This window comes from Emydura macquarii, unplaced genomic scaffold (assembly GCF_026122565.2).
Source record: "Emydura macquarii macquarii isolate MOO-44397 ecotype Brisbane River unplaced genomic scaffold, CSIRO-AGI_Emac_v2 contig_1300, whole genome shotgun sequence".
In the NCBI taxonomy this organism is placed as follows: Eukaryota; Metazoa; Chordata; order Testudines; family Chelidae; genus Emydura; species Emydura macquarii.
The window spans coordinates 2,349,316-2,421,404 of record NW_027131437.1 but is presented as its reverse complement, the minus strand read 5'-3'; the positions used below and the strand labels follow the sequence as shown (position 1 = coordinate 2,421,404).

Below are 72,089 nucleotides of genomic sequence, written 5' to 3'. Positions count from 1 at the left end.
ATCCAGGAAGCAAATTCTTGCAGCATGTTCACCTTACACAAGTGTGCATTAAAGATACTCATTCCAGCTAGTATGATTTTTACAAGTTACAAAACTCTTCATGCATCACTAAAAATTTAAGTTTAACCCACTAGTTTGTACCAGCTTTGTCATTAGCACTTCGCTATACTTTAGAATCATAGAATATTAGAGTTGGAAGGGACCTCAGGAGGTCATCTAGTCCAACCCCCTGCTCAAAGCAGGAATAGAATCATAGAAAGCAGGAATAGAATCATACTTTCCCACATCTTGTTTTGAATACAACATTCCAGGCATTGACACGTCATGAAAATACTTCCTAACCATAGTACTCAAGGCTCTTTGCTTTGACAAGTTTCCAATGCCAAAGCTGCCTTCAGCTTTGGACAGTGTTGTGAGATGCCTAACATGGGTGAACAGAATTATGGGACGCACATAATACATTCAGTTAACATAACTTCCCAGGACTTTATTTATATAATATATATTATATTAATAATGTGTGCATAATACCCAGTCATGTGGTTTATACTGCACCTAACATGTATGGGCTAACAGGCAATTTTAAAAACTTCTCACACATACATGATCTATTATCCGTCACTGAAAAAATGCAGCCAATCTCTTGGGTGTTACATAACAGCTGTTAAACATCCCTAATGCACAACAATTTAAGACAAGAAGTAAAAATGAACCTTATATCCAACTGAAATTATGGGGAGGAGGGGATAATTTAAGGAGGCAAAAACTAAATTTCCACAGGCCTTCAGTTTTAAACATGAACCAAAAATGGCACTTCCAGCAACACAGTCCCACTCCCAGTACAATTCTGAGGCACTGGGGTCAGCACCGGTTCCGGGGGCAGAGCATATCGTAATGTGTCATCAACACTGCTTCCTGCAGTACAGCCCCCTCTGGAGCCATGTTGGGGCACTGGTATCAAAGTGACTGAGCAGATGGTATATGCCCCCATGCCTTGGTTTTTCCTCTGAAGTCTAATCTATAACACAGGCTAAGAGAAGTATGAGACATGAAAAAGGCCTTATACATCATCTACTCCCAACATTTTCCCCTTCTGTGTATTATCCAAAGTTTGGCAGTCTACAATTAAGTAGCACATTTTGAAAGGGCCTCACTTTCATCTGCAGAAGTTCCTTGAGCATGCAAACAAATATGTTCACAAGTAAATTGTTTAAAAAAATCAGTTGTGCATACTGCAGTGCGCTACACGTATTTTCATGCCCTAAATGCTCAGGTACAGGCCTGGTGCCCTGACCCATCTCAGCGTGGGAGCCCCAGGTGGCCTGGCTGAAGGATAAAACCACTAAAACCAAATTGGGGAACTGGCTGCAGCTCCATTGGAAATAGGTGCCAGGTTCTTATAAGTATCATGGGGCCATTCACTTGTTCAGCCATTAGTTATTGGGCTTGATACAGGATACACTGGGTAAAAAGCTCTGACCTGTGCTATGTGGGAGATTGGACTAGATAATCACAATAGTTGCTTCTGGCCTGGGAATCCATGATTCTGTCCCAAATGGAGGTGCCAGATGACAATACAACTGAGCAACATTTGAGGATTATGAGTGAATTAGCACACATGAAAAGGTCAGGACAAGTCTTGGAAGATTGAGGTGGTTCCTAGGCCTTCTGTCCTGGGGTGAATTTCACCCAAAATGTGAAGAAGTTAGTTGGAGATGCTGGTCCCAACACAATAACCCCAAAAGCTGGACTAGTTCTGTGTGCTGGTGGTTGACAACAGGCTGAACTGACACAAAGTGTGCTCAAAGCATTTGTAACAACAAGGCTGCTGTACCTAACTCTTACAAGCAAGAAGAGGCAAAGCCACCAATGAATCCACCACAGAAAAAATCTGAATGAGATCCCTTCCTGTCCAGAAGCAAAGCAGTGACTCCAGGCTCTTAGGTCAGGAACACAGTGAATACACCAGAACTGGTGTCAACAAATACTGGATCCAATGGAAACCCTTTGAGGGGTGGAGGTTCTCTACCCTAATGAAGGGAGGCCCTGATTCATGTAACCTACCCAGCCAACACTGGAGAATTAACACAGAGAGCATCAGTACCAGGAAGGAGGTTGGTGTGCATACAGCACCTTGAATTTCCTGCCCAGTGTCCTTGGTCCATTTGTAAACGTGATTCATCCATGTCTTTGTCCCCAGTTGTTCAGAGGAGCAGGTCAGGACCGTCCCTGCACTGTTCATGTTGATGAAGACATAAACTAAGATACACCAAAGATCATTATTAGTCATCTCCACACAAAATGCAGATGCTGGGGCCAGAAAAGGGGGTGGAGACTGTAGGCTGCCTCAAACAAAGGTACTGACCCCAGTAGAGCATTGGATGGGGATGGAAGATGTCTTTCAGACACTTACCCATCTCATTTTCTTTCCCATAGATGAGCTGGTTCATGTTCTCTCTTTCTGGATGCCTTGATAATACCGGCTGAGCTTTAGCCCTTTGTAATGGAAGGATTTTTCGGGTTGGAATTGGAATATGGACAAACCCTACAGAGGCAGAAGGAGGGGGAAATCTCACTCATTTTGGCACCCCACAAAACAAGCCACCACAGACAATAACTAGACAGAAAGGATGTACTGTTGTTTCCCAGATACATACAGGTTCACTGCACCCACCACAGGCAGGTGAACACCAGCCAGTCTACACATGCACAGTATCACACTTTGGGGATCTTCTCTGGAAGCTTCCAGCCCATGACCAGCCTGCACTTTTTTGCTGAAAGTCTCTAGTTCCAAATTTCTACTCCGTAGTCCAGATAAGGTACTGAAACCCACAGAAAGAGGCCAGGGGATTCCCAGGTCTCCTCAGGAGAGCTTTGGGTTGATGTTTGTTAGAACCCTTTGATTGTTGGAGATTATATTTCTCAGCAATTATATGCTATCACTGACCAGCTGCGGAGATGCAACCAATGTAGCCCACAATAACCACAGAAATTAATGACCCAGCTGAGAGCTACCCTCATATTCCCATCACCATTACTGACCTGAGCTTTCACCAAATACAACCACAAAGATCAGAAGAAGGCAAATGATCTGGGGCTTTCTGCACTCCATGAGGAGGATCCATCTAGACTGTCTGTACAGCTAGGGCCCTTCTCTCCCTTGTGCCCCTCTCCCCCGGCCCCAGTTACTATAGTATAAGTAATTAGAGCTTTCTACAAGAATGCTCAGCTATGACCTCAGCACCTGAGAAATCTAAAGGTTACTTTCCACCCTTGGAGCTTCAAGTGCCTGAGCACTCCGCTGTGTGCTAAATAACAGGGTCTCAGCTATCTTTTCAACTTGATCATGGAATTGCTGAACGTCATTGTGGTTAGGGGGAGGACCAGTCCACATTATTAGACAAAGTGATGTCAGAGTCCCTGAGTCACTGTATCAATAGGAACCATTGGTGGAACAAACACTGGCAAATGGGCTGGAAGTGGTTCCTGTACAACCTGAGTACATAAGAACATAAAAATGGCCATATTGGGTCAGACCAATAGTGCGTCTAGCCCAGTATCTTGTCTTCTGACAGTGGTCAGTGCCAGGTGCCTCAGAGGGAAAGAACGGAACAGATGCAGAGGTGACGGAACAAGAATATGAACAGAGCTTTAACTGAAGAAATATGGCTCATTTATTTAGTCATAAGTATTAAATAAAGCGCATAAACTTAAATAATACAAACATGAAACCAGAGAAAGATACAAAGGCCTAATATTTTCCTATGCATGCAATCATTCCTCACAGTACACAATTCTACTATTGGTCTTTTTATGTTTACAGACAGATAGTCGCTTGTAAACTCTCAGTTATTCCAATGTTTACAGACAGGTGGTCGTTTGTAAATTCTCAGCTATCTTAAAGCAAGTGTACTTCCATACATTACCAAAAAGTGCTTCTATTCCTAAGCCCCTTGGACCGAGTCGACTCTAAGAAGTATTAGCCATCCCTTGGGTGCTGCTGGTTCATAGAAGGGCTCAGTCCAGCTACCGAGGATCCCGGCGGGCTGCAGTCCAAAGTGCAACTGATTTTGGGGGGTTTAAATAACCTCAAACTGATTAAGCTAACAATTTACTTGTTACTTGTTGCAGTTTAAAGTGACCAAGCTGACAAGTTTACTTGTCAGGTTGCCTCATCATGTGACATAGTTTAGTAACATTTTTGATCAGTTTGTTCTTGTACTTGTTCAGCTTGTCACCCCATGTGACACAATTTAGTAACAGTTCTGCATTTCCAGGTGTCACTCATCTGAGAGTGGTCAGCTTTGCCCTCTATCTGTGCTGTGCTAGCTTCTGAACAGCCCTTATTAGGTCCTTCTGGCTCGTTTCCCAAACTATTTACTTTATTATTCTATCTTAAAGCATAAATCCATTAACTATTCTTTTATATTCTACACCAATTAGGCGACTTACCAGCAGCATCCCTGGAGGTAGGCAGGAGTTCATAGGAGTGATGTTTGCAACACCACACTGCCAAAGCTAGTGTCAGCCTGAGCCTAATGTGTGATGGTGTAGTGGGATGTGAAGGTATGTAATGGCTCTACAGATGTCCTGTTTTGGGACATGTACCAGGAAGGCCACTGAAGATGCCTGGACCTTTGTAGAGTGGGTTCTCAGGGATGGTGGGGGGCGAGGCCCCAGCCTACTGGTAACAGGCTCAAATGCAGGCCATGATACACAACAAGATTTGCTGGGATGACACCAGTCTTCCTTTCATTTGGTTGGCAATCGCAATGAAGAGTTGTGTGGATCAATGAAAGGGCCTGGGCCTGTCATTGTAAAAAGCCAGGGCCCTCCTGACATCAAGAGAATGGAGATGTCTCTTCACACTGGAGTTTTGAGGTTTTGGACAGAAGATCAGTAGAAAGATGTCCTGCTTGACATGGAAGTGGAACACCATTTTAGGCAGGAATGTTAGGTGAGGTTGTCGCTGGACCTTGTAAAAAACCGTGTAATGAGGCGCTGATGTCAGGGCCTTAATTTCCAAATCCGCCTCGCAAATGTGATCACTACCAGCAACACTATCTTCCAAGACAGATGTGTAAGGGAACAGGAAACCAAGAGTTAGAATCATAGAGTTGGAAGGGACCTCAGGAGGTCATCTCAAAGCAGGACTAACCTCAGCTAAATAATCCCAGCAAGGGTTTTGTCAAGCCGCAGCTTAAAAGCCTCTCTAGATTCCACCACCTCTCTAGGTAACCCATTCCAGTGCTTCACTACCCTCCTAGTGAAAAACTTTTCCTAATGTCCAACCTAGATGTCCCCCACTGCAATTTGAGACCGTTTGAGACCGTTGCTCCTTGTTCTGTCATTTGCCACCACTGAGAACAGCCTAGCTCCATCCTTCCTGGAACCCCCCTTCAGATAGTTGAAGGCTGCTGTCAAATCCCCCCTCCCCACTCTTCTCTTCTGCAGACTAAATAAGCCCAGTTCCCTCAGCCTCTCTTCATAAGTCTTGTGCTCCAGCCCCCTAATCATTTTTATTGCCCTCCGCTGGACTTTCTCCAACTTGTCCACATCCTTTTTGTAATGGGGGGCCCAAAACTGGACACAATACTCCAAATGCGGCCTCACCAATGCCGAATAGAGGGGAACAATCACTTCCTGCGATCTGCTGGCAATGCTCCTACTAATGCAGCCCTATATGCTATTAGCCTTCTTGGCAACCAGGGCACACTGCTGACTCATATCCAGCTTCTTATCCACTGTAACCCCCAGGTCCTTTTCTGCAGAACTGCTGCCTAGCTCGTATGTCCCCAGTCTGTAGCTGTGCATGGGATTCTTCTGTCCAAAGTGCAGGACTCTGCACTTGTCCTGGTTGAACCTCATCAGATTTCTTTTGGCCCAATCCTCCAGTTTGTTTAGGTCCTTCTGTATCCTATCCCTACCTTCCAGGGTATCTACCACTCCCCCTAGTTCAAATGGTGTGTGACATACTGCAGCCCCATGTGCACCCTTATGGTGTGATTGTGTATCATTCATGTTCATCCTTATAGTGTGATTGTATATTGTTTAATGCAAAGTATGTCATGTAAGATTTTTTTTGGAATGCTCATGACATACTGAACATTATTGTTATTGTAATATGTTTGTTGCAGTGTCATATGTATGGTTATGAGGCTTCACTATGTAATAGTCCCAACTATGTGTCTCTTGGCCTGAGACAGATCTAGGCAGAACTCTACAGAACTGAAGGATGGTTCGCATCTCATTAGGACTTGTATAGCACAACCCAGCTCAGCATTCCAGGAATAAAGGGCTGGCTCAGATGTCAACAAACCAATCCACAAAGAATCACAGTGACTCAGGGCATGGAGGGAACCAGGCATGAACACTGTTTGTTGCCTGACCCTGAGACGGGGGAGGGGAGGAGGGTGAGGCCCCACAGTAAGGCAAAGGAACGTTGAAAAGGGAAGCCATGTTGCTGTTCTCTCTCTCTCTTCCACTTCCATTTACAAACACCACCAAGCAACTGAAATGCTGACCTAGGGGGGAGGCTGGCTGGGAGGGAGACCAGCCAGTCGCTGGTGAGAATCATCTAAGACTGTAAAGTTGCTGAAAGTGTTAAACTTAGTTTAGAATGCAACTTGCCTTTTATTTAATTTTGATCAAATCTGACCTGCTTTCCTCTGATTTATGATCACTTAAAATCTTTCTGTATTTACTAAATTTATTTGTCTGTTTTACCTAAAGCAGTGCATGTGGTTTAAGGCGTGGAGAGACTCCATTTGAAGTAACAAGGTGGGTGCATATCAATTTCTTTGATTGGTTTGTCAATTTGTGAGCTTGCAGTGTGCAGTAGGCAGCACTGACAATTGTGAGACAGCAGTTCCTAGGGTTGCATCTGGGACTGGGGGGCTGCCTGTGATCATACCATTGCATAATCCCAAGAGTGGGTGGCTAGAAGCACTCACTGACTGAGTTAGGAGCAGCTTGCTTGCTGTAGGCTGTGTGTGGGTTGACCAGGAGCGGGGGTTCACACAGCAGAGCAAGTGTAAGATGGGTTCCAAGAGTGAGGGATTGGGGTGACACAGCAATACACCAGTCCAGTTTGCAGAGGGGAATGTCACATGGTGGTCCTGTGAGCCTGGAGAGAACAAGGTTCAAAACCCACTGGGGAACTGGCTCTCGCAGTGATGGGAAGAACCTTTCCAGGCCTCTGAGGAATCTGGCTGTCATTCCGTGTGAAAAAACTGTTCTGCCCTGAATAGAAGAGTGATATTGTTGCTAGGTGCACTTTAGTGGATGAGAAAGCCAAGCCTTATTTCAGGTGGAACAAATAGCTCAAGATCACCTAGATAGGTGTCTTTGTTGGCGAGACACCTTGGGTGAGCTGCCCAGCAGGCAAAGCACTTCCACTTGGCCAGATAAGAAGCTCTGGTGGAAGGTTTTCTGCTTTTCTAACAGAATCTTCTGGACCTGAGCCAAGCAGGATTGTTCTTCTCTGCTTAGCTATGGAGCATCCACACCATCAGGTGCAAGAAGGCCAGGTACGGGCGGAGCAGACGACTTGGTCCTGAGAAATAAGGTCTGGCCGTGACAGGAGCGTCCAAGGGCGGGCTACTGATGGTGTGAGTAGCATCCTGAACCAATGCTGGAGACACCAGGATGACCCGTGCTCTGTCGCTCTTGATTTTTATGAGGACCTTGTGTATCAGAAGTACCGGAGGGAAGGCATACATAAGACTATCCACCCATGACAGGAGAAAGATATTGGTTAGTGAGCCATCGTCAAGCCCATGAAGGGAGCAGAACTGACTGCATTGCCTGTTCTCCTTGGTCTCGAAGAGCTCCACTTGGAGAGTGCCCCTCCTTTGGAAGATGAGATTGGTCACCTCTGGGTGAAGTGACCACTCGTGGAGAGAGCAAAAGGATCTGCTGAGGTGATCCACTAATGTGGATCTGAACAACCTGAACGACCTTGTTGGAGAGGTGAGGTAGGAATACCCCGCAGGCTAGTCAAACCACTCTGTGCTCCCTGATATTGGTGTGTAGCGCCAGTTCATCCCTGATCCAGTGGCCCTGGGTTCTGAATGCACCAAGGTGGGCTCCCCATCCTAGCTCCATGGCACCTGAGACCAATGAAAACATTGTCCGTGGGGCTGCAAAAGGCACTCCTGCCAGCACGTGATATGGTTTCATCCACCATGACAAAGAGGTAAGTATTCGTGGCGGGACAATGAGTATCATGGCTAGATGGTGTCTGGATGGGGAATATACCATCACCAGCCACATTTGCAAAGGCCTGAGGTGGATGGAGTCTGGCATACTGGACTTCATAAGTACAAGCTGATACATGGCCTAATAGGCTGAGGCATACCCTCATTGTGGGGAAAGGGAGGGCCGACAATCAGACTATGAGCTCCAACAGGCCAGGAACCTGGCCTTTGGCAAGGGTGCGCTGGCTCATGTAGAGGTTAGGACTGCCCCGATGAACTCCTTTGGACAGGTACAAGTGTTGATTTCTGCTCGTTTATTAACAGGCCCAGCGCTTGGCAGGTGGCCCAGACTATCTCGATACTGCATTGGACTTGCAACCTTGACCATCTCCGATGAGCCAGTCGGCCACATAAGGGAAGACCTGTAGACCTTGGTGTCTGAGGTGGGCCATCACTTAGTGAAAACGTGAGGCGCAGTAGACAGGATGAAGGGGAGCACAATGAACTGGTACTGTTGTGTGCCCACCATGAATCACAGGAATGTCCTGTGGCCCAGGAAGATGGAAATAGGCATATTTTAAGTCGAGGGTGGTGTACCAGTCACCTGAATCCAGAGAAGGGATGATAGGTAGATCGCCTTTGGCCACACCTTCAAAAAAGTTTGTTTGCCCCCTGGGGAGAAGAGGCGGAATGGCTCGAGCTTGACTGGGGGGGACAGTGGCCAATGAGTGCCCTGGTGACATTTATAGCCTCTATTCTTTCTCTTATAGGGGTCCCCCCTGACATTGCCCTCTGAACCGCTGCGGCTGATGAGCTCTGAGGTGCCTTCTGGCAGAAGACAGGGTATATAGTCACAGTGAGGCCCTCAAATCCTTCAGCCCATGCAGCCTGGAGTCTGTCTGATCAGCAAACAGGATTGTGCCGTCAAAGAGGAGGTCTTGAATAGATTGCTGGACTCCGCCGAGAGACCTGATGACTGGAGCCAGGACACGCTTCTCCTTGATACCGCTGAAGCCATAGATCTGGCTGTGGAATCAGCTGCATCTGATGCTGCTTGGAGAGAGGCCCTAGCTACTGTCCTCCCTTCCTCCAGGATTGCCTCAAACTCTTGTCTGGAGGCTTGCGGCAGGGAGTCAGAGAACTTTTCCAGCAACTGCCAGATGTTAAAGTGGTATCGCCCCAACAGCACTTGTTGATTGGATACCCTCAGCTGCAGGCTTGCCGTCAAATAAACTTTGCATCCAAATAAATCTAGCTTCTTGGCCTCTTTATTTTTTGGAATGGAATTCTTCTGGCCCTGCCTGTCACATTCATTGGCGGCCATGACCACCAAGGATCTCGAGGAGGGGTGGGTGCCTTGGCCAGCACGTAGTATTTCTTTTCTGCCCATTTAGATGTGGGGGGTAGGGACGCAGGGGTCTGCCATAGTGCATTGGCCAACTTTACTACCTCCTCGTGTGCTGGGAGAGTCACCCTGGATGGGGCTGCTGTTACCAGAATGCCAAAGAGTTCATCTCCTGGCTCCTTAAGCTCCTCCATCTTGAGGTCCAAGTTGGTTGCCACACACTTCAGCAGCTCTTGGTGGGCTCTGAAGCCATCTAACGGGGCAGCGGAGAAAGGTGTCTGGCTGGTGAATCTTGCCCACATGCTCAGGGTTTAGCTGATCACCATATCTGGGGTTGGGAAGGAATTTTCCCCCAGGGCAGATTGGCATAGGCCCTGTGGGGTTTTCACCTTCCGCTGCAGCATGGGGCATGGGTCACTTGCTGGTGAACTCTCTGTACTTTGAAGTCTTTAAATCATTATTTGAGGGCTTCAATAACTCAATCTTAGGTTAGGGTGGGTGAAGTTCTGTGGCCTGCATTGTGCAGGAGATCAGACTAGATGATAATGGTCCCTTCTTACCTTACGGTCACTGCTGGGCAGTCTGAAAGTGTCCCTTCTTGGTCGGACTCCACATCCAGGTTCGGTGCCATGCTCAGGCCTGTCGAGAATCGTGGTACCGAGGTTCCTGCGAGCAAGTGAACCTGTGGGACTGCTATTGGGACAGTCCTAAATTGCTGTAAATCACTGTGGTTGACATAAATCTGGTAAAGCTTGGTAAGGCTGAGTACTAAAGGATTCTGGGAGCAATCTATCTAGCACCTAGACAGATTGCATAGCAAATCACTAAGAATGCTTGCATTTGGCACTGACATGAGCCATGAATGTTTATCCAGGCCCTTTGTGTGTAGCTGTGCTGATATGACAGACCAATGGTCATGGTCAGCCAATGTCCAGTTTGCTTAGTGTGTACACGTGGAGGTGTGTAATGGTGAATCTGGAACTAACTGACCTGGGTCAACTGACCCTGTAGAACAGCATATCAGGTGCCCGGGTGAATGTTTGGCAATATGGACATGTCAGGCAATCCCTGTTATCCCTCCCAAAAGTAATTAGGATAAATAATCATGCCTGACCAACCTGATTGCTTTCTACGATGAGGTGACTGGCTCTGTGGATGTAGGGAAGGCGGTGGATGTGATATACCTTGACTTTAGCAAAGCTTTTGATACTGTCTCTCACAGTATTCTTATCAGCAAGTTAAAGAAGTATGGGTTGGATGAATGGACTATAAAATGGATAGAGAACTGGTTAGAGCATAGGGCGCAATGAGTAGTGATCAACGGCTCCATGTCTAGCTGGCAAACGGTCACAAGCAGAGTGCCCCAGGAGTCGGTCCTGGGGCTGGTTTTGTTCAACATCTTCATTAATGATCTGGAAGATGGGGTAGATTGCACCCTCAGCAAGTTTGCGGATGACACTAAGCTGGGGGGAGTGGTAGATACCCTGGAAGGTAGGGATAGGATACAGAAGGACCTAAACAAACTGGAGGATTGGGCCAAAATAAATCTAATGAGGTTCAACAAAGAAAAGTGCAGAGTCCTCCACTTAGGAAGAATCCCATGCACAGCTATAGACTGGGAACCGACGAGCTAGGCAGCAGTTCTGCAGAAAAGGACCTGGGGGTTACAGTGGATAAAAAGGTGGATATGAGTCAGCAGTGTGCCCTGGTTGTCAAGAAGGCTAATAGCATATTGGGCTGCATTAGGAGGAGCATTGCCAGCAGGTCATGGGAAATGATTATTCCCCTCTATTCGGCATTGGTAAGGCCGCATTTAGAGTATTGTGCCCAGTTTTGGGCCCCCCCCTACAAAAGGATGTGGAGAAGTTGGAGAGAGTCCAGCGGAGGGCAACAAAAATGACTAGGGGGCTGGAGCACAGGACTTATGAGGAGAGGCTGAGGAAACTGGGCTTGTTTAGTTTGCAAAAGAGAAGAATGAGGGGGGATTTGATAGCAGCCTTTAACTACCTGAAAGGGGGTTCCAGGGAGGATGGGGCTAGGCTGTTCTCGGTGGTGGCAGATGACAGAACAAGGAGCAACGGTCTCAAATTGCAGTGGGGTAGGTCTAGGTTGGACATTAGGAAAAAGTTTTTCCCTAGGAGGGTGGTGAAGCACTGGAATGGGTTACCTAGAGAGGTGGTGGAATCTCCATCTTTAGAGGTTTTTAAGCTGAGGCTTGACAAAGCCCTGGCTGGGATGATATAGCTGCGGTTAGTCCTGCTTTGAGTAGGGGGTTGGACTAGATGACCTCTGAGGTCCCTTCCAACTCTAATATTCTATGATTCTATAATCATGATATGCTAAATAAGTACTAGCAAAGCATATTTTGGGGACATGTGACTCCTTTGGGAAAAGGGTATAAGTACTGGGTAAATATCAACATGCCATATAGACATATATACCACAAGGGACCATTAAATAGATCAGGTACTCAAGAAGAAGAACCAGAAAGTCAGGGTAGTCAAGACCCTGCTACGAGGGACTCAGAAAATAGCCCAAGTACCTGAAGGAAAAAGGAGAAAGGAACAGTCTTCACCTAGACGTGGTAGCTATACCTGCTTTGTTTGCTAATCAGGATACTATGTGAGGGCCAGCATAGTTACTGGGGGTTTATGGTTGGGGAATTGAGGCTTATTAAGGAGAGGCATTGTATAGCCTTTTCTGTTTCTCTCTGATACCTGCTTTCCAATAAATAGCTTTGCATTGAAGAGATTGAATCCTAGTCTTCACTGATACGGTTATTGGGTGTCCAGCTGTGGGTATGTGATTCGATCCCAGCCCAACAATTGCAGTCTGGGGGAACCCTCACTGGTTCCAAAACTGCCATGGAATGGGCCTCTGCCCTTGAGGCCACACCCCCATCGGTGGCAACATAGGGAACTCAATGGTCTGGCTTGAAGACTGTCCTTTTGGAAGGGTCATGTCCTTGCTGTCCGAAATGGAGGAGGTGATCACGGGGGGCACCGATGCCAAATATCCCTCCGTGCTGCCTAGTGAATGCTGGAGTTCCAGTGCCGGGAGTCCCAAAACCAGGTTTTGTCCTTAGGTTTCTTATAAGGACTTGGTGAGCAGTGCCTGGACTCCAGGGAGCCGCGTTGGGAGTCCATGGAGCAGTGCCAAGGTCTCAGAGAATGCCAGATTTCTGGGGATCATCGGTCTGGAGATTGGTGCCTAACATCCAGAGACAGGATCCTGACCTTTCGCGGTGCAGTTCTGGGGCCCAGCGTCGTAGGTCTGGTGATCGCTGGCGTACTGGAGCGTGGTGTCTTGGTGATGGGGAACGCTGTGGCGGCCTCACCACAGGTTTTCCCCTCGACAAGCCCCCTAAGGGGGAAGCTGGCTTTTGGTGCAGAGGCCTCCCTTCCCTAGGTGTCGGCAGCACCGGGATTGCCAACAGGTCGTTCATCGCCTGGAATGCCTCAGGCATAGAGGGGACTGTCAGGTGCTGAGTGTTACCCGGGGTTCTGCCAACCCAAAGCTCGTGGTAACTTTACTTTGTGCGAGGTGGTGTCAGGAAATAAGCCAAATGGAGACACCGCCGTCGCTATCTGGACTGGTAGAAACAGTATAACTCAGAAGTGCTCTTACATCAAAGCTATACTTTTCTTAGGCTCAAGCACTTACACACGTCTACAACAGGTTAGGAAAATACCCCAACCCTCACTAATTACTGAAGTCAGAGGCAGCATCTGAGTGGAAACAGCAATGGCTTTCTGATTGGCTTGATCTTCCAGCTGTCATTGGAGGATCCCGAAGCTGTGTCCAAGAAGAGATTTCCCAGAGTCCAAGCCTCTTCCCCATTTATTGTTTACTAACAAGAATAACAGGTCAAGAAAAAGGATCTAAGGTCACCAGAGTACTTAATTAATTAGATGTGTTCCTACAAAATCTGCATATGCATATCTTGAGGCATCTCCCAGAGGGCATGCATAAATAAGCTTACTGGTCTTTTCTTAAAATACAGATCCCAGCACATCCAGCAGAGCATCAGGGAGGGGGTGCAGGGTCAGGCAAAGGTTGAGCATGAGGCTCCCCTCCCCTCCTGGCTTAGTCATGAGAAGGCTGCACAGGCTTGCAGAAAGACCTACCAAATTTGGCTGCTGTTAACAACAAATATGATAATCAATATTACACTATCAAGTGGTCCCTGGCCCTTTTACTGGTCTCGCAAAATCTCCCCGTACACTGAGGACCTTTGTCACTTCCTGGAGTTGGCGGTGGGTCTGGGATGAGGCTTGACACCTGTGTGGGTGGAGATACCCACAGGACCTGTGGAGATGCGTGGCCCGACACAGGTCTCACTGAAGCCCCTGCGCTCGTTTTAACTAACTTCAGCACAAGTGAGTGACCCTGTTTGGCACGGACCTTCTTTGGTCACTTCTTTGGCACCGGAGATATCAAGCTGTGCCGGGAAGATGATAGTGCCAGGAGGGTGCACTGCGCTGAAGCACTTGGCAGCAAGTCCGACTTCGGTTCCGATGCTGGTCTGAGCGCCGATTCCATCAGGATGATCTCTGATCATTTTTAGTCCAAGGATGGAAACTTTTACAGATCTTACACTTCTTCCACACATGAGCCTCTCCTAAACACTTCAAATACCTCTGGTACGGATCACTCAGTGGCAGCAGCTTCTTACAAGAAGCACAAGATTTAAAACCCAGGGACCGGAGTATGCCCCGACCCTGGGTCAAACACAACTAAAATTAACTCTAAGACTAACACTTAACAACGAAGACTAACTATATACACTTGATAACAAGAAAATCACTAGGTTGACGAAGAACTTGCAGGAACAAGGGGATGTTCCAGAACGGTCACAGGTGGTAAGAAGGAATAGAGGGCGTGGGAGAGAGAGAGAGGGGGACAGTGGTGCCCTATATATGGGTGCTAGAGCCGGCCTTATGAGTACCAGTAGGGGAAAAAATTCTGATACCAACACTTGTGGCACACACACACACCTAATTGGGAAAGGACATGCGCAAGCACCTTATTTTCTTGGAAGGAGAGACGGGAAGAATGGGAGATGAATCCTCTTGGCATGCCTTGGGTATAGCCTAAGGATAGTAAGGCCACGTCACCATGAAAGGTTAATGACAATAACCTCAGTATCAGAAGCAAGTGCCATGAGATCAGGCAGGATGTGTACCAGATGTCCCTCAGAGGTGGAACACAGAGGGTGCAAAGCTCTAATTACAAGAAGGAAGAGGTAGGTTCTGGTTACAGGAACCAAATATATCAAACCCAGCTGGGACACTATGAAATATGAGTGACCATTTATAATACCATGAATACCAATATGACCAAATTGCAATGAATCTCACAAGATATGCCATGTAAGGTGTCACTGTCAGAGTTATAATTTGCTAAATATGATAATCTGGTTTATATGTATATTGTCTTTGTATTGTAAATTATGAATGGGTGTGATATGTCTGTATCTAGAACTTGTGCTGTGTTGCTGCGTGACACCCCCAGGCAGATTAGTATCAGCAGTGTCCAGCCTGCTTAAGGTCCCATGAAGAGCAATCAGCTACACAATGGCCTGGCGAGAGAAGCCAGGGGCTACACCTCTGAGTCAGCAAAACATGTAGGAACATGCCTGTAACAGGAGTCTCTAAGAGCTTTTCCCTGCCCATGTGCTATGAGCTTGCGTTTGAAACACAGGATGTACAAACCACATTCCAGAGAACATAAAAGGCAGCTGCAACATCTCCATCTTGTCTTCATTCCTGCTTCTTACCTCTGGATCAACTTCTCTGCAGCTGAAGCTCTGAAACAAAGGACTGACAGGTCCTGGATGTACTCCAGAGGAACTGTACAAGCCAACATACTCCCCAATACTGCTTAGAATCTAATATATATGGACTTTGAAGTCATATGTATGTATCTGATTGCTTTGATTATTTAACCCCTCTCTTCTTGTCTCTTTTCTTTTATAATAAACCTTTAGTTTTAGATACTATAGGATTGTCTGGCAGCGTGATAAGATCCAAACGAATATCGATCTGGTAATGTGGCTGACACTTTTGGTAGCAGAATAACAGTTTGTGAAGGGAATAGAGTTTTAAATAACTTATCTCTTTACTGGCCTTAGTTGCTGATTGGGAGCCAGAGACTGAAATGCAATACAGGGGGCTGTGTAACTTCTTGTTTTACCTTTTTGATAACCAGTGTGGGGAATCAGAAGCACAGTTTGTGACTGGTTGGTGAATCTAACTTCAGTGTTAGGCACCAGTTTTGGGAGAATCTGCACTTTCTGCAGTCTGCCCTGATGTCGGCATTTTGAAGTGGGCTCCCCTACGCACATACGGGTCACACCAGCTCTTCTGCAGGTTATTCAGACGTGGAATGTATCTCAGTGGTAGGTGCTAAAGGAAACTGCACTGATGAAGTGAAGACGTTGCCTATAGACAATACCAATGGAGTTGTCAGCACTAGGACAAAGGGGGGTCAGATCCAGAGCCACAGATGCAAAATCACAGTTCTCTCAAGAGCAGTGCTGCTGCTTTTTCTTTTATTTTGCTCTCAGCCCCAGATAGAAGAGAAACCCTGACTAAATCTATTTCTAGAGTTGACGGTGAGGAAGCAGCTGGCACCAGGGATGAACTTAGAGACAGCATCACACTGGAATTGCCTGTGGTTCTGAGGTTGTAGCCAGCACCAAGATGTCAGCACTCAAATGCTCACTGACTTTTGGGCCTCAACAATCAAATGGAAGCCCTTAGACATATGCATTGCAGAGTTGTCACTACATCCAAGCCAAGTTCTTTGGCACCAAGTGGGAATAGGAAGCAGTTGAGGCCAAAGTCTATGGCAGTCAAGACCTTGAGCACCATAGCACACACTTAGTTCATGAGCCCCTTCAGGCTTCCTATTTCCTACAATAACCAATTCCTTACTATGCTCTACCAGTGGGGCCAAGGTAATTTTATGGAGCCCAGAGGAGGATGTTGGAGCTGACAAAAACTGCCTTCCCTGCTGACCTGATTGAGAGAGATGTCTGGTTCCTCAACTCTTAAGTGGAGGAGTGGAGAGTTAGGCAATGCTCAAGAGCTAAGAGCTATAAGGCTAAGATTAAGATTACAAATAATGCTAATGGTGTGCCCCTTTTTATACCCTGAACAATATATGGGTCCTCCTTCAAAGTCCAAACTTGGCTTCTTCACTCCAAATTATTAGGGTACACTTATTCGATGAGCTGGAAGGTTCATGCATATTAATGACATATCTATATCCTTTCCAGATGGTTTGCTCATCTCACCTTTGTTATTTCTGGCTCTTTCTGAGTTTTGTGGCGTACTTGTGAAGTTCACTAGGGGTATAAACTGAGGCAGCCCCCCCGGGCATCTTGATGCTTCCTGACTTATGTAGGATAAAGGGTATAATCATATATGTCTTATCCTTTAACTCATCATTATTTTTCTCGGCCAAAGGTCCCGAACATATGTATGCTGACTGCCTTAGCTTTCATACAGGATGTGGCCTGTAAGGTACCTTGCATTACAGCTATAATATGTTAATATGAATCTATGACTTTATTATAATAAAACAACAATACTTAAATCTATAAAGAAAGGTATATATGTGCAAGCAAGCAGGCTAGTCCTATAGGCTACACAGCAGGCAGATGTTTGAGAGCTGAACACCTGAAGAGAAGAAGGAAGAGCAGACCAAGGAAGGAGGAGCAAACCCAGAAGAAGAGCTTAAGAAAAGCTGAGCGACAACAGCAGAAGTAAGCACCACTGAAGCAAAAGTGCACCTTAGGTTTTAGACAAACGGGCTAACTGAGGCCCCGTTCTGTGTCTAAGCCAAGATAATTCTTGTCAGGAAGCTGCACAGGCACCTCTGGGCTCCAGGCAAATGGCGGCTAACTGAATCTCTGCTCTGTGTCTGAGCCTAAGGTGATCCTTGTGTCAGTTTTTGGACAGAGCAGAAAGACCTTCTCTGAAGAACAGAGGGATATTTTAAAGGTTGTGTAAGTAAAGGTCACCTGAGGCTGCATGTCAATAGAGTTGGATGCTTGTGGTCTGAGTGAGATTCTCCCTCTCTACCCCTTCAGCAACTGTCTGATCCACACTTGCTGAATGTTAAGTAATTAAGGTTTAAAGTTAAAGTATTATAGTATTAAGTCATAGTAATAGTATTATTAAGGATATTATTTCTTGTACCATATAGTTTCTAGTAGTCCAAGTATTATTTTCTGTATCGTATATTTTCTAATAGTTGTATTCTGTTAAATGTTTATTTCTATATATATATTTTATTTGAATGATTTTCAATTTGAAACCAAATTGTAGTGAAATAGAGTCAATAATAAAAAAAGCATTTGTTTTCAAAGAGTTTACTGTCTGGGTGTCAATTCTTGAACGGAGGGCTGTATCCGTGTCAGGGTAAACTGAGGTAGGTTAAGGAATTTCTTCGGGTAAATAGAAACCTCTGGTGTGCCCTGGAATATCCCCCAGGTGAACCACACTAAATACCTCATAAAGAGAAAAAACACTAATATAAGCCCCACAATTCTTTGAGGTAACACTCCCATGCTCATTTTTTCAAGGTGGGGTGTGTGTATCCTTTGTGGATGAGGATGAGAGGTCAGATATGCAGGGATAGTTTTGTGAAAAAGTGTTCGCTCATATGATATGGTGTTTTTGTCTTTTATAATTTTTCTGCCTGAGTTCATTAGAATTTAATAAAGACAACGAATGTATAACTTATTACATCTGTAACCCACTAACTCCCTTTTTTGTCCTGTAACTGCAGAGATGTTAATGGGCCACTTAACCTTGAATGGGTTCCCAAACCTGAAGAAGAGCTCTGTATAGCTCGAAATTTTGTCTCTTTCACCAACAGGAATTGGTCTAATAAAAGTTATTACCTCAAGCACCTTGTCTCTAATGTTCTGGGACCAAAACAGTTACAATACTGCAAATAAAACAGAAATAAGGAGCACGTTTTTAATAGTGATTAAAATTAATAGCCATTGGAATAACATACCTAGGAACACAGTGGATTCTCTCACTTGAAGTTTAAAATCAAGACTCGATAGCTTTTTAAAACATTTGCTATAGCTCAACCAGAAATTATGGGACTGATGTAGAAATTACTGAATGCGATTCTATGGCATATGTATGTAGGTGGTTGGACTAGATTATATTAATTGCCCCTTCTGGCTTTAAAATCTATGAAAAATATTTATTTTCTATATACATTATCAAGAATCTAATTGTAGATAATAGGAAGATTTCCCACTCCCCGACTTGGATAGCATCCTTCATTTTGCTTGTCTTGGAGACCAAAACGTTTTAGAAATATTTGGAATAATGAAACAGATAGTAATTGTAGGTGGGCAGCACAGTGCCCACAACACTATACATTTCTGATTCAGAGGGAAGGAACACCATCTGAATCACTAACACCACTTCCTGCAGCACCTGTGTTTTCAATGTGTCTGGTCCTATCCTTGTAATGACCAGGTGAGATGCAATTTAGCTTCACAGCTCAAGATACTACGGCTTCAGGCATACAGCTCGTTCTCAGTGTTGTATCTCTGGGTGTGCTGCAAACATGAAGATCAAGCTTATTTCAAATAACCTCCCATAGCAAGAATGAGTCCAACTCTGTCATTCCCAATCACCACTAAGCCATTTGTCAATAGCAAAAAATACTTTATAATAAATTACAGAACAAAATAAAATGTCAAACATAGGACTGCAGTGACATTTCAGTTCCTTGTTTCAGTGACTCAGAGAAAACCCATTTAGAAACAAGTTCCTGGAAAGATCTTTCTAATGTCCAATCAAATTTTAGCTGCAGAATTTAAGAGTGAATTCATTAAAATGGAGGCTCTGGCTGTTATCACACAAGACTGTTGCCCAAACCCTCTGAATCTGAGCCACCGCCATAACTAGAGAGAGACAATTCCCAGAAGAGCCTTCAAGCAGAGGTCTCACCTGTCCCTCGCATCCAAGAGAAATCATCAGCTTTGAAAGTGGTGATGGTGTTGAACTCTCAGTGATGGACCAAAGCTCTAGACAATAATGCTTTGACAAGTGGAAATTCAAGCTCCCAAATAGGCAGAGCAAAACCATTTGGAGAAAAGGGCAAAGTGCAATCCTTATTTTGCTTTAAGTCACAATGGTAAAGGGTTAAACACTGAAGTCAGAACTCCTGCTCACAGTAACCAACTGACTTTGCAGGTACAGATATTTTAAGTATCAGAGAAAGTGCTTCACAGAAGTTAGATTCCATACAAGGCTGCACTGGTGTCTTCCGAGCACAGGAGGCGGTGGACAGTTTGCTCTTTGTTGTTCTTTCCATTCAAAGGGTTTGCAGACCTCTGCTTCTGAAAGTCTCTCTTAGTGGCTGCTTCTACTCTGGTACTTTGACCTTGTCTCCTGCATGAAGTTTTTGAAGGCTGGTTCTTCATGGCTTTTCTCAGTGACTGGGGGGAAAAAAATCGTAATTCAGTACTAAGACAGCTACTACCCTGCTTAAGTTTCTGTGATTAGGCAGGAGTAAGGCTACTGGGAACACTTAGAATAAGATGAAAAATGTTTATCCAGGATTTCATCTCCTTGGCCCACTCAAGTCCTAGAAACTCCCAGGAGAGGAATATGAGAAATTAGAGAGAATGGGACAGGGAAGGGGAAGAGAAGCAGATTGTGAGGTGTCAGAGAGCATAGCAGACACTATAAACATTGATAAAGTCACTCATGATGTGTCAACGAAGGAGGAGGCAGCTGCCAAGGGCAGAAGCCTGTGGGAAAGCCAAAGGGGAAGAGATGCTGAGTAAGTTGTCACAGCAGTGAAAAGAAAATCCAGTGACAAGACTCCCGTTTTCTAGTTTCTCTTCTGCAATTTTAACTTTCTAAAATCTCAGCGTCTCTCCGACATCTTCTCATGAATGTCTAACCATTACCTCAAGCTGCACATGATTAAAAACAAAGCTTCTCATCTACCCCCAAACTCTATCCACCACCTCCTATCTCTGGGGACACCACCACCATCCTGTCTGGCACTCATCTTTTAATCAGACTCACACGAGGTCCTCACATGCAGACAAATGTCTAAATCTTGCTGATTCTTTTTGCATAATGTCTCTAAGATATGGTCTTTTCTATCCATTCACACAGCTAAAAAACTCTCATGCAAGTTCACATCTCAATTACTGCAACATTCTTCTCCTTAGGGAAGTTGGACTAGATGACCTCCTGAGGTCGTTTCTAACCCTAATATTCTATGATTCTTTAGCCTTGACAAATGTAATCTTACACCCTCTAGATCAGAGGGCTGGAGCCACTGGAGGATATCTCTCCCACACCAACAGAGCTCAAGCCCAACCGCTACTGCACCAAGGAGCTGCCAGAGCAACCTGCTGCTGGGGACAGAGAGGAGCTGTTGGGATTGCCACTTGCTGTTTACCTTGGGGAGATGGACAACGACCCAGAAGTTCAGGTACCCTAGGGAGGGAGTGTAGGAAGTAGCCCAGGAAAGCCAAACAATAGTCTGGTTGTATCATGGCCTGAAAGCAGGTCAATGTATTTCAGCTGGGACCTCTCCCACCACTGTTACTCCACTGGGTCCCAGCCCAGGGCCCTAGGGTGGGACCGGGTCCCCTACCCCTCTCCCCAGCTGCCACCCCCATCCCTGAGGTGGCAGCAACCTTACTGTAGGCCTGCTTGCTGGCTCTGCCCCTAGATTACTTGGTGCTCCACCCTCTCTGAGAGCCTGAGCCCTGAGAAAATGTACAGCTCTTTTCTGCCTGAGGGCCAGGACCACCCGAGCTAATCCTCCTTTAGCTTTGCCCCTCCAGGGCAACGTAATGAGGGGAGTAGCTTCCCTCCCAGACAGACAGGAGGGACAGCCCCAACCTCCTACACTCATCAGAACAGTCATGCATTTGACCTCTGATCTCCCCTATCAGGAGGCAGTGTTGTGTAATTCCAAGCCACAGGCAGCCGTGCCCTCCCTTACCTTGATGGTCGATATCATCAGTATCACTCTCTCTCTCGTCATCTTCTTCATCCAAAGTTCCTCGTGTCATGATCAAGTCAGAGGGGCCCAAAGCAGAAGTATCAGAAGAACCTAGTGAAGAATAGAAGCTTCCAAAGACAAAGTCTCATTTTGACAAAAACCTAATTCCCTAACATTTCCCAGTGTAAGCATCCGCATGCAGCAACCACAACTACTGGTACCAACCCTACAAGTATGGACCGCACCCCATCCCCCCGATACAAATACATGCTCCAAATCAGTGGTTCTCAACCCACAGCCTGCTTGAGGCCCAAGTGGCACACAGCTGCGACACAGCTGTGTGATAAAAAAATTCAAAGTTTGCTGCTCCTGGGTCCTGGCTGAGGGGGAGATGGTGCCACACAGCCCTGGCAGAGTGCTCCCTGCCAGCAGGGAAGGCGAAGCAGCCCCCTGTAATGGGAGAGGACGAAAGGGTGGGGGAAGGCGAACGCCAAGCAGGACTTGCTCTGCTCAGCTGGGGTGGGGAGGGGAGGAAGGGAAGCTCTCTTAGTCCTTCTCCCTGGCTGAGGCTGGCAGCTCCAGGATGCTGGGGTCCTAGTGCCCCTTGTCATCCTCTTCTAGGTGTGTTGGGTCCTGTTCCTGTACAATGGTGAGCACACATGGGGGGGGGGCAGGGCAAGGGGCTGGAGGGAAGAGGTGGGGGGTGAGGGAGAAGGAAGAGGGATGGGACAGGGCAGGGGGAAGAGAAGGGGATGGGGGAATGGGGCAGGGGGGAGTGGGTTGGGGCAGGGGATGATGTGGAGAGGAAGAAAGATGGAGCAGGGGAAAAATGGGGGGGCATGTTCTCGCCTTCCCCCTCTCCCCTCCCCACTAAGCATAGCTATTTGGGGGAGATGAGCATGCTTCAGGCTGCAGCATGCCCTAGGCTGCCTGCAGCACATAGTGACTACCCTCCCCGTCCCCTGCTGGCCATCTCCAGACCCGGAGATCACAGCCAGAGCAGGAGGCTGCCTTGTAAGTCCTGTCTCTTGGGGGCCGGGGGTGAAGAGCTGGTGCGGGGTGGAAATTTGTTCAGTTGGCAGCTTCCCAGCTAGCGTCCCCCATGGCTCAGTGGGTGGGATGACCCCTGCCCCATGCTGTCTGGGAGCAGAAATCAAGGGACGTGTCCGACCAGGCAGTCACAGCAGGCAGGGTGGGGAGGTGCCCTCTCCCTCTCCCGTGCAATCTATGCTCCTGGGCTCTAATGTCCTCCATAGCAGTGACCCTCCCGCCCAAGTATATATCATGGGCAGTGGTACTGTCTGTCTCCCATAATACACATCCACTGGCTCTCTCTCTCATGCACATGCACCCACTTCCTGTCTGTTTCACTAAACTTTCACCTACACACACTTGCTCATTCTAATACACATGCACACCCACTCAGCCACACCTGTATAGACCAATATGTTAACAGAAAGAACCCTTTATTTCACGTTTGGGCTAGTTTTTAAGTGACTTACAGTGATGTTAAGTAATGTCCAGGTACTATATATTTTGTGGACGCAGCTCACATACTACAGAGAGTTGCATATGCAGCCCACAGTGGTAAACAGGTTGAGAACCACTGCTCTAGAATGTGAGGTGCTACACAATAGCACATCCCCTGTAGAACCCCACAGATTTCAACCCCCCTATATTGAAATTCTTGTTGGATGCCAATTTAATTGCTATGTCATCCTCTCTAGGATGTTTTATCATCAACTGAATGTATTTATTTCTCGCATGCCCACTGCCCTATCATCTAGGCACAAGGGTTTCTTCTTTCCCTGGCTACCTGCTCAGGTTAACACATAGGAGACCCCCCCACCCCCTCTCCACAGGGCAATGGTCTGGACCTTTCACTGTGGCTAAGTTGCTTTTATATTTTTGTTGCAGACAAAAAACCTCCAGAGGATTTTCAAGGCAAAACTCTTCAGAGACTCTTCTGAGGTTAAATTACTCTTCACAAGCCCCTTCATTACCTGCGAGTGAGCTGCTCTCCATAGCCACAGGGCCCATGTCTTTCCGCAAACGGTCCAGCTGCTCTTTCTGCTGGTTGTTCTGAGCTCTCTCCTATGTACACGGGAAGATTTTAGTGTGATTAATATAACACCCATCATAGGGTCTCTGGACACAGTTAAAGTAATACAAGTAAAACAATACTCCCACTCCAGAAGAGAGGCCTACCCAAACGTTAGGCAAAAGCATGAGTCAGTAAATTGACCTTACAGCAGAATCTGAAGGTTAGATACAACTGTTGGACCAGAGGGGGGAAAGTGAATTCCAGAGCTGAAGGACTTCCACCAGGAGCACTTTAAGCCATCCAGTCTCAACTGTCATACTAGTGCACTGAGAGAGGTGTGCCTTGGATAGCCAGGACCCAAAGCATGTAGGGGTACAGTCTGCTTTGTTTCAGTGGAGTATATTGACTTCAGTGAGTTACTCTTGAGTCACTGGAAAGAGAATGTGGACCACAGGACAACACTATCAATACCTAAAGTTGTAACTTGAAACGAACAGAAAGCCAGCACAGTCTTTGGAAAACTGGCATGGTAAATTCCACAGTCAAAAATACTCAAGTGATCAACATTGTAATCTAGCTGGAGTGTGACAGTACTAGTCCACATGGGGTGTACTTCAGAAATGCAATCTGCAGGTTACAAATTGTTCTCTCCATAAAATATTCCTGCACCCTAGATAGGAACTTTCGGGTAAGAGGAGGGATCATAAAGATGGGTTTAGCTATTGTTTAAAGTTGTGCATAGTAAAAGGTAAACCTCGAATTCTCTGGAGGTTCACATGACTTTATATTTTATCTCAGCCAGTACATCCATTCCTAGAGGTCATGGAGTTGCCGATTGTATGACACTAGGGGACAGATTTGGAAAGACGAATAGCATAACTGAGGACAAATGAGAGTAGACTATGGGAAGCATGCAAGGAAATAGTAAAGGAGCAAAACAGAAAAGTTCAGGAAGGCAAGGGATAGCCCATAGGAAGAGAAAGAAGGGTACGGAACCTACCAGACTGGAGCTAGAATCCAAACTTTGCATAAACCAGAGCAGACATTTTTCATTTCTAATATGAAAGCTACATCTCTGTCTTCTACTTTATTAACACACTTGATATATTCCTGTAAGCCAAAGTGCGAATTTGAGGTAGTTTACAAAGACCTACTGCAGATCCTAAGTCACTCTGCCTCAAGCAGTATCTGATCTAGATGGATTCATACACCTTGAGAGGTGGGGAACACTCTGGAAGTCACAACAAATGGTACACAGCCTTGATTTATAATCTATTCACTACTGTACACAGCCTACACCTTATTTGTCTTCATCCTGGCTCTTAGACACTCTGTCCAAGTCTTACCACATTCAGTCACTAACACTAAAGCATTTGGAGGGTGTATGGTTTGTAGAAAAGACTGCTGTATGAAATAAAAGATGCACTGTACCAAATCTAAAAAAAGAGAGACTGAGGGTGGGTCTCAGGAAAGAGCTTTTCACCATAACTGTGATTACTAGATGAAATAATGGGCCTCTGCACTGCAGCGGAAATTTAAATCCAGATTGGAAAAGCCTTTTAAGGATAATAACCCAGGATATATTCTGAGAAGCTGGGGTTCTGCAGAAAAGTTGGAGCAGACTAGTTAGCACTCTGACCCCAGAATACACTGCCTGTGTATGAAATATTTATATATCTTTACCAATGATTTTCTCAGGCGCTCATATTCTGGACGATACTCCCTGCAAAGAGAAACATTTTGAACATTTACTTATAAACAACATCTACCTGTTACCTAACCCTGTGAGCATAGTTCCATTAATTCAAATATTAAAATAACATTTAACATTGTAGCTGCAACTAGAACACACATTGAATTTTCAACTACCTATAATAAACCCAGACATTGAGTGCAGGGTGCCTTATTCCAGGGAGATTTTTTCAAAAAGCATATAGGAACGTTGACCAATATATGAGCTGTCCCTCTTAAATCAGAAGGTGGGAAGCTAAGGGCAAATACAAAAACTGCAGCTGTTTCTCACACAAGCAAGCTGGCAGAGACTCAATCCAGAGATGACTGAGATAAGGCTGCCACGGTGAGGGAAACTGCCAGAACTGCTGAGGATGACATAGTACACAGTGTTGTTGTAGTTATGTCAGTCCCAGGATATTAGAGAGACAAGGTGAGTGAGGTAACATTTTTTTATTGGACCAACTTCTGTTGGTGAGAGAGACAAGCTTTTGAGCTACACAGAGTGTCGCAGATAAATACAAGGTCAAACACATAGTTTAGCATAAGTAGTTAACACATATTCTAAGGGAAGATCTACACTACCGCTTAAGTCAATATAACTTATGTCAGCCACCCCACTGAGCGATGCAAATTACAGCGACCTAAGCACTGTCCACACCAGTGCTATCTCAGCAGAAGATGCTCTCCCACCAACATAGCTTCCGCCTCTTGTGGAGATGGAGTAATATGCCGACGGGAGATCTCTCTCCTGTTGGCACAGAGTGTCTTCACCAGATGCACTACAGCAGCACAGTTGCATCGGTGCAGCTGTGTCAATGTAGCACTTCTAGTGTAGACTAGCCATAAGGGACCATTCAAGGTGAAGTGGACCCTTAAAACCCCTGTGGTCATAGGACAAAAAAAAGGGGTTAGTGTGTTACAGATTGTTGTAATAAGCCATAAATCCACTGTTTTTATTAAGACCACGATCTTTAGTGTTTAGCAAACTCATGAGTCAGAGAGCTTAAATTCATCTTTTGAAAGTCTTGTGCAGGTTTCCTTTGAGGATGAAGATTGACTGGTTAGATATACAGTGATTGCTTTGTGAAAAATGTTCACTCACAGGTGATGGGGTGTTTTTGTTTTATGATTTTCCTGTGAGAGTTCATTCAAGAGCATAGTTATTGTTTGGTTTTACCCACATTGTTATTGGGGCATTTAGTGCACTTGATCAAGTATAGCACATGTTGTGATAGGCATGTGTAAGACCCTTGGATCTTGAAAGGTGGGTTGTGGGGGCAGGAAATTTCCTATGGAGTATGGGGTTGTAGCTGTTTGACAATACTCCATAGGGGTTCCAGTGTGGAGTGGTGGGTAACAACTAGGGTTATGGGTAAGGACAAGTTTCTTACAGGTTTGCAATTTGGGGGCCTGATTAGAAGCCAGGGCTAATTCCTGTCAGCACTCACTAGCCAAGAGCACTTTTTGCATTTATACCCAGTAGAGAGAGTGAGATCTCTCTCACAGATGCAGAACTTGTTACAGTTTTCCAAGCCTTGTCACTTCAAGAATAGACTACTCTGGCATACTTTACATGACGCTACACCAGGGGACCATTTGGAAGCTAAAGCTATTGCAGAATGTTACTTATTAATTAGGGTTTCATGTAGGCACACATTTCACTAGTGCTCCATGATCTACAGCAGTGGTTCTTAACCTTTCCAAACTACTGTACCCCTGAAGCCTGAGTCCCACCCCCACGGGGCTGAGGCATGTAACTTAGTTTCATGGCGCCCCTGTGGCTCCAGGCAATTGCCTTTCTTGCCACCCCCAATACCAGCTCTGCACTTGCGACCCCTCTAAAACCCCAGGTTAAGAAACACTGATCTACAGTCTACTCACAGGTGTCCAGTTGGCATTCAAGGTGTTGTTTGACCTATAGGGCAACCAAACAGCCTGGCAGTATTCCATGAGGGGAGAGGTACAACTGCAATCAGCAGAGATGCCTGAACTGATAGGCAGCTTTTAACTACCTGAAGGGGGTTCCAGGGAGGATGGGGCTAGGCTGTTCTCGGTGGTGGCAGATGACAGAACAAGGAGCAATGGTCTCAAGTTGCAGTGGGGGAGGTCTAGGTTGGACATTAGGAAAAAGTTTTTCACTAGGAGGGTGGTGAAGCACTGGAATGGGTTACCTAGGGAGGTGGTGGAATCTCCATCGTTAGAGGTTTTTAAACTGCGGCTTGACAAAACCCTCGCTGGGATTATTTAGCTGAGGTTAGTCCTGCTCTGAGCAGGGGGTTGGACTAGATGACCTCCTGAGGTCCCTTCCAACTCTTTGATTCTAACTGGAGCTTCACCAGGTTAAACAGGAGAGGGCTGCTGGCAGGATGTTTTCTGTGAAGGGTCACTGAATTTTCTCACCACCTCAGTCTGCCAGAGCCATGGTGTGTTAGCTTTCTGGGCACAAAGCAAAGCTAGTCTATCCTGAGGCATCTGAGGAGGAGGTGGATTGAAGGGACTTATTTGTACTGGTATTTTTTTGTTTTTTTCCATTGAAGAGTTACCAACTTTGAAATTCATGGCTGGGCAGTTTATGTATTTTGAGTATCTTATTTTTGTACTCTGGTATACACAGGACAGGTGTTTTATAATAAATACTCTAGATCAACTGAGCTGCAGAAGACCAGCATGCCTTCAATCAAAGGAACAAGCATATAAACTGGTAGCTGAGTGGCATTCTTTAGATCAAGGACATTTTCCCTGACACTGAAAATCACCTCACCTCTCATATTCATCTACAGCTTCAGAGACTTGCACAAAAAATTCATCCAGTCCTGTACCCAGCACAGCAGAAACACCAACCACCTGAAAAAGAAATGAAATGAGACACAGTTATAAATAACCTCTATGGGAGATGAATTCTGGAGATACCAATCAAAGACAATGACTGGGGAAATGGCCCATGGGGATTGCCAATATCAATTTAATTTAATTTAATTATAACTACAATCCTTAAAATGACCCAGAACCATCAAGCTGTGAACATGGCCTACATTCCTGTCACTGCTACAGTCATCATATCTTCCCCACTCACTCTGACTGTTTGTTAAACCCACTTATTTTGTCTTGTCTTTAGACTAAGTTCTTTGAGGCAAAGATTGGGTCCTTCCTATACATGTGAATTGTGCCTAGCAAAACAGAGCTCCAGGGTCCCAGGCCTGATTCAGGCTCTTAAGCACTGCCACAGCGTAAATAGTGAAGACAATGTGACCCTGACAATATAGTATCTTTACATTCACAATGTTCAGCTGAATGATAGCAAAAAATATGGGCAACACAATCCAATGCCTGAAAATAATGAATCACTTGTATATAACAGAGGATGGCCTAGTGCAGGGGAAAAGATCAAGTCTGTTTTCTAATTAAAGAAAAGATAGGTTATCATGGGGCACAGAACAAAGCTCTCATTCTGTGACAAACTAAAAACTTGCCTTCTGATCATATATGTTATGGGCTCCTCGAATGATACGGAGGCAAATGCATAAATTCCTAGAGTTTAAATGCCAGAAGGGAACCTTGTGTTTATACAGGTCAGACTAGATCTATTGCTCTCTCTTCTTCTTCTTCCTGTTTTCCCAGCTAGCTGGGGTTGGGTTGCTGGATCAGTCTTTGCCAGGATTGCCAGCCCAATGCTCAATCTATACGCACTTTGTGAGCCCATACACAGTCTATCCATTGTTGGAACAAACTCATAAATTACACACTAATAAGTCACTAAGATCAGATGGTATTCACCTCAAGGGTTCTGAAGGAACTCTAATATGAAACTGAAGAACTACTAACTGTGGTATCTAACCTCTCACTTCAATCAGCTTCTGTATTAATGACTGGAGGATAGCTAATGTGATGCCAATTAGAATTCAAAGTAATCTTGACAAATTAGAGAATTGATCTGAATTCAACAGAATTAAATTCAATAAAGACAAGTGCAAAGTATTACACTTAAAAAGGAAAAAAATCAAATGCACAACTTCAAAATGGAGAATAACTGGCAAGGTGCTAGTACTGCTGAAAATGATCTGGGAGTTATAGTGGATCACAAACTGAATATGAGCCAACAATGTGATGCAGTTGCAAAAAATACTAATATTCTGGGATGTATTAACAGGAGTATCATCTGTGAGACATGAAAGGTAACTGTTCTGCTCTACATGGCACTTGTGAAGCCTCAGCAGGAGTACTGTGTCCAGTTCTGGGTGCCACACGAATAAAAATGTGGACGAATGAGAGGGAGTGCAGAGAAGTATAAGAAAAATTATAAAAGGTTCAGAAAACCTGACCTATGAGGAGTGCTGTAGCCCGAGCTGATGTGTGCCCCGCCCCAAGTCCAACGCGTCCAAAACCAGGGTCACCAAGAGGGCTAGATCTGCAAAGGGGATCCCTTCCATCACCGACCGGGGGTCTAACCACCAACCCAGGGAGGCTAGGACTTGTGCAGGCACCGTGACCACTGTCTAAGTGGTGCCTGCTCAGTGTGCTCACAGAGGCCAGCCATAGCTGGAGCGGCCTGAGCCTCAGACATGCGTGACACAGCATGTAAGTACACGCTGCCATATGTCCCAGCAGTTGCAGGCAAGTTCATGCTGTCGTAAGGGGAGAGGCTCATAGGCCCATGATCAGGCTCGACATGGTCTCAAATCAAGTCCATGGCAGGAATGCCCTTGCCCGTGTAGAATCAAGAACAGCCCCAATTAATTCTATTCTCTTCACTGGCATCAGTGTGGAATTTTGTTCATTCACCAGCAGGCCAGACGGTGATAAGTGGCCCAAACTAAGTCCAGACTGGTTTGGACCCGGGCCTGTGACCTGCCTCTGATCAGCTAGTCGTCTAGATACAGGTAAATCTGAATCTGTCAGTGCCTGGGATACATGGCCACCACCGTCATGCATTTTGTAAATACCCTTAGGGCAGATGACAGGCCAAATGGGAGAGCTGTAAATTGGTACTGAGAACCTCCCACCACAAACCGGAGGAAACCACTGTGTCCGGGGAATACTGAGATATGAAATTGTGTGTCCTTCAGGTCAAGGGCAGCATACCAGTCTCCTGAATCCGAGGAGGCGATGATGGAGGCTAGGGAAACCATGTGGAACTTCAACTTTTTTATGTACCTGTTTAGCCCCCGCAGGTCCAAGATAGGCCAGAGGTCCCCCTTCGCCTTGAAAATGAGGAAGTAGCGAGAATAAAAGCCTCTTCCTCTCATGTCCACTAGAACCGCTTCCACAGCTCCCAGTGCAAGAAGGTTCTCCATCTCTTGCATAAGGAGTTGCTTGTGAGAGGACTCCCTGAAGAGGGACAGGGATGGCGGGGATGACAACGGCCCGAGTCAGACCCCTTTCCTGCTGAGTGGTGCCGAGGAGAGCAGGATCAGTATCTGGCCTCCCGAGATCTCTGGCACTCTGACAACTGCTGCCTCGGCAACAGGGAGTGAGATACTGGCAACTGGTGAGAACGTTCCCCGGACCGGTGCCGAGTTGGAGAAGCCCTCCGTCGGGAGGAGGAGCGGGAGCGCCGCTGCGCCACAGGCGAGTGCCTCAGATCGATGATGGTGCTGATCATCCTCGGGGAAGTGTCCAGGTGTTGGCGACTGGGTTCTGCGCCATGAGCACACAGGAGAACTTGAGGGTGCCGGGGAACATGACCAGTGTCGACTCCCCAGTGGCGATCATCTACTGGACCTCAATCGAGATCGGCGCCGCCCAGCCAAGTCTATGATCAGAGGTACCAGCGACCGAGATCAGTGTCAAGACGACAATGATGAATGCCCTCGCTGACGGCGTTCCCTCTCCGGTGATCTGTCCAGTGACTAGGAACACACCCTTGGAGATGCAATTAAGTTTCTTGCCACTTGAAATGCCTCTGGCGTTGATGGCACCACGAGCTGCGGAGGGCCTCTTCCACTTCCCAGAGTTGGAGGAAGCTCCCTTGGAGGACTGAGGGCTCTAGGCAGCAAGCTCTGCTCCTACGGAGTCTGCACAGCCTGCTGGTGTGAAGGCCTTACGCTCAAACCTTAGTCTTCTTAGGCGTGGGGGAGCGACCCCTCTCCGAGTGCTGTTTCTTCTGCTTTTTCTTTGATGGCGAGGCAGAAGATCGGTGCCGTGGAAGTTCCAGTGCCAAAAAGCTCTCTGCATCGACGTGGTGCTCAGCACCAAGAGGGAGTAGGATGGCTCCGAGGCTGATCTTAAGGTAGCCTCCATCAGTAGGGCCTTCAGACGAATTTCCCACTCCTTTTGCATCCTTGGCCTGAATGGCAGATACAGCACTTGTCCTTCCTATGTGATTCTCCCAGGCACTTCAGACAACTATCACGGGGGTTGCTAAGCGAGAAGGGCTTGCCGTAAGACTTACAGGGCTTGAAGCCCGGGGATCGGGGCATACCCCGCTGTAGGGCAGAGCTCCCTAATGGGAATAAACCTTAACTACTAAACTATTTATCTAAAACACACCAACTACATCTACTTAACAGCTACTTATGAATACTTAAAACTAACGCTAAGAGGCACTTGCGGATTGAGTAAGCAAGGAAGGCAGTTCCAGTAACTGTCAGTGGCGGAAAGAAGGAACTGAGGGGGCGTAGGGCCGGTGGCGCCTTACGTACCATGGCATGTGAGCAGGGCTCCAGAGGGCACCAAAGCCGGCACTACGAGTACTGCTAGGGGGAAAAAATTCCTGTAACCATGCTTGGGGGCCTGCACACACCTACAATAGAATCGACATGAGCAAGCACTTGAAGAAGAACCTGAGCACTCGTGAGGCAGTCAAATGAGCGTGACCACCTCTCATCGTCACCGGTGGACAAGGTGAACGGAGAAGAACCCCGGTGAAGAAATCCATTATTACCATTTTACCAGCCTGTACCCTTTTGTAAAAAAACCTCAAAGAATACCCTATCAGACACTCTGATATCATTCGAGACAAATTTGGACATCTCACAAATTATTTCAGAATTGCAAAGTTAAAGTGTATCCCCAGCAAAGTCTCTTTTTACTGTTGTTACCTGTCAGAGTGGGTGGCAAACTTATGTTCCCACTATGCTGAGCCTATACAGAGACTGAGCAGTGGGAGACATGCACCCATACTGATGAGAAAAGGGCTATCCTGGGGACTTAGTGCATGGTGAAATTGAACACAGCTGTAGGAAAGAGGTACATCTACGAAAAATCTACGAAATCTGGCTGTTTGAAGAAAAACCTGACAAACTCTTTTCAGAGTACATAAAATTACACCACTGTCAGAAACAAGAGGCTTCGGGGCATCCCAGCTGGTGCACAGATGAAGAAAAACAAAATAAGTACTTTAATTATTTCTCCCAGAAAGAAGGTGTGCATTTACGCCAACATGAGATCATGCAGAACTCTGCTAAGCACCAAATTGCTAAGCTATTTTAAAATTCTCTGTGGGGTAAATTCAGCCAAAGAACAAACCTACCCAAGACCAGCATCGTGAAAGATCCTAACAAGCTCTTTCAGTACCTGTTTTCCCCTAATTACAAGGTTTCATCCTGCAAGTTTATCGACAATGAAACAGCGTGCGTGTCTTGGAATCACACGAAAGACCGCTACTCAGACTCTGGCAATACCAACATCTTCATAGCCTGTTTCACCACCGCTTAGAACCATACAACATGCTAGACAGGCTGCAAGAGCGGTGCCTGTACCACAGCATGGACTCGGTAATATTTGTGAAAACAGAGTGTATCTGGAACCTCCTTGAGGGGATTATTTAGGGGACCTCACAAGCGAGACCTGCCAGATCAACATATCACAAAGTTTGTGTTAGCCGGTCAGAAAACGTATGAGTACAAGGCCTATATGAAAGTCAAAAGGGATTACCCTGAAGGTTGCAAACTGTGAAAAGAACAACTTTGACAGTTTGAAAGATCTGGGATAGAACACCTCAAAAAAGATAGAGGTGCAGCAGCCCTCTATCTTAAGGAACAAAAATCACTGGCAAATAGAGGCAAAAACCCTTAAAAAAACACAGATAAAATAATTTACAACACGACAGTCCTCGGAGAAGGGTCTAAACCCCTGCCCTACGGCTTTTGAAAATGGATATGTGGCAGAAAACACCCTTTTCTATAATTCTCATCTCGCCTAGCAACTGTGGGAAAAGTTACTTTATAAAAAACGTGTTCAATAAAGCCAAGAGAACATTGTCTGTTATGCCTGAGAACATTGTGTGGTGTTACAGTTGCTGGCAGCCTTTGTATAAAGAGCTGCTCAGTAATTATCCCTCTGGTGAAGCAGTCCGAGGGACTTATTGGACCTCTGTTAAGTTATGCTATCCCTCTGATAATGGGGCCTTTGACTAACTGATAATGGCGTATGCAGAAAAAGTGTACCTGGTGCCCAGCTGCCAGTTGGAGCAATTAAGGGCTCCTCCTCCAGTGGAGGAATATCAGAACAACCATGACTCGCTTATTGGATGCTGAAATGAAGTCTATTCTTCAAAGGGCAGACTTAGTTGAATATGAAAAGGCTAACTATACGCTGTCGTGCTCCAAAGGCACCTAACATATGTGAGGCAGAACGATTTGGATAAAGGGAAAATAAGTCTGTTTCTACCAGAACAGGAACGGAGTGTGACTGCCAAGCCCCTGGAAACATTAAAGACGCTGTTGCTCAAGCGGTGTTGGATAACGTGAATAAGTGTTACAAGAAAAATGCATTAGTATTGCTAAATAAGATGGGCAGGGATAAAAATATCTCTTCGTGGAACGATAAAGGGGCTTTTGTGTACAAAGGCTCGGTGGTTAACGGCTCTAACATGCTCGACTTAGTCAGGGCTATCAGCCAGATGCGCTCTGTTGCTAGCAGACGTATCTAAAGCATGGGATGTGTTTATGAACACCATGGCAGAGCTGAATGTACCATCTTCCGTCATGGGCAACGCAACCAGCAGAGATCTTTTGGAACACCTATCTGAAGGTCTCAACCACTGACACCCGTGTTGATCGAGAAACACCACCACCAATCCCCTTTTTGCCTTCTAAAAAATGAAAATTGGCTAAAACACGCAAATAGCTAACTGTGTAGTGTGTTTCACACACTAATAATAATTTTTAAAACAGTAATGTTTTACTTTAAATAAAAAACCTATACTTTAAAAAAAAATTAATATCCATGAGTACTTTCTCTGAATTGATCATTGTAAACAAAAACCCAAACAAAAACACATCAGACATCAATTGTCTTTAAACCCCTCCTCTGATGTGCTTTATTGAGACATATGGCTATGAAAGTCATTGCAAGATACATGTCTGGGCTTATTGAAACATCTTTTAAGCAAGCCTAGGCATGCCTGAGAATTTACATTTACTATTTTTTACAAAAACTCATCATCCTTGGGTCATTTTGCACTAAGTTATTAGCATATAATTTTAAAAATCTGAACAAAAGATAAGCCCTTGCTACGATGATGTAAGCAAACATGCAGTGATAGCTGCAGGCGATGGAGTGGGGGTCTTGTAATTGTCTAGTGTGAAACAGTGTCAGTGGCATTTTTGTTTAAAAATTTCATAATGCTTCTAGGAAACAACATGCTGTTTAGGTTGTGCCCATATGAGTCAAAAAATTCTCCGTGGTTATGCTCTGCCAGTATTTACTCAGTTGGTTGTGTGAATGCATGTTGACCACCAAACATAGAATCTTCAAGCCATCCTGCCGTCAGGGAACCAATCACAGGGGACCACATCTAAGAAAACCCCAGAGCTGGTGTTACTGAGCAAAGTAATTTAAAAGCCTCCACCGTTCATTTTTCCTCTCTCTTTGCAGGAGTAATCATTTTCTTTTGCGTCTAAATTTTAGAGTTGAGAAGCTTCCACCCAGCTGTTAACAGGCTACCCAAACCATTTCACCAGTAGTGTTTTTTTCCTCCATTTTCCTCTCTCTGCTGTAAATTTCAATCCTGTAAATCCTGTCCCATTTGTGGTTACTTTTTGTAATTCTTCTGGGTAAAAAGATCCAGTAACTGACACCCTTATAATCTTTTTTACAGGTCTCTGGTCCTTTGTAATTCTTTATAAACTCGGGTAACACATCAATGTAGTGAAAGGTGTTGTGGGATGTAAAACATCTCCACATCCTAGATTTTAAAGTTCTGTTAAATCACTTCACAACCCCCACTTTGACTTCATTATTAACAACAAAATTGTGAATGCCATACTGTCTTAATCTGCCTAACTATTTGTTTAAAAATTCTTTTCCCCTGATCGGTTTGTAATTTTTGAGGCATGCAATCGTCACTGAAAATAGCTTTAAGGGCTTTGGATACTTCACTGCCTGTCTTGTCTTTTAGGCCTAAGGCCCAGGCATATTTGGATAGAATATTTATTGCTATTAAGATGTACTTAAAACTGCTGTTGTATTTGGGAACCGTTACATATCTACCAAATCTGCCTGCCATTGCACATCCATATCTAAAACAACGGTCTTGTTTCTTTTAAAACGTAATTGAGCTGGTTTGTCTAAAGTGTAAGTATCCTGGTCTGAAAGCCAAGCTGTTACCTGTCTTCTGTTCAAAGTTTTACTATGCTTTTTGACCACTTGAAAAAGGAGGGCTCACCCCCCCCCCCAAAGCTCCCAACTTCCTTGGGGGTGTAATGTATTTTTTTTAAACAGAGCCAGCTGCCTAGACATAAATTGTAACGTGTGGAGGAGACATGTTCACAATGACAAATTTAAACAAGTTTTATTAATTGTCTGGTTTAACACACCCTTTTACAACTGCCTGTGAAAATGGACCCCATGATCCCTACCATTAGGGAGTTTGAGCTGGTTATTTCTTCCATTTGTTCTTTTTTGGATTTCCTCTTGAGATCTCTCTCTCAGACACAAGCAAAAACAGGTGATGCATGACAGATTTACTCCCACAGGGCTACCGATGTGTAGGTTCTCAAAAGCCTCTAGAAAGGCATCGCTGAGCTGTCAAAGGATTATCAGAAAAGAAACAGCTGTAAGCCCCACAGCTTTTTTTTTTTTTTTTAAATAGGATTTATGCAATCCCATGTTGGTTCCTAAACCTATTGCATCCCATCCTCGACTGTCACTTCTTATCGTGCATTTACCTGCACAGTGTCTTCTCCATTCATCTTATCCACCGGCAACTCCCATAAGGCACGGTTGCCTTCCTCTATGCTCATGGACAACAAGAGGCTCTTTGGTCTGCCTCACAAGCACTCAGGTTTCAGGCATATCCATCAACATCTAAGCCAAAAGGACCACACTTGGCTGCTCCCTCCTCCTTGGAACTGTCGCTGATGTAGCACCTTCTCCACAGGCAGTTGAAGGCCCTCGGAGCTAAAACAAATTCCAAAGTTCTCACGGGGATGGTGAAGCCATGTTTCCTCTCAGCATTTCCACAATTTCTGAAACACGTATTCTTGAAACAAGGTGGGCTCTTCTGCACAGCGCTGGGACTTCCAGGGGCAGTGCTGCTGACCAGCCATCGAGCTCCAGAATGGGTGGGAGATTCTGGGCTAGACCCCCACGCTACACCTATTTCAATTGGTACTTGTTTCCCTTCTGAGATGGCCTAAGGGCGGTGAAACCCACTCTGATTGGTAGAGGGCTGTGGGAGGAATTCTTAGCAGGGTCTTCTGGATGGATCATCTGCCCCAGAATTTTTCTCAATTGGTCAGATCTGCTCTTGGGGTGGTTCTACAGGGATGATACCCACCCTGATTGATGGAGGATGGTGGGAACAGTTCTTAGAGGGGTCACATGCCACTCCCTTGCTTCTGGTCAGATGTTCATCTTGACCTGGAAGTAATACCCCAGGGGTGGGGCCTGACCGGTCAGAGGACACAGCCAGGGGATGGGACCAACATTTGACTGATTGTAGGCCCCTTGTATACTGACATGGTCCATGCTCTGACCTAAACAGATTTTTTTAAATCTAAGGATTATTATAATTTGGGGTGCTTAATGGAGTGGAAAAGAGAATCAGAAAGGGGGATGGTGTGGATGAAAGAACAAGCAGAAGGAATGATGGAAGATGAGACAACTCAACAGGAGCAGGAGAATGAGTTTATAGATAGGACTGACAAAGTCTGTGTCCTGAGGGGTTTACAGATAACTAAATGGAAAACATAACATATGCTAGAGTTTCTAGAAAGGGAGGAGAGTACGGGAGCTAGCCTGGAAGTTGGGAAACGTGTGTTCAATTTTGTGCACTGCTACAGACTTATTCTGTGATCTTGGGCAAGTCTCTGTGCCCTAGTTCCCTGAATGGAACTACAAGACATGGCCTGTCATAATCCTGATCACTTTGATTATACGTTGTGCCGTTCCATCTAATTTTAGTCTTGAGATTGCAAGACCTTTGGAGCAGGGACAGTGTCTTCCTCTGTCTGTGCAGCACAGTGCAGCACAGATTTTGGGCTTTCTGGTGCTACTGTAATACAAATAATAAACAGCCAAGGTAGGCAGTAATTGTTATAAAATACAAGAACATTTTCAATATAATCAAGACCTAAAGTATGAGGTAAAACCCTTCCACTTTCTGTGACTCTCTGGTGATACAGACCAGAAAATCTGAGATATTCATTTACATACAAAACAGCAGAATTTTATTTAATTAGGTTTGAAAATGAATCATGCAATCAGTACAGTATATATATAAGTCATGATCTGTCCAGGGAAAGCACGCAAGCAAAGAATGCTCCAGTGATTAGGAAACTGGCTTAGGACATGGGAAGGCTGGGTTCAATTCCTTTCTTCACCATGGACTTCTTCTGTGACCTTAGGCAAGTTATTTAGCCTCTCTCTGCTTCAGTTCCTCATATGTAAAATGGGAATAGTAAGGTCTCCGTACCTGACAGGCGTTACCACAGCAGGGGTGTTGTGAAAACAACTACATTAAAGATTATGAAGCACTTGGGGATCTACTTATGAAGAGTGCTATATAACATGGGTGGCCAATCCATGGCTTGTGAGCCACATATGGCTCCTTTTCAGTTAAAGTGCAGCTCATGGAGCCTCTGTGCTCTACCTACCCCATTCTCCACCTCCCAGACTGTTGTGGGAAGCTCGGAGCGTCTGCCCTGGGGCAGGGTGGTACAAGTAAAGGATTCTGTCCAGCAGGGAGAGGGAATTTGGGGAGGAGCCAGGGGTGTCAGTAAATTTAGCCACCACTGCTATATCACACAGAGCATTACTGAAGTCAGCAGGTGGTATTTATTTTGATACTGAATTCAATGTTATGTTGTCCCCACATTTTCAGATGTCAACATGTGTAGATTTGTGTACTGACAATGCCTAACTGCACCACAAAATTGTCAGGTAGGAAAGCAAAAGGATTTTTACTACTACATAGTAGGGGCAGGCTGTTGGCATGGTAGGTATTATGTAGATACAGAACTAAAAGACAGTACTTAACCCACAGAGCTTACAATCAACTATGAGGCAAGAGACAACAGATGGATACAGGCAGATGGAGGAGTACAAGTGAACCATGAGAGAGTATGGGTCTGCATTATAGACAATGGCCTTTGCACACCAACAACTTAACTATTGTCAAGTCTTTGTAGACATCACAACAAAGGACAATTTTGAAGAGGGAGTTGAAGGTGGATAATGAGGTACCTTTGTGGTTGTTTATAGGGAGCACCTCCCAAGTGTGTGGGGTAGCATGTGTGAAAACACAAAGGTGACTGTTTTAAATTTTAACACTATCATAGAATCATAAAATATTAGGGTTGGAAGTGACCTCAGGAGGTCATCTAGTCCAACTCCCTACTCAAATCAGGACCAACCCCAATTAAATTATCCCAGTCAGGGCTTTGTCAAGCCGTGCCTTAAAAACCTCTAAGGATGAAGATTCCACCACCTCCCTAGGTAACTCATTCTAGTGCTTCACCAACCTCCTAGTGAAAAACTTTTTCCTAATATCCAACATAGACCTCCCCTCCACGGCAACTTGAGACCATTGCTCCTTGTTCCGTCATCTGCCACCATTGAGAACAACCTAGCTCCATTCTCTTTGGAACCCCCCTTCAAGTAGTGGAAGGCTGCTATCAAATCCCACTGTACTCTTCTCATCTGCAGACTAAAGCAGCATAGTTCCCTTAGCATCTCCTCATAAGTCATGTGCTCCAGCCCCCTAATCATTGTTGTTGCCCTCCTCTGGACTGTCTCCAATTTGTCCACATCTTTCCTGTAGTAGGGGGCCCAAAACTGAACACAATACTGCAGATGTCACCTCACCAGTGCTGAATAGAGGGGAATAATGACTTCCCTCAATCTGCTGGCAATGCTCCTACTAATGCAGCCCAATATGCTGTTAGCCTTCCTGGCAACAAGGACATGCTGTTGTGAGCCCTCCCCAGGAGCTGTGCAAACAAATCAGATGTAAGTGAGATAGAGGTAGAGAAAATTTTTTCCTTTACTGCTATGATAATGGTATAGTACTGTTTAGTGTGGCATAAGTGGACTCCATCTTGTTAGTTTCTTGAAGTGAGCTCTTTCCTGAAACTTGTACTATTGAACTTAAAAATATCTTGATACATTCCTCTCTCACGCAAAGAGAAGTTACGTTCCGGGCATAAAAAGACACCAACCTAAACTGCTCTAACAACAGAAAGGGGAGTAAAGACACCTACAGCCACCCTAACCCTGAAGGCCAAAAAATACCTATCAATGACCCTAAAGTGCAAATTAACAAACCTAAAGTACAGAAGGATCCACCCTGGGAACAAACAAAGTATAGAAATAAGAGAATCGTCATCCTTTCAATTAGCTGGTGATTAACAACTATACTGAACCCAGAAGCAGCATGACACAGCAAGGTCCATAGACTTACATGAGAGCCAACAAGTATAAAAGATGGCTAAAAACATGGAAACTTTGGGTCTCATTCTACAATTGTCATCTTGGAGCATCGGATTCGCATCTGACAGAGGCCTGGCTCCCTCCTCGTGCCCAGCCTATGAGTGTGTGTGTGAATATGACTGCTTTTTAATATTCTTACATGTACAATAAATGTGGCATATTGCCTTGTCCCCCTGAATAAGATCCTGCTAGTCTTTTCTTTTAGAAGTATAACACTGTTGACTCATATCTAGTTTCTTGTCCAGTGTAAACCCCAGATTCTTTTCTGTCAAACTGCTGCTTAGCCAGTCAGTCCCCAGTCTGTAGCAGTGCATGGGACTCTTCCATCCTAAATACAAGACTACACTTGTCCTGGTTGAACTTCATCAGATTTCTTTTGGCCCAATCCTCCAATTTGTCGAGGTCTCTCTGCAGCCTATCCCTACCTTCCAGCGTAGCTACCACTCCCCCCAGCTTAGTGTCATCTGCAAACTTGCTGATGGTGCAATCCACCCCGTCCTCCAGATCATTAATGAAGATATTGAACAAAATTGGCACTAGGACTGACACCAGCTGTCAACTAGACATCAAGCCATTGATCACTACCTGTTTGGCCTGATGATCTAGCTAGCTTTCTATCCACCTTATAATCCATTCATCCAACCCATCCTTTGCTGGCAAGAATACTGTGGGAGGCTGTATCAAAAGCTTTGCTAAAGTCAAAGTATATCATGTTCATCGCTTTTCCCACATCCACAGAGCCAGTCATGTCATCACAGAAGGCAATCAGGTTGGTCAGACATGATTTGCCCTTGGTGAATCCATGCCGATTGTTCCTGATCACCTTCCTCTAAGCTAATGTGAAAGCTACTGTGGAGCTAATGAAAGCTAATGTGGAGCACAATTCTGCAGCAAGGGGACAGTACAGGAGGGACACCGTGCAAACCCCAATGAAATAACTATGGGATCATTAGCACTCCCGGATCAATAGGTTTTTCAAAAGCACTCATTACTGGATTATTTAAATACTTCACAGTAATGGATTTAGCCTCCCAACACCACAGAGGTAGGGAAAGATATTTACCATATGGGCAAGATCTTTGTTTCTAAGGTCAAGCCCAAAACAACCTCCTCCTGTAAGTTGTACAGAACTAAATTGGATTCCTTTAAGAAGAATGAAGGGCTGAGTTGACCCTGCTAGAATAAGAGGCATTTCAAACAAGAGACTCTGAAATGACGCCATCCACTCCGGTAATTCCAGTGCTTTCTTAGGAAAGAGAATTACTTTATCATTTGCTTTCTCAGGTGATTTATTTGCAATTTAAGTTAAATTACTCCCTCCGGCAGCTTGCACACCTCTCCTCCCTTGAGGCGGATGAGGTAACCCTAAGTATTTGCCCCTTATTCTCTGAAGAATGATGCAGAAAAATCAGTCCTCTCTATCCCGCATAGCGCAGGACTCAGGAAAGGACTCAAGGCTGAGAGCAGTGGAGAGAGATGCTTACCTTGAGTGAGCTGTAAAACTCATCCAACACCAGGCTCATGGAACGAGTCAGGTTACTAACGTATGTTGTCTCTTGATTCAAGGCATCTTGGAAGATCTCAAAATCCTGCATCCATTCTACTGCAAAACTGTGATCAATGATATCAGTCTGGAATGTATAAGGAAATATGAAGTCAGTTTTCAGAGGTGGTGTTGGTTGGTTCTGTATTAGCATAGGCACTTGATAGTACCTGAGAATTAAGGCTGGTAAACAGTTTTCATTCTAACTTCACTATCAAACGCTCATAACTTTCCAATTCATTCACTCCCTGACCTGAAATTTCCCATGCTTTGTTTTGCCAGTTCAACTGTTTCAATTTGGAAAGGGTAAAAACCCAAAACTATTCCAATTTTAAGAAGTTATGGTTAGAGTTTAAGGGACTGCTAGTGCAATTTGATCAACATCGGAGGACTCATACGCCTGTGTGCAGTACCACTGAAGCTAATGTTGCTCTGCCAGTATGTATGAGGTTGCAGGATTGGGGGCTAGGCAAATACTCTACTTTTGTTGAGGGTGTCAGGTAGAGTCCTCGCTTTGATAGGTTTGAAAAAGTTTAATTTTAATCAGTGAGTAACAACTGCTCACCAAGCACCACTGCAATAAGAGTTATGCAAACAGTACAGCACTCCCAGCCCCCATAGAATTTACAGTCTAATTTTTAACATATGACAAATGGATTTTGGGGAGAAGAGGTAGGACAAAAGAACAGGTGCAGCAAACAGGAGTTTTGAGAGGGAGTTTTCCAAGTGAAGGAGGAGACTGGATGAGTGTCTCTTAGTTTGTCATGTGCTTGCTTGTTTGCCTGCCATGTGCTTCCTTAATTGAAGATTATAGTGTGGTCTGATTTGGGCATTGTGTGCTGAGCCAAGCAGCCCACTAAAGCTAGGCTGAGTTTCCTAATGAGGCTCTAGCCTGCCCTCCCCTCCTTTGATACCTAAATCCTTTTGGGTCCTTGACAAGAGGCAGGATTAACAAAGGGAGAACAGGGATTTAAAATGCCAGATTCTAAGCAACTAGAGAAAGCAGCAAATAGAGCACCAAACAGAGGAGTTTTGCAAGGGAGTGAGAGAGGCAGATACACCTAACAAAAATACTCTAAACTTCGGCCAATAACCAGCTACCTCCCAGCCATAAAGAAAACCTGCAAGAGTAAAAATAATGCGGCAGAAGTCCATCAGAAGAGCGGGGGCTATATAGTTTATTGCATCAGGAGCACTCAAGGAAGACAAGGCCATTGTGGATAAGCTAAATAAACTCTTTGCATTGGTCTTCATTGCAGAGGATATGGGAGAGATCCACCAGAGCAATTCTTTTTAGATGCCAAATCTGAGGACTTATCCCAGATTGAGGTGTCAATAGAAGAGATTTTGGAACAGACTGATACTGTGAAGGGAAAAGAAGATGGGGTCTCTGTTTCTGCTGAGAACTGATTTTTAGAAATGGCTGCAAAAGCCTGAGATTGAAAGTGCCTTTCTAGCAGAAGTTTAAATCTTAGAACGTTAAGGGTTAACAAGATAGTTATGGAACCTAGACGCCAGCAGGGATGGAATGCAGAGAAAGACCTTGTAACTTGGATGAGGAAAGTTGAAAATACTGAGCTAAGAAAATTCCTAGATAAGTAGTTTTTTTAGTATGTATGATCATGGAAATTGTGACGTATAAAGACTTGTTTGTGTGAGGCTATATAAGCTGTTAACATAAAATTCTAAGTTGTCGCCCCTTACATTGTAGGGACCACCTTCTTTACGTAAAGAATAAACTTTGACTTTGCTAATCTGTTGTTTGGCTTATTCTGGACCATCCGCTAGGCAACGGACATGTTAGTAAGGACCCCTGAGTTTGGGTTCTTCCACAATACAAATAGTAGTAAGTCACTAGGATCACATGGTATTCACCCAAGCATTTTGAAGGAAATTTTATGAAATTGAAGAACTATTACCTGTGGTATGCAATTTAGTGCTTAAATTTACTTCTATACCAGATGACTGGAAGGTAGTTAATGTAATGCTGATTTTTTAAAAAAGGCTCCAGAGGCAGTCCTGGCACTTTCAGGCTGGTAAGACTAACTTCAGTACCAGGCAAATTGATTGAAACTATAGTAAAGAACAGAATTATCTGATACATAGATGGACATAATTTGTTGGGGAAGAGTCAACAGGGTTTCTGTGATGGGAAATCATGGCTCACTAATCTATTAGAATTATTTGTAGGTGTCAACAAGCATGTGGACAAGGATGACCCAATGGACATAAAGGCTTTCTGAAAGTGCAAGAACACTGACAAGGTCCCTCATCACAGGCTTTTAAGCAAACTAAGCAGTCATGGGATTAGAGGGAAGATACTCTCATGGATCACTAACTGGTTAAAAAAATGGGAAACAAAAGGTAGTAATAAGTGACCAGTAGCAGTCTGGATTTGCCAGCTTCCACCTGGCAATCGCCACGTGCTTCTCCACCGAGAGGGCAGCTCTCATTCTGGTTTCCTTGAGCTGCAGGGCACGAGTGAGCTCCACACATAGTTCCATGAATGTGGCTTTGTGCATTTGAAAGTTCCACAGCCACTGCTCATCATCCCAGACCTGCATAATGATGCGATCCCAACACTCAGTGCTTGTTTCACATGTCCAAAAGCAGCGGTGCACTGTGTGCAGATGCTCTGTGAATGCAAACAGTAATGCAGTGCTGTTTGTTTGCATGTCACACAACAGGTCATGCACTTCGGATTCCTGTTCCGAATGAAAGCCACGATATACTGCACGACCAGCTGCGATGTGTTCAGAACGCTGATAGCATTCTTTGAGATAGAGATGGCAGGTGCTCAGGAAATGGGGGGGGGGAGAGGGAGGGGGGCAGTTGAAAAATGCTGCGAAATGCAGCCAGGAATGCAAGGAATGACGGGATAGAGATCAATGTATCATGGGACACTGAGCCCGCATCCATGATGCACTGTGATCATCTCTTCCTTCCCACAACTCCTAGTAGCACAAGGTGGCGAGTTGCACAGTGGGATAGCTGCCCACAGTGCACTGCTCTCAGTGTCGATGCTAGAGCACCAAGTGTGGACGCACTTTGGTGACATAACGAGTGCTGTGTGGACAGGCGCAAGCGCTGTAATTACAGCACTTTTTGATCACTGATGTAACTACTGTCAACAAACATTTCCAGTGTTGACAAAGCCTGAGTAATCACTCTGTATGCGATCCATCATTCCTCATCCTCAAAAGAAACCTGTACAACCCTATGGCTACACCAGAGAGCTCTCAGGAATGGTCTACACTACAGTTAGGTTGACATAAGCTGCCCTATGTTGACCCAATTATATCAATGTCTACACTACAGCCTTTTTCCCACTGATATAAGTGCCCTATTATACCGACACAATAACGCTACCTTCACAAGAGGCATAAGGCTTATGTTGGTGTAGTTAGGGCAATGAAGTCTGTGTAGGCACTGCCTTACTTAAATCAGCTGTTGGCTGTCTTGAGAGAGCTCTCCCGTTAGCTTAATTACTCCAGCCCCCGCAAGTGGCAGTAGCTATGTTGGTGGAAGATTCTCTCCTGCCGACATAGTGCCATCCATGCCAGTGCGCAAGTTGGTAGCTAATTCATACCCCTGAGCGACATAACTTATGTCAACTTTAGTGTAGCCATAGTGCAACTCTTTCAACAGATGAGCCTGGAATCTTCAATCTATACCTTTGCTAGATACTAAAAACCATGGAGTGAATAGACCCACTGGATTTATGGCTTATTACAACAATTTGTAACCCATTAATTCCCCCTCCCTATGATTGGAGAGTTGTTAAAAGGGCCACTTAACATGTTTCCAGGGACCATTCTAGGTGAACTACTTGTGTTAAACAATTGGTTCCACCTTGTATTTAGCAATGACACAGATCTGAAGAGCAGTGCTGTGTAAGCTCGAAAGCTTGCTCAACACCACTACGTACATAACTGAAATACTCATTTTTCCATTTTACTGATTTTGTACACTAGACAGCACTCTGCATGTAGACAACTACACTGCTCTGCTGTAATTACTGGGCCATATTCTTCCACAGCAAAAGCAGATAGATATTTTGTAAAATTAGGAAGCTGTTAAAAACACTGTCAGAGGAACGTAAGAAGGCTTGGAGGGGTTTTGCATGGTGGTGACTTCTAGAGCAGTGGTGAATGCAGTGTGAGCACTCAGGACAGTTGGTCTTTGGTCAGGTATGAGAGAGGAGTGAGGCTGGCATTCAAGGCAGGTGAGAGAGCAAAGGAAAAGTTCAGGGAACAGGGAGACTGGGAAATATTTAGCATCTGAAATAACTATCACATTTGTAAAAGTGGACGAGGTTTCAAGCGGACGGCATCCCTTTAAGAATATACATCAGTAAATACAAAGGAATGGGGAAATATCCTTAGGTCAACTGGTGTCTGGCAAGTGTACAACTTAGTAGTGTCAATGATTGGCATCAACAGGCTCTGCCAAAGAAGGGGGACTCCTTGAGAAAGAGGATCTGAGGCAATAGAAAATAATGTTTACAGGATTCCATTTGTGCTTTTTCTGTTGGGCAAGGAAATTCAGCCCGTTATTGAGAAGTGGTAGGCTTAGAAAATTCTCCCTACCTAACCAGGGCCGGGCAAGACTATGGGGGTAGATATGGTATTGAACCACTCCTCCAGCTGAAGGGTTGAGTGATCCAGTGTAAGTGAAAGGTGGTAGAAATGTGGTCTTTGTCTGTGAAGATGGCATGTAAAATCAGTGTAAAAAGGAAAAAGAATGGCATTAAAGGAAAGATGCAGCACCTGGACACAGGGAGTCCCAATCAGAGTAACCCCGCAACTTTCCATAGCAGAGAATAATCAGGGCTGTTATCCAGGCATATGAGACTAGTTCTCCTAGCAGGTCCAGAGAGGTGAGGAGAAGCAGCAGGGGCAAGGATCTTCAATCCCTCAAAAGCCCCAGTGACAATACTTTTTTTCTTAAAGGCAAAGCTGTTTGCTGGGAGATGGCAGCCCTTAAATCCTGGAAAGGGCACTAGCAGGACAGAATTGGGGGTGACCAAGTGTGTGTGGGCACACACAAATATATTCATACTCAAAAGCACCAACAGAAAGTTTTACAAGGTATTTTTTAAAATGGCATCAGGCAGTGATTAACTTTTTAAAAAAGGAAACAGGCAGTAGGTAAGAATACTCAGAACTTTTCAACCAAATCAAAAATCATGTTGTGCATTAGCTACCTCTGCAGCTGAAGAGTCTTAGCAGTGTTATCCTTGTCCTGTCTTCTCCTTTCTCCCTCCTATTGCTTGTCAAAAACTTACCCGTTGTGCCTAGTCTTATATTTATATTCTAACCTCTGTGAGGCAAGGGTCATTTTTTAAAATGTTAAGTGATTTAGGAGTATGTCACTTTCAGTGCGATTTGTGGTTTTAAGTCACATGCATGGTTTTGAAAAACCTAGCATCCAGCCAAAACCCCACAAAGAACAGCCTCTCTAGATTGAGGTTTCACAGCAAGGTTTGACAGCTTAGTATGAGAAAGAGAGGGAAATATAAGATGAAAAGGAAGAAATCTGGCAATTTCTCCAATTTAGAGACAATTCCTTGGACAGAAAAGCTTGTCTCTTCTCCATTTTGATACCAGACATGACAACACAACTAGCATCCTTCAAAAATATTTAATGGATTATCAAATTGAAAGGCTATCTTCACTTTCCTAGTTTTGATTGCTCCTGTTGGTCACCTCAAGGCTGAGCTTAACTGCCTTAATCTTTTCCACATCAGAAATAAACCTCCTATTCATAGATTTTAAGAACAGAGGCAACCATTAGATTATTTAGTTTGACTTTCTGTATAACAAGTCACAGAGCTTCACGTAATTTCCCCTATATTGAGCCCAAATAACTTGTGTTTGGCTAAAGTATACCTCCAGAAATGCATCTAGTCTTGATTTACAGATTCAAAATGATAGAGAATTCACCACATCCCTGCTTTCCAATGGTTAATTGCCCTCACTGTTAAAAATCTGTGCCTTATTTCTAATTTGAATTTGTCTGGCTTTAACTTCCGGCCATTGGCTCTTGTTGTGCCGTTCTCCATTGAATTAGAGCCTTTTGGTAGCCAGTATTCCTCCATCAATCTCTCTCCAAGACAATGATGTCCTTGCTGAGAGTTGACAACACTATTATAAGAAAAGTCTAACCAGCCTCTTGTTCCCTTGGACACTGACAATAGATTCTACTTACCTTGTTCATGGCCAAAATAAAAGGTAGTTTCGTTTTGTACAGGATACTGAAAGGAAAGAAGAGGAAAAGTCAGAAAAGTCACCTAGACATCAATAAACCAAAGATTAATGTGAAAAGATGTTAAGCATGAAACAGATAGGCCTGCATATAAAAACTGAACCTGAAAATTGTGATTTTAGAAGGAAAGGACATTTTACTCTGACCAAATTAAAGTGTAATCTTCCATTCAGATCACTGAGGGCCAAAATATAAAAATTGAGATACGCATCTCTCTGTAGAACAACCGTTGTCCTGTGTACATGGTTTAGTTTGGCTGAGGTTTTCCTATGATTTCAGCTCTACTTGTTGGTAATTTTACTTTTTTTAAATTATTTTGATTCAGGACTTTCAGCATGGTTGAGATAATGTCTGTGGACTGACCTATGACCTCAAATACCTCAAAATACATACAGACCTGCAGACCTAACTGGATATATTTTTGGATCCATGGACTCTGAGCCACAGTTAATAGAAAGGGGAGGTTCTTTGTTTAGGAACACAGAATTGCCAAACTACATTGGACTTGAGGTCCATCGAGTCCAGTACCCTTTTTCCAACAATAGCCAGAACCAACTTCTTCACGAGGATGGCATAAGAACAGTGTAGCAGGCATGTATGGAATAATCTATCCCCCATATAAAACTCATCTTCATCTCTAATAGTTAGATTGGCTCAATCCCTGAAACACAAGGTTTAATATCCCTTTCAAAATGTGTATGGTTATAACAAAAAACTCTGGATATTCTTAATAGCCATATAAATAGCCAATCCCTTTTTGATTTTTGTTTTGTTCTTAGCCTCAATGACTTTCTGTTGCAGGAAGATACACAGCTTAATTACAAGTTGCATGAAAAAATTTAAGAGGTTTTAAAACTTCCAACTGGTAACATTGTTCTCTTGTTCTTCTATTATGAGACAGTTAGATCAATAGCTTCTGTTCTCCCTTCTCTGTACCATTAATTATTTTACATCCTTTTATTGTATCTCCTCTTATTAGTCTCTTTTCTAATATAATTAATTGGCTGCTGGCCTTTAGCCATGGGATGCCACCACATCTGACAAAGGCCTATGTTTCCTCCACACTCCTGGCTGGTCACCCAAGGGTAGAAGTCCAGCAATATGTACCATCTAAGATTCAATATCTACAAGAAAGAAACCTCTAGTGAATCAGAAAATCTGTCAATATTAAAGCATCTGAATCAATAAGACCACTGGCTAATCTTTTTAACCACATACCAGCTTGTTAAAGCTGAATGAAACCACAGGAGTCATAATCACCAACCTGTATGAGTCTTCTCATGTCCTTGTCACAAACTAGATGTTTTCCCAGAATCATGCACAAGTGATGGCTCTTTCCAATGCTGCAGCTGTATGAATTATTTCAGGGAATTTTCTATGGCCTGTGTTATATGAGAGATCAGACTAGGGCCTGGTTCACACTGGAGACTTAGTTCAATTTAAAGTCTCTTAATTCGAATTAATTACTCCCGCATTTACACTGGTGCCACTGTTAATTCGAATTAAGGTGCCTGTAAAATCAAATTAATAAGACCACCTTTGCAAGTGGCGTAGCGCCTAATTTGAATTTGTTAATTTGAATTCGTGTCAGTGTGAACATAATGGAGCTTAATTCGAATTTATTGCTCTCCGGAATGTATCCCATTATGCCCCATTTTCACCTCTCTAGCAAATCGCGCTGTGCTGCTCTGTGGTCACAATAGTAGGTAAAGTCCCCTCCCCTCAATCCTGGGAAGATCTGAATTTCCATTTCCTGTGCTTGCTGCCAGCGTGGAGAGCAGTTTGCCAAAACGCGCTCCAGCATGCCCGTTCTCCCAGAAACTCTCGACTCATTCTTGACTCCAGAGCAGTCCACCAGCACACAGGACAGCACAAATGATCCCAGGGAAAGCACATCTGGTGAGTTTTCTTTCTTCAGTTCCTGTCTGTGTGGGTTTGTGATGCCAGCCAATTACCCTCCACCCCACCACGCAGTATGCATTAGCTCTCTGTAAGGGTTTGGAATGCAAGCACAGAAATACACCCCCACCCCACCCCGGATCCTGTCTGTGTGGGTTTTGGATGCAGGAAGAGATATACACACACACCCCGCCCGATTTCCCTATCTGCGAGGGTTTGGAATGCAAGCTGAGATTCTCTCCCCTTTACTTTCTTCAGTTCCTGTCTGTGTGGATTTGTGATGCCAGCCGATTACCCCCCTACCCCACCACGCGGTCTGCATTAGCTCTCTGTAAAGGTTTGGCATTCAAGCACAGAGAAAGTCACTTGCTACATTTTATCAAGGCATAATTATGGAAACTGAAACATATGTATCTTCTTCCTCTTCAATACACAAACTAGAGGCAACATTTTATAAAGCCATCCTTGTTGAAATTGATACATATATTTTTTCTTCCTAACTTTAAAAACTGTGGCTACATTTTATCAAGGCATCATTATTTCAAACTATTACATATGTATATTGTTCTTCACTAATTTGGCTGGGGCTATCTTGTTTTTTTTTTTTCATTCTGCAGACACCTCATCAGTGGCCTGACCATTAAGCAGTGCTGCGGATGGACTGTCTCAGATTAGGAAACGGAAGAAACTAAACAAAGATGACATGTTTTTGGAGCTCATGAACGCATTGGCAGCCGCAGACGCAGAGCAAAGAGCGAGGTGCCTGACCATGTCCCAGAACATAGGACAAATGCAGGACCATGATCGCAGCACTACGCAGGAGATGCTGAGACTCCTGCGGGACCAGGCAGACTTGCTCTGTGTTAGTGTGGACAGAGTCCCAACAACGCCCTCCCCCTCCCATGCCCCAAACAAATCTCGGAGGACATTGGCCAGGACGCAGCACCTGCTCTCCTCCACCCCGGTGGAAATCAGAGCATAAAGCTGCGGTGGCCACGCTGACAGCTAGCCAGCAAGCTAACACCCTACCCCTGGAGACAGTGAAGAGCCTCTTTCTGCCTCCACAGCCCAAACCTGGGGGAACCTTTCCCCCTTAGCTTCACACACATTATGAAGAACACAGCAAGCAGATATCACAGAAGGGAGGTACTTCTCACTCATGTCCAGCCTAGTGAGGAGACTCCTCCATCTACCCTTTAAACACCCAAAAGCACATTCTATAACCATTCTGCAGCTGCTTAACCTCTTATTAAAACACTCCTTGTCACTGTCAAGATGTCCGGTGTATGGCTTCATTAGCCAAGGGAGCAATGGGTAAGCAGGATCCCCCAGGATCACTATGGGGCATTTCCACACCCCCGATCTGAATTTTTTGGTCGGGGAAGAAAGTTCCCACCTGCATCTTACAGAACAGCCCCGAGTTATGAAATACACAAACATCATGCACCTTCCCAGACCACCCCATATTGATGTCTGTGAAATGACCCGTTATCCACAAGCCCCTGCAGGACCACTGAAAAGTACCCCTTGCGGTTCATGTACTCAGTCGCCAGGTATACTGGCGCTAAGATGGGGATGTGCGTCCCAGCAATGGCCCACCCGCAGTTGGGGAAGCCCATCACGGCAAACCCGTCCACTATGTCCTGCACATTTCCCAAAGTCACTAGCCTTTGTAGCAGAACTCTATTTATGGCACTGAACAGTTGGTGCACGGCTATGCACACTGTGGATTTACCGACTCAAATTGATTCCCAACAGAGTGGTAACAGTCAGGGGTTGCCAGCTTCCAGAGACCGATAGCGATTCTCCTCTCCACAATCATAGCTTGTCTCAAGCGAGTGTTCACGCGCTTCAGGGACGGTGGAAGCTCCGAGCACAGTTCGAGGAAAATTGCCTTTCGCATCCTAAAGTTTTGCAGCCACTGATCATCATCCCACAGCTGCATAACGATGGGGTCCCACCAGTCTGTGCTTGTTTCCCTGCACCAGAACCTACGTTCCACGGACTGCAGGTGACACGCTGCAGCCTGCAGCAATCGGTAATTGTTCTGCTGGAAGTCTTCTAGCAGGGCAGCCTCAGTGACATAGATATAGGATATGCATCGCCTTCTTGCTCTATTTCTCAAGTACTCCAGGATAAGCCACGATGTATTTGTAACGATCACAATTATAGTGCAGAGTATAGCTGGCTCCATGTCTCTGAAGCAATGACGATTGCAGGGAGCAAACAAACAAAAAAAAAACAGCACGAAAATCCTTTTCCTGTTTGTTTGGGGGCGGGAACGGGGGGGGGGAAGCAGCGATGCATCCTGGGATGATGACACTTGTCCCAACAGCCTACGTGGCTAGCTGCACTGTGGGATAGCTACCCACATTGCACTGCTTTCTAATTCGAATTAAGGCTGACCAGTGTGAACGCAAGAGACCAGCTCAAACAGCGTAGTGTGAACAGTCTGCTGCTATTTCTTTAAATCGGCTGCTGAAATTCGAATTAGCCCTGCAGTGTGAACATAGACTAGATGATCACAATGGTCTCATCTGGCCTTGGAATCTATAAATCAACCTTCTCTTTTCAAATTTATTATTAGAAGGATGCCTTTTCCTTAGCATTTTTACACTCCCCTCCCCCCCATTTTCAGCAGATAGCTAGCAGTGAGCTTGCATGCCTGTGCCAGATTGTGTGTGGCTACAGCACACAGAATCTGAGAATGGTGCCTATAGAAAAGCTCCTCAAATAACTAAAACAGCACTAGGTTAAAATACCTTGCTGGCTAACAAATCACACACACATTTCATGGGTTAGGAGTTGTATGTTTAATACTGACAAGTCAAGTCATTCTCTCCTAAATTTATCATTTGAATTGTAGATGTAACAAACTGTCCTCTTGACTAGTATTGGAATGTTTCATGTAACTCTCTGTTGGATGGGAAGAGATTAGCTATTACCTAGCCATCAACAATATAGACAGACTGCTTTAAGTGGCATCAGAGCATAGCTTCAACTGGGAGTGATTTGCCTCTCTATGTATCAGTTATTGGATGGAATATAAATATATCATTGGCACAGAGACAGATGACACTGAGACTCCTCTTATTTTGGAGGCCGATAGCTAAACAAGTCTGTTGCCTTCCCAAGCGCTTGTAAGAAAAGATCGGCTTAATCAACCTGACAAATGGCTTTGATATTAACCTACTTTATTCTAATTGATTGTATATATATATATTATTTTATCTTTTGCTTAGTTATAATAATATCTAAAATTGGAAACTTGTGTGGTTCACATATTTCTTTCAGAGACCTCAAGGTTTCACAAATTCCTAGGCCAGAAGGGACCACTGTGATCATCTAGTCTGTCCTCCTGTATAATACTGGTCAGAGAACTTCCCCAAAATAATTCCCTAAGCAGACCTTTTAGAAAAACATCCACTCTTGATTTAACAAATGTCAGTGATGGAGAATTCATCAAGAACCTCGGTAACCTGTTCCAATGGTTAGATACCCCTATTAAACATTTACAGCTTATTTCCAAACTGAATTTGTCTAGCTACAACTTCTAGCCATTGGATTGATTGTGGTACATTTTGCTGCCAGAATGAAGAGTCCAATATTAAATATTTCTTCCCCATGCAAACATTTATAGCCTAATCAAATCACTCCTTAACCTTCTCTTTAAATTAAATAGATTGAGCTCTAAGTCCATCACTGTAACGGATGTTTTCTAATCCTTTAATCATTTTCATGTCTATTCCAGTACTGAGGATTCCCCAGGGTATATGTAAGGGACAATGATAGTCCATAAAACTACCCTATAATCCCCTCAGACATCACACTCAAACGGGATTTTTTTTTTTTTTTTTTGAGGGAAAGCTGATTTAATATATAAATAATTCCTTTCAATAAGTAATGTGGGTTCTTTGAGGGATTGGGGTGGTAGCTAAGGGCCCAGGCAGGCACTCTCATCCTGGAGATGAATTTATGGCTACAAAGATGGTGTCAATAGGAGGGCTTCAGCTTCCTCAACCATGGGATGCTCTTCTGTGAAAGAGGTCTACTGGGAAGAGATGCGGTCTATCTGATTAATGGGAAGAGCATCTTCATGCACAGATTCACCAGCATAGTGAAGAGGGCTTTAAACTGGGTTTAAAGAGCACAGGTGGCAAAAGCCCACAGGATAAGCACAAAAAGGTGACCTCAGAGAGCTAGATGTTGTGCAGAGATAGGGTAAGGGGTGGGAGAAAGAAATTACAATAGGATCATAGCAGCAACAAGAGTGAAGTTAGTGCGGGAGTTTGTTCAACATCTTACATGTCTATACAAATGCAGAGTACAGTGAATAAACAGGAAGAACTAGGTGTATTAGTACACAAGCTAAATTATGACTCAATTGGCATCACAGTAAAGATTTAGAAAACATGACCTACAAAGAAAGATTGGGGGGAAAAAAAAAAAGTTGGGTTTGTTTAGTCTGGAGAAGAGAAGCTTGCCCGGGGAGGGGGGGTGTGTGATAAGGAAAAGAGTACGTATGTTCTTTAGTATCAATGCTGGTACCTTGTACTAATTGGGTACAAGGTACTACCTTGTACCTTGAGTACCTCAAACATACAAGAGTACGTGCCATTCAGGACATGCAAGTTTTACATTAACTGGTCCCAGTGGACCCTGCTGATGTGCTTTAATGTAGAGCTGTTTGAAACAGTGTTATGTTAAAGCTCACTAGGGAACCTTTAGTGCACACCAGGAGGGTCTACACGACCGATTAACGTGCAACATAACACGAGTGAACACATCTATAGAGCGCATTACCACACCGTGTCGACAAGCCCTTGGTAGCAGGCAAATGGCGTTGCCAGCCCCAAGCATTCACATTAAAAAAATCATGAGTCAGCCCCCGATACCAATATTCCACTCATGATATTGAACAGAGCAGCAGCCTATTGTCACACCCTCCCTCAAGGTGGACTCCCCACTGGAGTTAACAGAAGTAAGGCAGTGTGCATCACACTGAGAATGGGATGGGTGTGAGTAATGCTACAAATCTTGTGGAGTTAGAGCCAGATATAATGATAGAAGCTGGTCTACCAAAAGATATTACCTTATCTACTGTGTGTGTCTCATATTCTGGACCAACACAACATTACAAATAACTGATTTCATGTAGGACCTCTCAACCTCTCCAAAAGATCTTAAATACTGAAGAGGGGGCGGGGGGGGAGGGGAGGATGGTATCAATACTTGTGAAACTCCACAAGGGATTTTTAGTGATGAGGAACAGCTACCTGTTGGAGTTCTTACAGGTCCCAATTGAGAGAAATGACTGAATCTGTCAGTGTTGCACTGTTTTCTTTGGGTTGGAATATTTTGAGTGTGATATGAATGGTCAAATAATAAGAGATAAAGGAGTTTGAAGCGCAAGTGGTGTTCTCATCCATCCTCCCTGTTCAGGGAAAAGGCCCAGGTAGGGACCGTTGCATTGGGGAAGTAAATGCGTGGTTACGCAAGTGGTGTCGAAGAGAGGGCTTTGGATTCTTCCATCACGGAATGTTGTTCCAGGAAGAAGGATTACTAGGAAGAGACGGGATTCATCTAACGAAGACAGAAAAGAGTATCTTTGCAGACAGGCTGGCTAACCTAGTGAGGAGGGCTTTAAACTAGGTTCGACAGGGGATGGAGACCTAAGCCCGAAGGTAAGTGGGGAAGAGGGACACCACAAGGAAGCAGAAGGAGGAGGGTGCAGCAGGGGAGGCCTCCCGATTCATACTGTGAAAGTAGGCCAATTGGTTACTTATCTCAAGTGCCTGTACACAAATGCAAGAAGCCTGGGAAACAAGCAGGAGGAACTGGAAGTCCTGGCACAGTCAAGAATCTACGACATGATTGGAATAACTGAGACTTGGTGGAGTAACTCACAAGATTGGAGCACTGTCATGGATGGGTATAAACTGTTCAGGAAGGACAGGCAGGGGCGAAGGGGTGGAGGAGTTGCACTGTATGTAAGAGAGCACTATGATTACTCTGAGCTCCAGTATGAAACTGGAGATAAGCCAGTTGAGTGTCGCTGGGTTAAGCTTACAAGCAAGAACAATAAGGGTGATGTCGTGGTGGGTGTCTGTTATAGACCACCAGACCAGGAGGATGAGGTAGATGAGGCTTTCTTTACTCAACTAGGGAAAGTTTCCAGTTCACAGGACCTGATTCTCATGGGGGATTTCAATCACCCTGACATTTGCTGGAAGAGCAATACAGCAGAGCACAAACAATCCAGGAAGTTTTTGGAGAGGGTCGCAGACAATTTCCTGGTGAAGGTGCTGGAGCAACCAACTAGGGGCTGTGCTTCTCTTGACCTGCTGCTCACAAACAGGGAAGATTTGGTAGGGGAAGTAGAAATGGGTGGCAACCTAGGCAGCAGTGACCATGAGATGGTCGAGTTCAAGATCCTGACAAAAGGAAGAAAGGAGAACAGCAGGATACGGACCATGGACTTCAGAAAAGCAGACTGACTCCCTCAGGGAACTGATGGGCAGGATTCCCTGGGAGGCTAATATGAGGGGGAAAGGAATCCAAGAGAGCTGGCTGTATTTTAAAGAGACCTTATTGAGGGCACAGGAGCAAACCATCCCGATGTGCAGAAAGAATAGCAAATATGGTAGGCGTCCAGCTTGGCTTAACAAAGAAGTCTTTGGTGAACTTAAACGCAAAAAAGAAGCTTACAAGAAGTGGAAGCTTGGTCAGATGACTAGGGAGGATTATAAAAACACTGCTCGAACGTGCAGGAATGAAATCCGGAAGGCCAAAGCACAATTGGAGTTGCAGCTAGCAAGGGACGTGAAGGGGAACAAGAAGGGTTTCTACAGGTATGTTGCCAACAAGAGGAAAATTAGGGAAAGTGTGGGCCCCTTACAGAATGAGGGAGGCAACCTAGCGACAGAGGATGTGGAGAAAGCTGAGGTACTCAATGCCTTTTTTGCCTCTGTCTTCACAGACAAGATCAGCTCCCAGACTACTGTACTGGGTGGCACAGAATGGGAAGGAGGCGAACATCCCGCAGTGCTGAAGGAACAGGTGCAAGACTATTTAGAAGGATTGGACATACACAAGTCCATGGGGCCGGATGCAATGCACCCAAGGGTGCTGAGGGAGTTGGCTGAGGTGATTTCAGAGCCACTGGTTATTATCTCTGAAAGCTCGTGGCAACAGGGGGAGGTCCCTGAGGACTGGAAAAAAGCAAATATAGTGCCCATCTTCAAAAAAGGGAGGAAAGAGGATCCGGGGAACTACAGACCGGTCAGCCTCACTTCAATCCCTGGAAAAATCATGGAGCAGGTCCTTAAGAAGTCCATTTTAAGGCACTTGGAAGAGAGGAAGGTGATCAGGAACAGTCAACACGGATTCAACAAGGGAAAATCATGCCTGACCAACCTGATTGCTTTCTATGATGAGGTGACTGGCTCTCTGGATGTAGGGAAGGCAGTGGATGTGATATACCTTGACTTTAGCAAAGCTTTTGATACTGTCTTTCACAGTATTCTTATCAGCAAGTTAAAGAAGTATGGGTTGGATGAATGGACTATAAAATGGATAGAGAACTGGCTAGAGCATAGGGCTCAACGAGTAGTGATCAATGGCTCCATGTCTAGCTGGCGACCAGTCACAAACGGAGTGCCCCAGGGGTCAGTCCGGGGGCCAGTTTTGTTCAACATCTTCATTAATGATCTGGAAGATGGGGTAGATTGCACCCTCAGCAAGTTTGCGGACGACACTAAGCTGGGGGGAGTGGTAGATACCCTGGAAGGTAGGGATAGGATACAGAGGGACCTAAACAAACTGGAGTATTGGGCCAAAAGAAATCTAATGAGGTTCAACAAAGAAAAGTGCAGAGTCCTCCACTTAGGAAGGAAGAATCCCATGCACAGCTACAGACTGGGGACCGACAAGCTAGACAGCAGTTCTGCAGAAAGGGACCTGGGGGTAACGGTGGATAAAAAGCTGGATATGAGTCAGCAGTGTGCCCTGGTTGTCAAGAAGGCTAATGGCATATTGAGCTGCATTAGGAGGGGCATTGCCAGCAGGTCACGGGAAGTGATTATTCCCCTCTATTCGGCATTGGTGAGGCCGCATTTAGAGTATTGTGTCCAGTTTTGGGCCCCCCACTACAAAAAGGATGTGGACAAGTTGGAGAGAGTCCAGCGGAGGGCAACAAAAATGATTAGGGGGCTGGAGCACAGGACTTATGAGGAGAGGCTGAGGGAACTGGGCTTGTTTAGTTTGCAAAAGAGAAGAGTGAGGGGGGATTTGATAGCGGCCTTTAACTACCTGAAAGGGGGTTCCAGGGAGGATGGGACTAGGCTGTTCTCGGTGGTGGCAGATGACAGAACAAGGAGCAACGGTCTCAAGTTGCAGGGCGGGAGGTCTAGGTTGGACATTAGGAAAAAGTTTTTCCCTAGGAGGGTGGTGAAGCACTGGAATAGGTTACCTAGGGAGGTGGTGGAATCTCCATCCTTAGAGGTTTTTAAGCTGAGGCTTGACAAAGCCCTGGCTGGGATGATATAGCTGCGGTTACTCCTGCTTTGAGCAGGGGGTTGGACTAGATGACCTCCTGAGGTATCTTCCAACTCTAATATTCTATGATTCTATGAACTTTGTTCCAATTTCAAGATCTTTTTGAGAAATATGGGCTCCTTCATTTCTTTGTGAGGATAAGAATAGGTATTAGACAGACAGCATTTTGAAAAGATATACACTTGATTTCTGAACCCAAGATTTCTTACCTGCAAGCATACAACATGTTAGACATAAAGGTGATGGGGCTGGTGCTGCGAGATGTATCCATCACATAAACGACAACTGAAGGAAAAGTGGAAGCCTGAAAGCACAGGATAAAGCAAGGGTTAGTTAAGTACAACATACCATTTCTGTCACCATCTACCCCAACCAGCTTCACTCTCATGTTGTGCAAAAAACACTTACCAGCGCCTCAGTGATGATGGTGCCTGATGCTGACCAGGTGAACACCTCAATCTGTCCTGGTGTATCAATAAGAACATATCTGTGAAGAAAGCAGCCCCCACAAACAAAGGAAGAATTAGTCAAACGCACAATATCCTGGTGATTAGCCTATCAAAAAGATGGGATCAGCCAGATCATGTGAATTTTTGTTGCAGCACAGGGAGGTCTCTCCTGAAGAGTTCCAGAACTTGGGAAATGACCTGAAGATCTCATGCACTGAATGTACCAGCAAAAAGTCCTCATTACTGTTCTCTGCAGATTACATTTAAATGATAAAGTCAAAAGCATCAACATAATAGTTATTTAGATTGTAAGATCTTTAGAACAAAGACTGATTCCCTGTGTTTATACATTACACAGAACAATGGGCTTTAATGCAATTCATATTAGGTAGTTCTGCAATCAACAGACCCAACTCTTAACAGCATCAAACTGTTAGCAACAGGGCTATATCACAGGGAACTCTGATTTAATTATCCATCAAATACCAAGCCTTTTGTTTAGATATACTCAAAATTGAGGCTATGGGAAAACCAACAAGCAGGTGGCACTGAACTTCCTCACCATAGCAACCCCGTGGACCTTACAGAAGGAAAAAGGATAAAATTACAAGTCTTGTGCTGGGAAAGTACAAGAGAGGTGTGTGACCAGGAGAACGAGTCTGTTCTTATGCTGTTCTGGCTGCTTGTGCTTTAAGTTGTAACTCTTTCTCAAGCACTACAAACTTTAGTAGCAGACAGTTCTGCATCTGGATATATACAAATCTCTTTACCAGCACAAGACTGGTAATTTCAGACAGCTTTGCTCAAGTAAAGACCCTGTACTGGAATTCTTCCAAATGGCTTTCCTACTGGGATTTAAGAATAGTATATTATTTTGGAATTTACTCACTTGGATGTGTTCTGTCGTTTTTCAATAAACTTCATCACCTGATTGGAAAGAAAAGGAATCAATAATAGAACTTGTATTTAGATCCAGTAAAAGTGTATAGTCTTTGCTTTGATTAAGAGATAGGCTTTGTTAACTTCAAATTAATTTTTTTTTTACTATGTATGTACACCTAGGAATGTTAAAGTTAAAAACCCTAAGCCTTTATAAAATAGGGAAATAAACTGTTAAGGGAAAGTGGATAAGTACTCAATCATTGTATATACTAAAATCAACCTCAACTCTGCCCATATCCTGATTAGAGAAACTGTACAATTAAGGCAATCGTTCTCCACTCTTCATTAAGAGTCTTATCTTGTGAGATGTGGTTTGGTTAATGCCTCATCAAAGATCCTCAGCATTTCACTAGATCAGGCACTGTGATTCCAGATGGCAGCCAGTTTTCAAGTGTCATTAAATAGAATTAGCAAATCTCCATATATATGCCTCAGATGCCCAGAAATCTGAGCGCACACATAAAAAGAACAAAAATCAGAATGGTGTCAAAGCAGAACACATAGTATCAAAAACAAGCATGTATGAACAGTTACAAAACTGATGTTCTGTGGTGCACATTTTCTATACTCAACACACAATGCTGGAAAGCTGGCACATCTACGGGAGCAGAACTAAGGTAAACTGGCTACTTTACCAGGAAACTTCACATTTTCAAAGGTTTGGGTTTCTTGTAAGTTTAGTCTTAACTCTAAATATTCTGGGTTTCTAAATGTTTAGTGTTACAATGTACTCAACATTCTGGAAAGGTAATAAACTCAAACCACTAATAGATGCCTGCAAACTTAACTTCATCTTAACGAAGTTTGTTGTGATATAGCAACATCTTAAATATCTTTACATTAAAGTAGTATTTTGTTGAAGGGTTTTTGTTTTTTTAATTCAAGGCTCAGGAGTGCCACCACATCCTGGCTCTTGCCAGATCTCACAGCCCTGTAAAGCTAATGAGCTGCAGTTTCCACAGTTTTCCTCTGCTTCATATTGCTTTGTAGAGTTTACATATAAACTGCAGTGTTCTCATTTCTCCTCTGCTTTTTCTTACCCAGCATAGAATTTATGAAGCACTTGTCAAACCAAGCAAACTTCTAACTGTATTATTGTAAATATGCAAAACTTCAAATTGTTTTAGCTACAGGACTCAGAAAGAGGCTTTAAGGAAAATTTTGAAAAAAGAATTAAGCAAACTTAAAAATGCTTAAATTAATTGCCTTCAAATAGTCAAAAAAAAATCTAATTTAAAAAGGAAATAATCACAAACACACATTTCCCAGGCAAAGTTACAAGATAAAAATACAGGGCTAGGCTGTCTGCTCCTCTGTTTGTACAGTGCCTAACATTATGAGGTCCCATTCTGGCTTGGCACTACCATAATAAACAAGGTTAATAATAATAATCAGGGGACATGGCTGCAAACTCAACTATCATCTCTCTGTAATGTTCTCTCTCCTACTTTAAACCAGGTCATCAAAAGTTAGGGAGCAACACAATGCTGCAGTATTGCTGCTTTCTATGCGCCAAGTGGAGTGGGCTGGAATGCCAGTTGTTTGCACCCATACAGTCTGTATCCCAGAGACATTTTAGTCTCAGCAGCAAATCCTGGATCAAACTCAATAACATTACTCAGTCAATTAACTAGATATGTGGTTCAATGCATCTGACTACATTTACAATGCCTCAGAGCAAGTATTTTTTACTGCAGCTTCAAACTTCTCTTCTGAGTGAAACTATGCTCTCTGCAATTCCACAGGTGGAAGAGTGTGAAACTGGCTTGTTACTAACATACATAGCCTCATATAATAATCATAAAGAGCTTGGTACCTGATCAAATCTTGTGGCAAAGAGATTGAGGGAAGTCACTATTCCACCATTTGGGCCCAGACCATATCTGGACACACAGCTCAGGAAAGCAGAAGGTTATAGATATGTTAATAGGCTTATTTCCCAAACCTGGTACTACTTGTTTGTTTACAGAGCCCAAGAATATGCTAGACACCTAACAGTGACAAGTAAGACAAAACCCCTGCCCTGGAGGGTTTACAATCTAATTTCCTAGGTGATGCAACCAAATAAATGATAGGAAAAAACAGTGTTTTCATTAGTAGATTGCAAAGAACTTTATATCATTATCCCCATTTTACGGAAACAGACACAGAAATGAAGTGACTTGCCCAAGGTCACCCAGCAGACCAATGACTGAGCCAAAAATAGTCCCAGTCCAGTGGTCTCTTTGCTAGGCCACACAGTTGCTATATGTTTCCTAACCGCTCTTCTATCCATTTTGTTACACTGGAATGGGGATTTGAAATGTGTAGCTGCAGAGAAATCTCACACATGGTCTATGTCCCAAAATGTTGACAGTTTTGTTACATGTTCATTACAGTAATTTTAAGCATTCAACAAAAGACTGGCCTCTCTCTCTCTCCTTCTCCAAGCCCTCCCCAACCATTCCCTGCAAATTTTGTCCTCCCATTAATGTTTCCAGCTCACTGTGTCCTTTCCGTGCCATTAAGCCATTAGTTAACACTGTAGATGCCATTACCATGCAAAAAGTTGCTCCTTGGGGCTGAAAGGAACCCCTGCTCCATTCCAAGTGGACCACGTCCCCACCCCCTGAGCGCCTCAGCCCTTCTCCTGCAACCCATCCCCATTTATGCCCCTCCTCATAATCACCCATAAACCACTCTCCCTAACCCCCCTCCCCTCCCAGGAAGCATCCATGTCTTTTTTCTTTCAAACAAACCAACACAAAAAATACTTTGATTACATTCCCTATAAAATAAAACCCTGGGGGGGGGGAAAAAAAAAAAAAAAAAAAAAAAAGATTTTAGCAAAATGCCTTCAGATGTTTTTTAGTTTTTTGACCTAGGTGGGACACGAATTGACACTGGCTGAGTGAGTCGGGATCAAAGACTACTGCTTATCCCTTTAAGCTGGTAAATTTTCCTTAGTACTAAACCCACTCAGCTCCTCAATCCATGTATGCTCAGCATAACCCATTTTTTTGGTGTCCCAAAAGGCTAGTGGGTATGAAGCACTCTGTGGAGGTAACTGCTGAGTAATGAGATCCTGGTGTGGTGCTCTCAGCCCTAGTTTGATCCGTATCTGTATTCAAAAACATACTGGTAGGACTTCATAAACCCTAAAATCTGTTTTTGATTTGGGGGTTTTTTGGGCAGGGAGAGGGAAGCTGTAGGTCAGGAAACTCCACTAATTTGGATCACTAACCCTTCCCCACATCATAGAATCATAGAATATTAGTGTTGGAAGGGACCTCAGGAGGTTATCTAGTCCAAACCCCTGCTCAAGGCAGGACTAACCTCAGCTAAATCATCCCAGCCAGGGCTTTGTCAAGCCGCACCTTAAAAACCTCTGAAGATGGAGATTCCACCACCTCCCTAGGTAACCCATTCCAGTGCTTCACCACCCTCCTAGGGAAAAACTTTTTCCTAATGTCCAACCTAGACCTCCCCCACTGCAACTTGAAACCATTGCTCCTTGTTCTGTTATCTCCTACCACTGAGAACAGCGTAGCTCCATCCTCCCTGGAACCCCCTTTTAGGTAGATAAAGGCTGCTATCAAATCCCCCCTCATTCTTCTCTTCTGCAGACTAAACAAGCCTAGTTCCCTCAGCCTCTCCGCACAAGTCTTGTGCTCCAAATGCGGCCTCACCAATGCCGAATAGATCACTTCCCTCGATCTGCTGGCAATGCTCCTACTAATGCAGCCCAATAGGCTTAAAAACTTCTAAAGATGGAGATTCCAACACCTCTCTAGGTAACCCATTCCAGTGCTTCACCACCCTCCTAGTGAAAAACTTTTTCCTAATGTCCAACCTAGACCTCCCGCCCTGCAACTTGAGACCGTTGCTCCTTGTTCTGTCATTTGCCACCACCGAGAACAGCCTAGCCCCATCCTCCCTGGAACTCCCTTTCAGGTAGTTAAAGGCCGCTATCAAATCCCCCTCATTCTTCTCTTTTGCAAACTAAACAAGCCCAGTTCCCTCAGCCTCTCCTCATAAGTCTTGTGCTCCAGCCCCCTAATCATTTTTGTTGCCTTCTGCTGGACTCTCTCCAACTTGTCCAACATCCCCATGAGGCACTGCAATTTTCAAGGCTATTCAAGTAATTGTGCAAATTTTAGAGCACTTACAAGTCAAACTTCAAACTGAAGGCTAGTATAAAAGTTAACTACAGCAGACCTGGCAGTCCGCTGTAATATACTATACAAGCACTAACCCTTTAATTCATCACTACATACACTATTTCATAACACCATTCTTCCCAGAGATCAAATATCCATAACAGAAGATCAGGCAAGTCAAAAAAAGCCCATCAAGTAAGTTGTTCAGTCTACAACAGTGGTCAATGCTGGATTCTGCAGAGGCAGCTATCACCCTCTCCTTCTACCAGAATCCCAAATTCCACCTTAATCACTAGCCAAATACCCCACCATAACTTCTACTCACACCTAAACAATAGCTAGAAGTCTAACCTCAAGTACTCATCCACACATATGCTACATACAAATGTTAAATAATAATCCACATCAAAAGCCTTGCCTCGTTTTCATTTATGAAAACCAGACTTTAGTATTCTTACCACGGTGCCAGCTCTGGACCACGCACAGGGGCTCCAGCATTTGCATCAAACATTGACCAGTGAGAGACAATAGAACTGTGGCCTAAACATTCAAGATAGCAGTGCTTCAATTTATGTTTGGTAAACAAACATGGAAGGTTATTCTTATAAACCATGAGGGATAGAAACTTCTTTAAAAAAAAAAAAAAAAAAAAAAAAAAAAAAAAAAACCCACTGCTTATATTCTGCAAAAATTGATCCTCTAGTCTCTCTCTCTATGGACAAGTAAAAGAGTGGATTTTTTCTCTTTACTCTTTTAGGACAAACAGGATTGGGTTGGCAGACGTGCTGGCACAACCAAAGCAGCAAATCTCTGCCCTCTCAAAAGGAACAAGGATAGGAGCAGGTAACCGTCTGAGCACAAAATCATTGGCACAAAGAAGGGCACAAAGCACAAATCTTCATTCCCCAAACACTACAACAATAGGGCTGGGGGGCCATATTACTATGGGAAGGAAACAAACGACCAAAGTGGCATCCAGACCTTATTACACAGACTCATTCTAACTTCACAAGGCAAGTCATGTCTGACCATCCTGATTGCCTTCTATGAAGAGGTGACTGGCTCTGTGGATGTGGGGAAAAGCAGTGGACATGATACACCTTGACTTTAGCAAAGCTTTTGATACAGTCTCTCACAGCATTCTTGCCAGCAAGTTAAAAAAGTATGGGTTGGATGGACTATGGCTAGATCATCGGGCTCAACAGGTAATGATCAACAGCTCAATGTCTAGCTGGCAGCTGGTAACAAGCGGAGTGCCTCAGGGGTCCATGCTAGGGCTGGTTTTATTCAACATCTTCATTAATGATCTGAAGTGTCATGCTGACTGGATTGGAGGAGGGGGGGGGGGGGGGCATTTATGATATTGTTTGACATCAGTATGTCAAAATCATAATAAGTCATGTGAGGTATGCCGTGTCAGGTACTCTTAGAAAGGCTATAACGTCCTAGGTAAGATGATGTTTATGTTCATGTGTTATATGTGTAATGGAAGTTATGGATATGTTTGAGATATCTGTATTTCAAATTGTGCTGTCTGGGACACACCCCAGACAGGATGCCTGCAGAACAACAGCCTGCTTAATGGCCCATTAAGACATTCCCAGGTGCAAGGGGCCCAGGGAAAGAAGCCTGGGATATACCTGATGAGTCACCAGGACTTGCCCATGTGACTCTGGACTCCATTTTGGTTCCTGTAAAATTCCACAAGCAGCATGGCAGGGGCCAGAGGATATACAAGGTAGAAGCCTTGGAATCCATTTTGTCTTCAATCCTGTTCAGCTTTTAGCCACCTATCTACCTCTGGATCAAGTAATCTGCAACTGAAGCTGTGAAACAAAGGACTGAGACCCACCCAGGTACTGGATGTGCACCAGAGGGATTATACAAGCCTGCTAACTCCAGAGTTCTTCTAAAAACCTGATGTATATGGACTTTCAAATAATTTGTATATAACTGATTGCTTTAATCCTTTCACATGTCTCTTATAGCTTGTTTCTTTTTATAATAAAGCTTTAGTTTTAGTTACTAAAGGATTGGCTGGCAGCATGGTATTTTGGGGAAGATCTAAACTTATATTGATCTGGTGCTGTGGCTGACCCTTTGAGGTCAGAAGGAACCTTTTTAGTAAAGAGCATAGAGTTTAAATAACTAGTCTCTTTACTGGACCTAGTGGCTGATTGGGAGCTGGAGACTGAAATACAGTAAAGGGGACTATATGTATTTGTGTACTGGCTTCTTGATAACCGGTGTGGGGAATCAGAAGCAGTTTGTGGCTGGTTGGGAAGTCTGACTTCAGTGTCACCCACACGTGTAGGGAGAAACTGCTCTCCTTTTGCAGCCTGCCCTGACCTTGGCATTAACAGGTGGCTACCCTAGACATGGAAGGGTTACATGGAGGATGGGGTGAATTGTACACTCAGCAAGTTTGCAGATGACACTAAGCTGAGGTGAGTGGTAGATACGTTGGAGGATAGGGATAGGATACAGAGTGACCTACACAAATTGGAGCATTGGGCCAAAAGAAATCTGATGAGGTTCAACAAAGACAAGTGCAGAATCCTGTACTTAGGACAGAAGAATCCCATGCACAGCTACAGACTGGGGACTGACGGGCTAGGCAGCACTTCTGCAGAAAAGCACCCGGGGGGTTACAGTGGATAAGAAGCTGGATATGAGTCAGCAGTGTGCCCTTATTGCCAAGGAGGCTAACAGCATATTGAGCTGCATTAGTAGGAGCATTGCCAGCATATCAAGGGAAGTGATTATTCCCCTCTATTTGGCACTGGTGAGGCCGCATTTGGAGTATTGTGTCCAGTTTTGGGCCCACTACAGAAAGGATGTGGACAAACTGGAAGCAGTCCAGAGGAGGGGAGCAAAAATGATTAGGCAGTTGGTGCACATGACTTATGAGGAGAGGCTGAGGGAACTAGGCTTGTTAAGTCTTAAGAAGAGAAGAATGAAGGGGAATTTGATAGCAGCCTTTAACTACCTGAAAGGGGATTCCGGGAAGGATGGAACTAGGCTGTTCTCAGTGGTAGCAGATGACAGAACAAGGAGCAATGGTCTCAGGTTGCAGTGAGGGAGTCTAGCTTGGACATTAGGAAAAACTTTTTCATTAGGAGGGTAGTGAAGCATTGGAATGGGTTACCTAGGAAGGTGGTGGAATCTCCATACTAAGAGGTTTTTAAGGTGTGGTTTGACAAAGCCCTGGCTGTGATGATTTAGTTGGGGTTAGTCCTGCTTTAGCAGGGGATTGGACTAGATGACCTCCTGAGGTCACTTCCAACTCTAATCTTCTATGATTTACATCCCAGGAACAGACACAGCCAATAAGCATACCAAAGCCCTCACTTCCCAACCAACACAGGCCAACCAGTATCCTGGCTTAAATTCTCACTTTCTCGGACTATATTTTAACCATGAGCAACACCAAACCCCACAACTCTCTCTCTCTCTCTCCAATGTACTGAAATGGTAGTCTGTGTCTGTAGGAGTTGAGTATACAGAGATTATTTTAAACCAAGAAAGGATACTGTTTCATGACTTCTTTGTACTTCACTGTGTCTCTGATATCTAGAAAAGGAATAAAGTGAAAAAGTCACAACTATCTTAACTGAATACATTATAGTAATATAATAATGAGAGGGGGAAGATAGCTCCCCAGGTCTAAGCATTCTCCCTCCCCACCTGAATGAAGGAAGCCAATACATGTTGGACTAGTCACACAGCAGACTATAATGCTTCATTTACACTAGTCATGTGCTCCAACACCACCACATTTGTAAAACATCACACTGATACATGAGAGCTCCAAATAGTTTACTTGTTTGCCAATCAACATTTGGATTATATTTGCTTTCAGCAGGGCTAGATCCAGATGCAATGGTGAACAGAACATGTGGATTTATCTGCGGTGATGGATCCAACACCCTTGGGAATTGTAAAGCAGTAAATTTCTTTATTGCATTGTTGCTTGCTTGTAATACTTTAATCCCACCCCTCATCTAGCACTGCAAACCCTTTGCCCACTATGTTTCTCACTCTCATTTTATAACCTTCCTTTTAATTTTTCAACCACCCATTATCCACCCCTCTCCTGTTCACATTCTTTTGATAATGCAATATCATCCCTGTCCCATCATTAGCCTCCCCCATTTCACAGAAATATAGGAATTTCCCGAATGGATTGTGTTGGCCTGAGCTTCTTGACTGAGCTGTCTGAGCACTGGTGAGTTGCTTGACCAGCAGCCAGACTGCTTTTTACAACTGGCAGAGACCAATAGAGTGCTGAGTAACCGTGTGGTATCTCAGTTTCCGCACACCACAGCAGATAGTAAATAGCGTGGGTTTTGTACAACACAGCAAATAATTTGTTAGTTTATAGTTGCATATAGATAAAGTTGAACAAGGACAAGAGTTTATATATTTTACATTAAAGCATGTTCTTTCTCACCGCCTCTCCCACTACCTGATGTTGTTTTGCTCCAAATATCCTGGTGAGAACATTAATAGGAGAGGGAGCTGTTATGGAATATTCCCTTACCTAAACCAGGAAAAGGAAGTCTGGAAGCTTCCCCTTACACTGCAGAGAACAGCCAAGGATTAAAGCATCCTCCAGTGTTGTTTAGTTCAGATCTGAATGTCACAAGTGAAGAGCCTACCAAACTCTGAAATAACCTCCCCTCGTCAAATGCTTCTTGATAGGCAGTTTACATTTTTTTGCTTTCCCAATTTCAAAGTTGAAAATGTTGCTCATTCATTTATCCCCTTCTCCTGCAATTCCTTTGCATTTCCATCCATGTCATCCCTTAAAAATAGAATGCTCTTCTCTGAACTATTCTGTAAGGCTACTAGTCTTGTCCTTCAGCTTTTTCCCTCAAGATTCCTTTTATGATGCACAAAGGAAGTCACAAACTGAAAAATGGCTAAACTGAATGGCAAGTGTAGATAGCTAATATTTATAAATAAAAGAAAGCTTTCAAATGCTTCAAAACCACCAAATTATGAACATATATTATTGTGCAATCCTATTACCACTACTCTTGTACCAAACAATAGGAGAGAATGAGGAATGAAGGACATCTTCTTTCAGATCAGACTGCAAACTTTTCAACTCAGGGGCTGTTTACCTAAGCATCTGTACCATGTCCAGAACATGTCCAGGGCTCCAATCCTGACTGGAGTCTTTGGGTGCTAGTGCCATACAAAAAATAACCTTATTTCTCCCTAGTTATACCTCATTAGAACACCCTAAATAAACCCTCATGTTAGCATTCAGACTCTTCCAACAGGAGATACAACCCACCTAGTCAACCTCACAGCATCCAACTCCCCATTTGTGAACAAAGATATACAAAAAGTATTAAGAATATAGTTTGAATTGCACTTCTAGGACGTTTTAATTCATTAGGAAAAATGTTGCTTGTTTTGTTCTTTACAGACTTCCTAAATAAAGCAAACATTGTTAGGTGTGCAACTGATTTACACTCCTGATATTTTCTATTGGATTGTGTATTGGAGGTACATATCAGTTTGTGTCTATGCTTTTAAAGGGAAACTAGCGAAACCCAGCGTTCATCTCAACCTGCCTACAACCCAGAGCCCTCTCAATCAAGACAAGGCACAGAGAAAGCACCACTACATATGTCTTTCAGGGCTAAGAGAAAAAACTACATACTCATTCTGCTCAACCCTCACCTACATGTGACACTATGACATGCAAGATCTTAGACTTGCCCTAGAAACGTGGCTGAGATGAACAAACTGGCTCAGTATTCAATAGAATCTATATACTGAACCATCAATGTATTAGTTACCCTTGACGCAGCACTTACAGGGCTGCATGAAAGGGCATCTGCCAGAGCCAGGTGCCAGAGGGCGCCGAGCAAACGACTCACCTATGTTGGCGGGAAAAGGAAGCTCGCGCACAGCAGGGTCCAGGTTGATAACGTAGGGTGAGGAATTCTGGCTGTGCAGATGGGCGGTGAGCCTCTGAGGAGGAAAGGGGGAAATTCGAGGAAAGGGTGAGCTCTCCGCCCCCCGCAGACACGTTTCCCTCTCCCCCCGGGATGGGGTGACCTCTCCCCCTCCCCCCTCGCCTCGGGAGGAAATAATCTCGCCTCTTCTCCCCACGCAGAGACCCCCACCCCCGGGCTCTAAGCTCATCACCTGCACTAGGGTGGTTTTGCCGGAGCCCGCCATGCCCAGCACCAGCACGCACACCGGCGGAGCCGGAGACCCCGCGCCAGCTCCCGCCACCTCAGCTGCCGCCGCCGCCATCTTAATAATGCTCTCCGCTTCCGGGCCCGGGGCAGAGAGCGAAAGGTCCTCCCCGGCGGAAGAAACGGGCCGGGCGGGGTGAGCCCAGCGGGGGCGGGAATAGAAAATCAACCGGTCCCGGGCTTCCTTTTCCTTCCAGTTCCTTCCCACTCTGGCCCGGGCCCGGCCCCGCCTCCCCCGGCCGCCGCTACCGCTTGGCCATTGGCCCCTCTAGCCTATACCCAGCCCTGCTCTGGCCTTCTGTGCGGCACGGCGCAGGCTCTTCTCACACGGGCTCACGCCGTGCCAGCGCAGCGCCACAGAGCCTCCGCTCTCACCCTACAACGCCCCGGCACCACAGGCTTGTTTTCTTTCTCCCAAGACCCCTCCGCATGCACACAAAATTCACCTCCGTCCGCAATGGGCTGCAGGATCCTGACAGCCCGGTGTAAGGGATAGTTAGTGAGTAATGTGTCCTGGGGGGAGCAGGCAGCACAACGAGTGGTGTGTGTTGTTTGGAGCGGGGGGGGGCGGGCAATGAGAATAAAGTTGTGGGGTAACCCATCCAGCGGAAGCATGAGTAGGTGGGGTCCTTGAATGCAGCTGCTTGTTTTATTGGCCACAACTGATTGCTATCAGTGTAGGTAAGAGGGAGGACAGGAAAAGTGATCTTGAGGAAGGGGAAGAAAGCAGAAGTGAGAGGAAAAGGAAGGAGGAATTCCATGAAAGATCAGTGGAGGAGAGGAGTTAACACGGAGAAGAATACATTCATTAAAAGATTCTCAGGCTAGAAGGGATCATTGTGATCATCTACATAAAATGGCCATATTGGGTCAGACTAATGCTCCATCTAGCCTAGTATCCTGTCTTCTAACAGTGCCTGCTGCCAGCCAGTTGCTTCAGAAGGAGGGAACAGAATAGGGCAATATACTGAGTGATCCACCCCCTATCATCCAGTCCCAGCTTCTAACAGTTAGAGATTTAGAGACACCCATAGATGGGGTGACATCCTTGACCATCTTCGCTAATAGCCATTGATTAACCTATCTTCTATTAACTTACATTTTTTGAGCCCTTCACAACATCCCCTGCTTATTAATTTCATTGGATGACCCCTGGTTCTTGTGTTATGTGATGGGTAAATAACACTTCCTTTTTCATTTTGTCCACATTGTTCATGATTTTATAGAGCTCTATCATGTATCATCTCAGTCATCTCTTTTCCAAGATCAGTTGTCCCAGTCTTTTTAATCTCTCCTAATATAGAAGCTGTTCCATGTCCCTAATCATTTTTGTTGCCATTCTCTGCACTTTTCCCCATTCTAATATATATATATATATATATATATATATATATATATATTTGAGATGGCATGAACAGAAGGGCATGCAATATTCAAGGTGTGGGAGTACAATGGATTTATATAGTGGCATTATGATATTTTTATCTCTCTCTTTCCTAATGGTTTCTAGCATTCTGTTAGCTTTTTTTGACTACCATTGCATATTGAGCAGATATTTTCAGAGAACTATCATCAATGACTCCAAGATCCCTTTCCTGAGTGGTAACAACTCATTTAGACCCTATAATTTTGTTTGTATAGTTGAGATTGTTTTCCAATGTTATTAGTTTGCATTTATAAACATTGAATTTAATCTGCCAGTTTGTTGCCCCATCACCCAGTTTTGTGAGATGACTTTGTAACTCTTCGCAGTCTGTTTTGGACTTAACTTGTTAAAAATGTGTGCTTTATTACTAGTCTGAATTTGTCTATCTTCAGCATCCAGCCATTGGATCATGGTATGCCTTTCTCTGATAGACTGAAGAGCCC

The 72,089-nt window shown here is 44.5% G+C and overlaps 2 protein-coding genes across 4 annotated transcripts in view; both read right to left on the bottom strand.

The window, feature by feature from the left end:
• LOC137154762 (zona pellucida-binding protein 2-like) overlaps positions 1-3,990 on the bottom strand; it is a 19,441-nt gene extending 15,451 nt beyond the window's left edge. Inside the window, exons 1-3 of the mRNA XM_067550569.1 lie at positions 3,927-3,990; positions 2,414-2,545; positions 2,134-2,259 (exon numbers count right to left, since the gene is read on the bottom strand). Coding sequence (XP_067406670.1) covers positions 2,134-2,259; positions 2,414-2,450 — 163 coding nt within the window. The 5' untranslated portion in view covers positions 2,451-2,545; positions 3,927-3,990. The remainder of the gene's footprint in view (positions 1-2,133; positions 2,260-2,413; positions 2,546-3,926) is intronic.
• Positions 3,991-18,522: 14,532 nt separating this feature from the next.
• GPN1 (GPN-loop GTPase 1) lies at positions 18,523-70,665 on the bottom strand. Of its 3 annotated transcripts, none has more exons than XM_067550555.1 (14): positions 70,168-70,653; positions 69,897-69,990; positions 67,533-67,572; positions 61,677-61,743; positions 59,808-59,845; positions 58,878-58,956; positions 58,679-58,773; positions 47,958-48,003; positions 41,689-41,835; positions 28,095-28,177; positions 25,283-25,322; positions 23,559-23,649; positions 21,556-21,666; positions 18,523-20,023 (listed from the first exon to the last, which is right to left on the bottom strand). In XM_067550555.1, the coding sequence occupies exons 1-14, from the start codon at positions 70,276-70,278 to the stop codon at positions 19,938-19,940; spliced, it is 1,128 nt and encodes a 375-aa protein (XP_067406656.1). In that variant the 5' UTR covers positions 70,279-70,653; the 3' UTR covers positions 18,523-19,937. The 3 variants fall into 3 exon arrangements, with proteins under 3 accessions (XP_067406656.1, XP_067406658.1, XP_067406657.1); XM_067550557.1 differs by having other exon boundaries at positions 70,220-70,257; XM_067550556.1 differs by lacking the exons at positions 18,523-20,023; positions 21,556-21,666; positions 23,559-23,649; positions 25,283-25,322; positions 28,095-28,177 and adding an exon at positions 36,050-36,298 and having other exon boundaries at positions 70,168-70,665.
• Between the last annotated feature and the right edge of the window lie 1,424 nt (positions 70,666-72,089).

What these genes read in the sequence shown, in the direction of transcription:
- GPN1 (XM_067550555.1), bottom strand. Translation starts at nt 70,278, where the DNA reads ATGGCGGCGGCGGCAGCTGAGGTGGCGGGAGCTGGCGCGGGGTCTCCG. An exon ending in AAACGACAGAACACATCCAA is followed by an intron (nt 58,957 to 59,807) that starts GTGAGTAAATTC and finishes CTTTCTTCACAG; the next exon opens with ATATGTTCTTATTGATACAC. An exon ending in AGCGCCTGAGAAAATCATTG is followed by an intron (nt 23,650 to 25,282) that starts GTAAAGATATAT and finishes CCGTGTACATAG; the next exon opens with GAGAGAGCTCAGAACAACCA.